The sequence below is a fragment of the Rhinolophus hipposideros genome (genome assembly GCF_964194185.1).
Source record: "Rhinolophus hipposideros genome assembly, chromosome: 8".
Lineage (NCBI taxonomy): Eukaryota > Metazoa > Chordata > Mammalia > Chiroptera > Rhinolophidae > Rhinolophus > Rhinolophus hipposideros.
Window position 1 is genome coordinate 66,831,447 of NC_138054.1, and position 71,529 is coordinate 66,902,975.

The window sequence follows — 71,529 nt, forward strand, 5'->3', positions numbered from 1 at the left end:
GCCCAACCGTAAAATCTAGTAAAAGTTTGAGAAAGACCCTTATATCCCCAGAGACTAGGGTTGCCAGGAAAGGGCCTGTAGATGGGAACTGAATTGGCAGAGCAGACAAAAGTGGAGGGGCTGGGGGTGGGTAGTCAATTGCTTTCTAACGAGAGCTGCAGTCCCTCTAGCCGCTCACTAGCTGGAATGGCGTTGGGTAAATTGATTTCACATTTCGAGCCTCAGTTTGCTCGGATTTAAAAAGGTGAATGTGTAAAATGAAATAATGTCTAAATGAGAGTGCCTCTCTCTCACAAGGTCTAGTGGAGAGGATAAGATGAGCTAATGCATGTAAAATAGCTGCTACGGAGCCTGGCACAGAGAGTGTGCTCAATAACGATATCATGATTTTCATTACTATTTCAGAGGTGGGCAGGTCCAAGGGAGTCCCCTTAGCTTCAGTCTCAGCTGCAAGACGCTTGAATCTGTAGTCAATGAGTCCACCCTGGGCAACAGCGATAGAAGCTCTACTTTTTGATCACCTCTCTGTGCCAGGCACTCTGCTAGGTACTTTACTTACATTATCTCATGTTCCCACACTGCTATGGTTTGAGATAGTGTATCAGTTAGCTTTGGCTGTGTAATAAATCACCCCAACATTTATGACTTAAAACAACAACCGCTCATTAAGCTCATGATTCGCTGGTTCGGAAATTCAGCTGGGCTGTTCTCCTGGTCTTGGCTGAGCTCCCTCGTGCATCTGAAGTCAGCTGCTAGTCAGTTAAGTGGCTCCACTTTGGGAGTTGCCTGGCTGTCATCTAGGTGATGGGGGTGACGAGCTCTGTGTCTTTCTCCATCCTGCAGGAGAGCCCAACCTTTTTCACCCAGCAGCTGGGCAGGGTTCCAAGAGAACAAATGAAAGCATACAAGGCCCCTTGAGGCTGAGGCTCAGAACTGGCACCGGCACTTTTACCACATTCTGTTGGCCAGCGTAAGTCACAAGGCCATCCCAGATTCAAGGGGATGGGAGAAGCTGCAAAATGATATTGCCATGGGAAATGCTCAGAGAGGAGTGGAGAATGTGGCCACTTTTGCAATCTACCACAGATAGGGACAAGTATCACTGCCACTTTGCAGATGAGAAAATTGAGACTCAAGAGATAAAAATGTTCTGCCCAAATTATGCAACTAGTCAGTGAAAGAGCCAGGATTTGAACTCAGGGGTCTCCATGCTCAGCTGTATTGTGACCTTCAAACTCCATGCGCTCAGGGCAACAGGCAGGGCCATTGTCTGCCACAATCCCAAACAGCCCAATACAACAGGCTTGGCTGACATGAAGGTGAGGCAGGAGCAGGTAAAAAGTTGAGTCTGAGGCAGGTCAGAACCAGGGGAGTCAGATGGAGCTTATGGCCATGACGAGGATGCCAATTTTGTGACATGACTTCAGCCAGCTTCCCAAAGCCACATAACTCGACTGGACAGGCCAGAGCTGACCCTCTTCCAGCAGAAACCTTGCCTGAGCCTCATGTTGGCAGGGGCCCACCGTGAGCCCCTGATGAGGGAGCTGCCTCTGATGTCTGCTACTGAGCTCCCAGACCATGGGTGGCAACAGTGCAGGCCAAGAGATCAAAGAGTTGTCACAAGGTCAAAGAAAAGATCTGTCCTCTCAAAAGCTCTGAGATGTCTCTGCTAGTGCTGAGGATGAGCAGAGGGGCACTGGGCTGGAGAAGAGCCGGCTCCACCTCCTCACCTCCACTGTGACCAGCCCCTCCCCCCCACAGAGACACCAGAGCCAGGAGCACAGCTGTGCCCAGCCAAGCTGCCGGGTGCCAAGACGGGCCTGGCGGGCTCCCTCTCATCTGTCTCTCTTTAGCAGGAACAAATGGGAATGAGGGAATCAATTAACAAGGCTCCTTAGCCAAATGACTGCTGCTCCCTCCTTCCCTAGCCTGTTAACCCTTTGCTTCCAGGGCTGGGAAGGGCTGCCCTAGCTTGCCAACCATGCTCACCCCTGGAGCCCGCAGCTGGATGTTAGCTCCTGCCTTGTCTGTGCCAAATGCCAGTGGCAGCTGCCAAGCTGAGGAACCAGAGCCAAAAACACTAGCACCTCTTTTCCACCTCTGTGGAATTTGGGGTTAGTCTCAAAGGATACTTAGGGGCTCTGGCAGGCCCGGCCCTTTCTCCTCTCTCCAAAGACCAGGGGCCCTCGCCTGGACCAAAAAGCCCTGAAGAAAAGCAACAGGCCTAACAGCAGCCTTCAGACTGGGAGGGTGGGTCATAGCCGAGTCCCACCTGCGGTCACCACTGGGTCTGGGAAAGGGGCCCAGAGAACAGAGCAGGATGAATCAGGCTGCCTTCATTCAGGAAGCCCTGACATCTCTAACTTCAGAAGCAAATGGTCAGTGCTAAGAATTCTCTCTGAAGGGTTCATAAAAGCAACTGTAGGGACCCCCGAGGTCTAGAGTTGTCAGGAGTCTTGGGTTCGAGCACCAGATAAACATGGGGCCTGATGACATTTTGAATGATTAATCAATAGGCCACTCTTTTTCTCACCCACTCTCACCAAATGTCTCTACCGGTTCCCCAAGAGTCTTTCCTCCAAGCCTTGGCAGCCGGGCCTCAGTCTTGAACCGCTGCTAACACAATTCAGGAGTGCCATCATAGCCTACTCTCCTGTATGCGGTGACACTGGAGTCACCCCTGCCTTGGACACAAGAAACAAAGGTGTTTACTCTTGGCCTTTCACATTCAAAAGATTCTCTTGTAAGTTAAGACCCAAAAAAGTTGGATGCAGCTTGCATTGACAGAGCCACTGACCCCCACCCCCTAGACTGGATAAAAGATTCCACAGGCTGGAAGGGGGTGGGGGTTAGAGGGACCAGAGAGGACTGGTCAGCAGGGAGGATCACCGGCAGAGCCCCACACCAGTGAGTGTGCTCTGTGCCCTCCAGGGCCCGAGACATGTCAGCTCATCCATCCATTCATTCATTTCACAAATGGACAGTGAGTGCCTTCCGTGTATCAGACACTGTTGTGGGCACAGTGAACAAGCAGACATAGGCCCTGGCCTTGGGCAGGTGAGGACGAGGACTGCTCAGTGACAGCACTCAGCTATTTACCCATGGATTGTCTAGCAGGAGTGAGGTTGTCTGTGCCCTGAGTCCTGCCTCGGCAACCCCTGGGTTCTCCAGTGGGCACAGCCCGCTTCTGTCTGCCTTCAATCCCCCTGACACTGGTTGTGAGCCTCTGGGTGATGGTGGGCCCTAGACAAGCAGAGGGGTGAGGGAGGGATGGAGATGAGATTTGGGAAAGGTGGAGCTCAGTTGAACCAGCTGGAGACTGCCCAGTAAGCCAAGGGCATGCTGAAAGCCCAGATCTGCCCTTTTACATGTAGATTATAGCTGGACACCCTTCCCTCCCCTCAGTGCATTGGCCAGTTTTCCTTCTCCCACTGCAGAAGGGGATCTGGCTACTGAAAACTCCAGAGCCTCACTTTGGCCCCAAGTTCAAAACTCTCAAGTCAGTGCTCTGATTGGCCCATTCAAGTCATGTGTCCATCACTGAGCCAGTCAATATTCCCTAGGTGGGATCTGTAAAAGATGGCATCTCCCATTCCAAAAGTGGGGTTAGCATGGGGGGGAAATGGTTCCCTGAAAATATGGCCACAGACGCACCATCCTGACCGTGGGCCTATGGAGATGATTGGCTCTCAATGAGCTAAGAGTGCCAACCCCATGGGGCCGTCTTACCGGTTAAAGTAGGCCACTCAGCTAGGAGTGCTCAGCACATAACAAGTACTGAAGAAATGGGAGTCAAGGTTGACCTGGGACCTCTCTGGCTCCAGTCACCCCTTGTCTGAAATGGGGTGTCCTTGTTGATCTCCCCAGCCCTGATGCCCCAGGATCCCATGGCCCAGAGCCTCCATGACAGGCGTGAGTGAGCAAAGACCCTCTCCTCAGAGGTCAAGAACCCCCTCCTGTTCCTCAGGACTGAAGAACTCCTCCTGCTGCTTTCCCCTCCCGCACTTCCATCTCCCCAGCCTTTGTGACTGCCCCCAACGCTCTGAGTCTCTGCCTGGGGAAGAGCACATGCAGGGCTGTCTAGAACTATACAACCAGAGTTCAGATCCCAGTTTTGTCTGTCACTTCTAGGCCAGGCTCCTTAACCCCTGTGTGCCTCAGTTTCTTCATCTATAACAATGGGGCTGATAATAATAGAACTCCTGCAGAGGGTTGTTGTGCATTTGTACGTATTAGCTATTTGCAGCATTAGCACAGCTGGCCCCTGCTCCACCCTGTTGTGGAAATAGCATGGACGGGTGAGAGTGAGCTGAGCACTGCAGACGGAGCAGTTCACCAGACTGACGGACGCCACCGTGTCCGACGCCAGCTCCCTGCCTGGAGGACGCAGACTCATCCACAGGCAATTTCAGTGCCGTGTGACTGCGTCCACTCTCTAGGGAAGCCCAGGGGTCTGTGTGGCCACAGAAGGGACCCAACCCTTCCCAGGGAGGCCAGAACAGGCTGCCTGGGCAGGTGATGGCTGGGAGACAGTCCAAGTGTCCTGGGTGAAGGAGGTTCAGGGTAGGAGGATCCAAGCAGAGGGGTCAACAGTACAAGAGACTCACCTTGAGGGCTAACCTGGGAACAAGGGCTGGTCTTGATCAATTCCAGTGGAGGGATCCTGGGACAGGATGGGCGGGAGGAATGTGGGTGTCGGGGGAGGCGGGTGGGGGGCGTCGTCTCTCTGGCGAGACACTGAAAGGCCTCCGTGGCTGCCTCTCACTGGACTGTGTGCCTGTGTGTGACTGTGTGGTTGACTGGCGCTGTGGGTACGTGTGTGACTGTGTAGGGGAACAGTGTTTCTGTGGGTTTTTCCTGTGTGGGACTGTGAGGAGGACGGGAAATACTGTGAGTGTGGAGCTTGGTATGCCTGTTTGAGATAGTTTAGGGCGTGGCCACTGTGGGTAGAGTTGTGTATGTGTGATTGTGTGTCCATGGGGGTCCCTAAGCTGTAGAAATGTGCTGGCTGGCTGTGACCAGGAGTGTCTGTCTGTCTGTCTGTCTGGTGTGCACATGTATATACATTTATAGGCCTGTGTGCATCAGAGTATATGGTATTATGTGAGTGTGTGTGTTTGTGTAGGTATGTGTTTTGTGTGTGTGGGACACACGTGCACTGCTGTCCGTGGAGTCCAGGGCAAAGAGATCTGCTCCCCACTCTTCAGACCCTGCTGCAGACAACACACACACACACACACACACACACACACACACAAACTCACACACTAGGCTGGGAGGGGTGGCTGCCCGTTGCTGCCACAGCCAGTCAGAACTTGCTAATTTGCATGTTAATGAAGCTTGGGGAAGCTCTCCAGCTCCAGACTGACAGCAGCCCCCGGCACCCCCCCCCCAACATCCTCCCCTGACAAGCCTGGGAGGAGGGAGTGGGGAGGGCTGAGAACCGGCAGAGGGAAGAGGAGGCGGAGGAAGCTTCCCGTTCTCTCTCTTTCTCTCTCCCACCCCAGTGCAGGCCCCAGGCCCCACCTCTTGGCCACCTGCTACCTCAGTGCCCCTGCACTCACCCTCCAGGCCTGGGCTAAGGGAGAGGGGGCTAGGGCAGAGCCCTGGGGTGAAGGCAGAGGAGGCCACTCCTCAGGGTTCCCCATGAGATGAGGCTGGGCTGCCCACTCCCTGCCCATACATGAAGCATCCAGAAAGCCACACCGGGGCACCCACGCTGGGGCAGATGCCCTTAGATGGGCATCTGAAAGCAGGTTGGTGCCATCACAGCCAATAGGCCCTCCCTCCTGCCCCCTGCATTGGACTTCAGCACAGTGGCAAAGGGACCATATGAAATCTTCAGCCTTCGTCCCAGACAGAGGGCTCAACCCATGTGGAATCCAGGGTCCTGCCCAGGAAGGGAGAGAGGGGGACAGAGTAGGGGACAAGGAAGGGAATGGGGACTCTGGAGACAAGATGTGTGGGGAGACGGGTAGAAATGGAGATTGCCTGCCCCCAGAGGGCTGTGCTTCCAGGGAGGGAAGGGCAGTGGCTGTGGGAGCTTGGAACAAGTCATCCCTGGTTGTGTGGGGGTCTCATGCTCAGTCCCGGGTCCCCATCCACATTCTCATCTGGTCCCAAATACTTCACCCTTCCCATCCCCCCACACCCCTCCTGCCTCATCCCTCCTTCCCTCTTTCCTCTCTTAATCAGCCGCATCCCACTGGAGGCTGGGCTCTCTGGGGAGCCCTCAGCAGCCAGCTCCTAAAAACACTGTCTGGTTTTGTCTCAGAGGTATGTCCCCAGCCTTGGCAGAGAGACATCTGGGCTGGGGGTCCTGGCTCCTGCTACCTCAGCCTAAACCCCACTGGGCATTTTCTTCCTTCCTTTGCCTTCCCTTCTCCCTCTTCTCTGCCCTGGGTCTGGCCACCTGCCCTTCTGTCTCTCCTTGGGCCTGGGCCTCCATCTCTCCCTCCTTCTTTTCCCCAAATGCTAAAATATTCTCATTCATATTCATCTCTCTCTCTCTTTCTCTCTCTCTCTCTCTCTCTCTCTCTCTCTCTCTCTCTCTCTCTCTCTCTCTCTCTCTCTCCTTGCCCAGTAGGTCCCTGGGCACCTGGCCCTGCCCTAGCCCTGCCTTGTGGCCAGGCCTCGTCCCCAGACATATCCTCGCCAGAGCTGGGAGGCAGAGAGGTGAGGGCCCCCCAGGCCCTGGGTCTCGGCAGGTGAGAGGAGAGGCAGGCAGTTGCTGGTGTTAATTGCAGGGAGGATGTCTGGCAGAAATAAGGTGGTTTTTCTGCTTCAGTGACGACTGTTACAATCAAATTGTCCACAGACAATTAGCGGAATGGGAGAAATAAGAATTAGATTTCTAATTATTTTCCCAGTAAAAGCCGCCCTGGACCCCATGGGTGAGGGGGAAGGGCTTCTCCGTAGAGCCAACAGGCTCTTTCATGGGTCTAGCTTCCCTGGGCAGGGGGACTCCCAAGCATAAGTTCCCAAGGTGGAGAGGACGGGGCAAACCTGGCTGAGCCTCAGGTTGGTAAGACCTGGGAATCTGGACACTTGGGTCCCAGAACTAGCACTTGATGCTAATTTGTCACTTCCCACTTTTAACCTCAGTTTGCTCATTCCAAAATGGGGGAATCATCGTTTCCAGGCCGTAGAGCCCTAAGGAGTTGAGGTGAAGTGGCAAAAGCTCCTGACAGACCCTGGCACAGGGTAGGGCATCCTGATACGGCCCACGCTCAAGCACGCCTGTGTGGATACACACAGACACTCACACACTCGCATGTGGCAAGCCTCTCCTTCCACACCCCTGAGCCTTCCTGGACATGCAGGTCTGTGGCAGTGACAGAGGGAGGGGACGCTCGGGAAAAGGGGGCTGAACCTCCATGGACTCGAACTTAACAAACTCCCCACCCTGGCCTGTGTGAGCCTCTGTTTTCACATCTGTCAAATGAGGCTAAGGATGGTGCCTCCTGCTTGGGGTTGAAATGAGAGTGCAACGACACACATGTAAAGGGTGTGCCTCAGGCCTGGCACACAGCGTGCGCCCATTAAACATTGTTAATGGTGGAAGTACCCTCCAAGGTCCAGCCAAGTCTGCAAGGCTGAAGAGGGAGAATGGGGTGGTTCCGGAGGGAACCCGGTGAGGAGGCTGAAGGAAGGATGAAGACGTACTAATACTGACCAGCTTGACTAAGCTCAGGGCTCTGCTGAGTGTTGTGGGCCCCCCAGACCCACCTACGTCAGGGGCCACAGACACCCAGAGAGACGCGCAGAAGACCTAGCACCCAAGGACCGACTGGGCTGAGTAGAACAGTCCTGGGTTTGTGTCTGGGTGGTGCCCTTTCTAGCCAGTCCACTTCCCCTCTCTGAACCTCAGTTTTCTTCTCTGTCAAGTGGCTTCCTCCGGAGTTTGGAGGCCGTGGCAAGGCCTCTAGTGACAGCAGGAGGGGCTGCCCGCAACATCACTCTGACTTGAAAACCCGCACCCCACATGTCTTGCACACAGAGGCGGAGCCTGTGGTGGGAGCCCTGGGCCACCCCCGTCCTTCAGGCCCAACTCCATATCGAGAACAGGAAAAAATGAGCTCCCTCTTGTCCTCTAAAGGCTCACACCTGGCGGCAGCCAACACACTTGCACACACAAGATTCCACGCAGGAGCACCACAGGCTCGCGCACTGTCACATTTACACACACACACACACCCTTGCTGGGGTAGCCAGAATGTCCCCGCGTGAACTGAAGGGAAGCTCAGAGCCACACCCACCAGGGCTGGGCTGAAGGAGGCAGCTGCAGCCCAGATGTGGGGTCTGGACGTGAGGGGAGCGGCTTGGAGACTCAGCTGGGAGTCAGGCAGAAGCAGTACCCAGCTGCATCTTGGGCTCCAGGACCCCTTCTTAGCTGTGCCATCTGGCTGGACTTGGCAGGGATGAAGTCACCTACCAGGAGGCGCCTAGAGCCTCTCCCTGTATTGATCTCCACCACTCCTCACTGTCCTACGTTCAGCAACAGTGACCGGGACCCTGTGGGTGGTGCCCCTGCCCACCTTCCTCCACCCTTGATGCTGTCTCTTTTTTTCTCCCCCCACCTTATCTCTCTGTCTTTGTCTCTCTGACTCCCTCTGTCTCTCCTTGAGTCCCTGGATCTCGGTCTCTCTAGGCCTGGGTCTCCCCGCCCTGGTGCTGGGCTATGTAAATGTGATATTTCCTGTCTCATCAGCAGGCTGCCTGCTTGGCTCACATTTAATTTGATCTGTGGCAGTGCCTCTATGGAGCCACTCATCAAAGCAGGAAGACAATTAGGTGAATGTCAGGGTGGCCTAGGCCCCAAGGGGCAACCAGGGCCTGGGGCTGGGGCCCTGCGGGATGGGGGCAGGGACCTAGCTGCAACCGTCATCTCCCTCAGGGCCTTGCCCATGCTTGTTGGGTAGCCAGAGGTCTGGACAGCCCCAGTGAAGATCAGGCTCCCCTCTGCCTAGGACCAGCAGCTTTGAAAGGCATGGCTGGGACTCCTGTAACAGAGGAGGAGCTTGCCAGACCCCCCTCCAGGCTCTGAGGCCACAAAAAGCAAGTAGTCCAGGCAACTGCATGGCTACAGTCAGGTGGACTCCTGGGCTGGACTGGGTTTGGGAGAGTGTCTGAACTCTGGGCTGGCTCAGGGTCCCCCGAGAAAAGCACACATTCTTTCCGCAGGTGGTCCCCAGCCCCACCCATGCCCACCTGGGAGGGGTCCCCTCCTGAGGGTCCTCTCCTGAATCTAAGCCCAGCCTTTCATCCTCCCTCTCTCGGTCTCTTTTACCCTTTTTCTGTGTCTTATTTCTGATTATCGTGTGTGTTCTAACCTATTTCTGACTTTTTTAACCTTATGGCTTTACTCCGCAACCTCTCCCTTTTTCTGTGTCTTACGCTCCCTTCCCCTCCCCCACCCCTCCTCGGTCTCTGACATCCTCCAGCCTCAGCTACTTGTCTGTAATTCACCATCTCCCTCGCCAGGGCTTCCTCACAGCTCTGCCCAGTACCCACCCATAGCTGACCTTCTAGGCAAATCCCAACTCCCCACCCCCAGCCCTGGATTCCTCCCACTGCCCCCCACTCCGCAGGGATTCCCTGCCTCTCCAAAATCTCCCTCCCTACTGGGTCCTTCCTCTCAGCTATCAACATATTCGAGTCTGTTCCTTCTTTAAAAACAACAATAATAAAATAAATTTTAAAGAAACACTCTCCCTTGACAGCCCAACCTCTTCCAGCTGGGCCCTCTCTCCTTGCCCTCTAGGGAAGCCTCTGGGCCAGTTGTCTGCACTTGCTCCTTGACCTACTCCAAGCTGGCTTCTGTACCAGTCATGCCCTGGAAATAATCCTCACCAGTCACCAGCAGCCTTCTTGTCACTAAACCCCATAGTCATACCTCATCTGGGTGCCAGGACACCGTCAGTCACAACTGACCTGTCCTCTCTTCGTGGCTCTCCTGGGCTCCCAGGACACCTCCTGGATTTGTGCCATTCCTTGGCTGGTACCTTCTTGGATTCTGCCTCTGCCCTTGCCTCACAAGCCTGCCCTCCAGAGCTCTGTGTGGATCCTCTTCTCCATTTACCTTTCACATGACCCCTGGGTAATGTAATCTGTGCCTGGGGCTTTGGTCACCATCTGTGTGCCTGTACTTCTGACCTGCTGCAGCCCGGCTCCTTCCCCTGAGCGTGGGCCCGGACTATCCACTGCCTCCTGGCTCCTCCCTGCATGTCCCATGGCTATCTCAAAGCCAAAGTGGCCCAAACCAGGGTTTTCCTCGGACCCTACCCTTTGCCCCTCCTTTGGGGTCCCTCAAACTTGATGACGAGTACTTCATCTCCCAGTTTCCCAAGCCAGAAACATGGAAGCCAAACCAGAGCCGTCTTCTCCCACCACAGCCACACGGGGGGTGCTGATGGACCACAGATTCATCAATTCTGCCCCCAAATAGTTCTTTCTCTAAAGCCTTGAAAGCCCACCATCACCTTCCCCATCCTCCCCGGACAGATCAGCTCCAGCCAGGATGTGCTCGTGCCTTGGAGGCAGTTTATGCTTTTCTGCCTCCAGGAGTTTACTCCCTCTGTCTCCACATGGAACACCCTCTTTCTCTCCTTTGCCTTCCAAATCCATCTTGCCCCTTCTTCATGTGACAGGGGTTAGATCCAGCCCCTTCCAAAAAGACCTCTTTGCTCCTCCCCAGCTGGCAGGACCTCCTCTCACCCTAAGCTCTGGGGCCCTTCTTGTCTGGTCCATGACTGGACAAACAGCATCACCTCTACCCTTCCTCCTGCATACATGGACTCCTACATTTCCCAGGGTCCTTGCTGGTAAATGGGCCATGTGACTGCTCCTGGCCAATGAGCTGTGGGCAGAGATGAAATGGTCACTTCCCGGCCAAAGCATACAAGAGCTGGTGCATAACCGACCAGCTGCTGCAGCAACCAAGAAGAAGCCTCTTTTGAGATAGTGGGGCTTCAATATCAAATCAGCATGGAAAGCTGAGTCACCCCATGAAGGACAGCTGCCCTGAGAGATGCCTGGACCTGCAGCAGAATTTACATAAGCAAACAATGAACTTTTGTTGTGTTCATCCGAGATTTAGGGGTTGTTCGTTAGCACAGCATAGCCTCTCCTATCCTGACTAACACAGCCCTCTCTGAGTGTTATTTCCCTTCCTCTAGTCTGAGAATAGCCATCTGCTCCTCCAGGATAGTTGTGAGGATTCATTATTGAGAATCACCTAACTCTGAGATGTCCTTTCTGGGCAGATGTTATGAACTGAATGTTTGTGTCAGGCCAAAATTCCTATGTTAGAACCCTAATCACCAATGTGATGGTGTTTGGAGGTGGGGGCCTTTGGGAGATGATTAGGTTTAGATGAGATCATAAGGGTGGGGCCCCCATGATGGTATTAGAGCCCTATGAGAAGAGGAACGGACCAGAGCACTTTGTCTGTCTGCCATGGGAAGAAACACTGAGAAGGCAGCTGTTCGCAAGTGTTCTCACTAGGAACCACACCTTTGGGCACCTTAATATTGGACTTCCCAGCATCCACATCTGTGGGAAACAAGCGTTTATTGTTTAAGCTACCCAGTCTATGGTATTTTGTTATAGCAGCCCAAGCAGACTAAGATAGCAGAGCTCCATATATTAGAGAGAAAAGGAGGTAGCTATGTTCAGATGCTCAGGTTGGGCACTGAATAATTCTGGGGGGAGGGACACTGACAAAGATTATAATGTGAAAGTCACCCCCTGGAATTGTGAACTGTAGTAACTCTATTGTACTCCAAATTCTGTTTTGAACCCACTGATAAATACGGAGACTGGTTTTGTTGCTATAAGAAGAATTATAGGGGAGTCCGAAAAGGGCCCAGGAGAAACAGGAACAATGGTTATAATATCATAATAATAACATCAGGAAACATTCCCATCATGCTATGTGTCAGGTACTACTCCAAGCACTTTACGTACATTCATTCATTTATTTCTCACAACAACAGCCTTATGAGGTACATATGTATATTGTCATTCCCATTTTACAGATGAGAAAATTGAGGCAGAGAAAAGGTAAGCTACCCAATATTATGTGGCTTATAAATAGCAAAGTCAGGATTTGAATCTGGGAAGGTTGGCTTCAGAATTGTTCTTCACTCCTCCACTATATGGGTTCCTGGGAGAGGGCAGTGAGGGCACCCTCCCCAGTCTAGTACCTGATTGGAACTGAGCTTCCAGAGTTAGCGTGAAGGCAAAAGCTGAAGAAACTGATTTCATGAGGGTGTTTGAGAGATGATATGCACAAGCACAGCTGTTTGGGGCCTAGATGACAAGGCAAGGAGCTGAGATGACAGATCACAGCTTCCTCCAGGCTTTAGCCCTTCCATCCCCCATTCTCATCCTGCCATCTTGACCTTGATGCAGAGCCCAGAACCTCTCTGGCATCCAAAGGGCAGGGGATCTGGGGAGCATTCCGAGGCTACCGCTATGTCCTGGCATTGGTATTTCATGAGGGGAGGGACAGTGAGGAGGATTCTCCAAACATGTTCAAGGGGGCAGATGTGCATCAACAGGAGTTGGGCAGGACCAGGATGGAAGAGCTGGTGGGATCCTGTAACGAAAGACAGATTTGTGGGCCCCTGTGAAACCCTACCCCTGAAGCCTGCCAGAAATAACAGACTTTGTGGGGAGGGGTCTGAGACCCTGCAGTGAACACGTGGGGATTCAGAGCCTGAGTCATTTAAATGCAAATATAATCTCACTTGTGCTCAGAGGTCCTTCAGCTCTGTGACACATCATGCCACAGGCAGGAACTCACCTAATTCTTATGAACCCATTTTACAGATGAAGAAAGCAAGGGTCAGAGAAGCTGATTGCCCATTGTCATTCAACCATTAGGCAGCAGTCTGGCAGATCCCAGAGCTCCTGGACTGTCCACATCTCCAGCTGACCCCAGAAGTACCAGTCCTCCTGAAAGAACTCCGCTTGTCCCCAAGGATACCTCCTACTGGGACCAGGTTCTCCAGGTCTCCTACAGCCTGGCAGAGGTCTGTCTATCAGGGCAAGCCTCTGCCTCACCCGCCCACCCGTGTGCTAGGGACAGAAGGGGGACTTTATGTGCAATCTGCCCGGCTCTCCAGAAAGCACTTAGGTTTACGATGTGCATGAAATTGATCGCCAGTTGGCGCAGCCCCCGCTTGCTCAGTGCCAGCCCAGCACTGGCAGGAGGCTGCCCCCCCCTTTCAAGGAGCATCAAAGCCGCCTGCCGAGGCCCCTTGTGAGGGTCCTTCGGCACTAACAAGTGCAGAATGGAGGGGGCAGCTCTGCCCAAAGGCCTTTCCACAGAGCACATACCCCCGCCCCACGATAGTTAAATAGCTCCATGTTTTATGCCAATTCCAGCCTCTTCTGCTTCCCATCTAACGAGCTGATGCTTTCAAAGGCTCCACTAATTGGTGTTTGCGCCTCATACACCATGACACTTTGATAGTCACTTAGGACGTGGGTCCACCTGTCACACCCACGGTACAAAAGGTTGCTCATCTCGTTGCACCAGGGTGCCCTGACCTGTGTGAACATGTGAAAGTATCCATGTGCTTTGTTTCATATGTGGAGGACATGTGTCTGTATGGGCACATCTATGTGCACATGTGTGTATAAATGCTCCTTTGAGGTTATTTCTTGGATACCTATGTGTTTATCAGTGCACGGGTGAATGCTACCATCTGTCATTTGTGCATATGGGGTGTGCATTTGTGTGTGCCCATGTTCCTGGGTGGGTGTGTTTGTGTGCATGTGACAGAGCCTGTGTATGTTTATGCATGCACTCAGGTGCTTTGCATGTTTGTGCGTGGACATCTGCTTGTAGGCACATACATGGGAATTTTTGCAAGTCTACTAATAAGGTGTATATTCGTGTGCAAGTGCGTGTGTGGTGTGTGGGTGTGTATGCCTAAGCACAGGGCAGGGCAGGCATGTGCACCTGTGTGCATGCAGGTGGGATGTGGAGATCAGAGAATCTCTAGTTGGGGAATATATGTGTATGAGGCATGCATGTACTTGGGCATTTGTATATAATATGTGACAAAAAGGTACAACATAGCAGTCAAGGGCCTGGGGGCTTTGGGTTTGAGGCCTGGCTCTGCCATTTTCTAGCTGTATGACTTTGGGATAATCATTTAGTCTCTCTAATCTTCAGTTTCCTCATCTGTAAAATGGAAATGATAAAAGCATCTACTTCATATTTTTGTTGCACGGATCCAATATGGAGCTAGTGCCTTGAAGAGACCCTGTGGGCCCTTGGGGAGAGTTCTGGGTTACATAGTAACAGCTACAACCTCTGAGATCTTTGTCGCATCCAACGTGAGTTCACATGTGTATTACCTACCTTTGACAGGTGGGAAACTGAGGCAAAGAAGTAGATGTGAGTTGCATGAGAGGCAAAGCTGGAACTTGCTGTCACAGAACGCAGCCCACAAGGAGGCTTATTCCTGAAGCAGAGGGGGCAGCTTCAAGAGGATGGAGTAATGCATACCTTCATGCACCCATGCACAGGTACACAGACCTGGAGCAAAGTGGATTGACTCCTCACTTGCCCCCAAGCCTGGGGTGCCTGCCTCAGGGGAGGGTCCCTGATAGGGACTCAGGCTGAGGACAGGCAACCCCTGAGGAGCCCAGAGCTGTCCTGTAAACACAGTTCTAGTCTAACCTTACCATTTACTCATCAAGAAACTGAGGTCCAGGGAGGGAAAGGAGCTTGCTCAAATCACAGAACAGAAAAATCTAGAACAGAGGCCCCTGGTACCCAGACCATGGCTCTCACTCCCTTGCTCTCCTCCTTCACCACACTGACACTCAGAAGACACTGACAGGCTAGGGAATGACGGGGCAGGAGGCAGGGTCCTCCCCATGGGTAGGTCACAGGGCCTTCAAACCACCTGGTCGTCAGCCTGGAGGGTCCACTGTGTCCCCATTTGGGGAACGTGACCTCTAGATCTGAGCTCCTGCGCTGCTCCCACCTAAGACTGCAACAAGTATGTTACTTTTTTAAAAAACCCTTAACTTAAAAAAAATCACTACCAGAAGCAGCAGCACTGCAACCTCAGCAGCTGCCACTGCCACTGGCACTGGCATTCTCCTGGCCAACCCCAGTCACCAGCATCACCAGTATCAGGGTATGACCTACCCCACCACCAGTTCTCACCCCTCACGAGGTCCCTACCCTAGCCCTTAATCCATGTCTCTGACATGGCCCCAGAGTCAGCAAATATGGCCTTCCTCTACCATTTGCATCTCGTTTCTCCTCCCAACCCCATACTCATTCCAGGATCATGTGACCCGAAGTCCTCCCCAAATCTGCATCCTGTCCTGTTCCTGGCTCCCAAGAGGAGAGCAGGGCCTGTCCTGTCCTGCAGAAACCTCAAGCTGGGCTTTGGCCCTGAAGCCTGGCTGGGGACTGGCAGTCAGCAAGAGAGCCAGGAGAGGCAGGAGGGCGAGCGGCCCCTCCTCAGGCCTAGCGCCCCACCCACCCAGCCGGCGGCCTGTCTGCCTTCCTGAGCTCATTAACTGCAGGTCACTGTTCAGCAGGAAAGACAAGGCGTGGGTTCTGCAGGCGTTCATTAACAGTGAGAGGAACAGTGTGTGTGAAATTAGCAGTCACCTGAGGACCTCGATAATTTCATAATTAGGAGGCCTAATGGCTCCAGCTCTGGATGCCAAATGACTTAACCCCTTGTCTGCTGGGCGCCTAACCCCCAGCTCAAGGCTGAGGGGAGGCTCTGCATTACCCCGTCTGCTCCGGTGCCCCACTCCCCATGGTGCAATCATGTTCATTTTTGCCACCGCAGCGCCCAGCACCAGGGCTGGCACAGAAGGGCTGCAGAAGCAAAGTTAATGGAGTGAAGGAATGAAGGAACGAATGAACAAACAGGTGTCTGAATGGCGAAAGAGTTTCAGCCCCCACTGCAGCTGCTCAGGAGAGGAAGGACTGCCCATCTGCGTGAGTAGGTGTGTGGCTGTGTGCATGCCAGTGTGCGTGCACATGTGCGTACACGTGCGAACGTGAGGGCACACACATGTGGCTCTGTGATGTCTGATTCTAAGAACCTTGTGTGTGTCCTTGCCCACGTGCACATGCGTGATAGTCAGTCTGCTGCCTCCTGTCTGAAAACAGAGGGTGCCCTGTGACAGGGCTCCAAGTGCCCCCCTGGAAGCCAGCCTCTCCTGGCACCACCTGAGTAATGGTGGCTCCCGAATTTCTATATGGGGACACTCAGGGGGCACACTTGAGGAAAAGAGGGAGCCTAGGGACTTTGCCTTGAACTTGCATTTGCACAGCAAGTACCCTGTTTTTATTTAGATGGAATGTTTCTTTGGGAGGCTAGTGCTAATAATGGGGTACTGAAGTCACACCCTTTAACATGGGGGAGCTGGTTGTGACAGCCCCAGAATCCTCCCCTTTCTTAGCCTGCTCCCCCTCCTCCAAGCCTTCCCCTGGTCCTGAAGAGGGGAAGCCTGACATGGAAGGTGGGGTAAACTGGGCTCTAGGCTGGTGTAGGCCTTTCTTCAACCTGGGACAACTGATTCTGAGCCTCCAGTTCTGACCCTGCCTCACACCCCTAACTGCAGAGTGGGAGTGGGGAGGAGGTGAGTGGGGTGAGAAGGGAGAATGAAGAAATGGGAGGAGAGGAGGTATGAGAAGAACAATAAAGAAATAGAGAGGGAGACCAGGAAGGTAAAGGGGAAGAAGGGGGAGGAGGAGAAAGGATGGGAAGTCCCAAGGAGGTGAGAGAGAAGAGGGGAGAGAAAATGGGAGGGGAGGAGAGAGGAGGGGAGGCAAGGAGGCTGAGAGCATTATCAGCACTTAAAAAGCGAGCAGCTCAGTTCTTCTTTGGCACAAATAATGGCTTTTTATGAATAAATCATGTGTCAGATGCCTCCCAGGGAGTAGGCATGGAAGGAGCGCGTCTGCTGGGCTCCATGGCTGGAAGGGAAGGGCCAGTTGCAGACCCCCAACAGCAAGGGTGTTGCCCCCTTTCTCCTGATGGGGCCCAGCAGGACAGAAGCTGTCTCTGGAATTACCACTGGTCTGAGCCAGGCAGAGCTGTCATTACTCTGAGGTGGTCTCTCTGCTTCCTGCTCAAGAGACTGGCCCATCCCCGGGTGGGGGGGGAGTGTCCCTCTACTCCCCTCCCCTCCCACAGCAGGACAGCCCAGAAGACACTCCTGGAAGGGAGACACCAGCTCAGGCGTCCCCAGAGAGAGGTCTGTGCCAAGACAGGCAGACATACCCGGAGAAGAAGGCATGCCGTGCACACAGCTAACACAGGCATGGACTCCACAGCCCCGGGCGCACATGTAGGCACACTCGGAGATGGAGACACTGTCATTTCACACACACACACACACACACACACACACACACACACACACACACACGGGCCCACACAGATGCATATGGGGCTTATGGACACACACAGACCTGCACATGCACACCAGCAGCCCACCCCCTTGTCAGCCTGGGTGGAGGCAGCTCTGCAGTCCATATGGAGCCCACACCCAGCTGGGCTGGCCCAGAGTCTGGCTGTGGGGTGGTGCTGGGGCATCTGTACCAGGGGAGGGTCTGTCAGTCTCTATGTACCCCCACCCAGTGAGGACACCTACCACACCCCACAGTGAGGTCTCCACTTCCAGCTGAGCCCAGAACCTGTACAAGGGCTGCTGGCTCCAAGCTCCGTTGCTCCTCTGCTCACATTCACCCCCCAGAGGCCATGGGGGCCATAAGAGAGCCAGGGCACTGCAGGTACACAGTCCAGGCAGGAACCCTGGCTCTGCCCCTTGCCAGCAGTGTAAACTCAGAGAATAATTCCAATCTTATTTGCTCCTCGAAACAAAGCTGAGACAGATGCTATTGCCCCATCTTTCAGACCAAGAAAGTGAGGCGGCGAGAGGTAAGCCCATTAGGCATTTCTTTCCAGGACCATGCTTTTTTCACAAACTCTGTGCCCAGTGTCCTGGTTTTCTTCCTCCTCTCCCTGCAGCTGCTCCTTCTCAGCCAGTGGTTCCTCTTCCTGTGCCAAAGTGTTCTAAGGTGTTCATCTGAGCAGACCTGAGTCACCTGCTCTTCCCACTCTGCACCACTCCCAACACCTCCATGATAGCCTCTGTGTTCTTGATTCTCTGACCTTCCTCTCCATCCCAGACACCTTCCTGGGCTTCGGAACCCACTATCCAGCTGGCCATCTCCAGGCCATCATGTTGCCTAATGCCAGGGAATGCCATTCACAAAGTATACATGCTCCTGAACCCTCCCCCCGCCAAATCTCAGTGGTCCTCACAGGATATAACTCAAACTGAGCCTGGCTGAGGCTGAGTGTACCATCTTCCTCAGAGCTTCTCCTGCCTGGAAAGAGCCCCATCTGCCCAAGTACCCAACCAGAAATTGGGTACCACTTGACTCCTGCTTCTTCCTCATCCCCCATGTCAAATCCACAATCAAGTCCCAATGACTCTATTCCAAAAATGACTCTATATCCAAAATACATGTGAACTGATCCTTTCCTCTCCAGCCCAACTGCCCTTCCCTCTCCCTCCAGGTTTGAGTCACCACCAGCACCTCTGGCCTGGTCACTGATCCTCTCACATTGTTGTCCTCTCTGGCCCTTTTGCCTCCCCATCGTCAGTATTCTTTCCATCTCAGAGCTTTGGCCATGCAGTTTGGTTCTGGAATCCATATGATCTTTTGACTCTGGGTCTCTGACCAAGCTGTTTCCTGTCTGAAGCTCTTCCCTTCCCAATACCAACTCATCCTTCAAGCCTCAGCTGAGACAATACGCCCCTCCAGGTACCTTCCGACACTTCAAGCAGAGGATAAATGCATCTGTGTCAATCATTCCCACAAGAGCCCCATTCCTTATAGCTCTGATCTATAATCACCTATTTACTCATCTGTGTCCCATGAGCCTCTAGGTTCCTGGAGGGCAGAGGCTGTGCCTATGTTGCTCTCTATGGCAGCCCCAATGCTTGGTACAAGACCTGGCACATAACAGGTGTTCAATACATCTTCCCCGCACAAATGAATGAGTGGGTGGGTGCAGGACCTGTGCTGAGCATTTTACATACCTTTTGTCGCTTACTCTTGAGAAACCCACGCGATGGATTCTACTCTACTATCCTGTCATCTAGACCAGGAAAGCAAGGCTACAGAAGTTGAAAACTTGCCCTAAAAAAAAAAAAAAAAGAAAAAAAGAAAAAGAAAAAGAAAACTTGCCCAAGGTCACGCCGCTGGTAAAAATGGCAGGGAATGGATGGATTCTAATAGAAGTTTGTGTGCCTTCAAAGGCCTCCTTTCCACCGCCCCTCCTGGCTTTCCCAAGCCATTTCCCGTTTTCTCATCTGTTCAATGGGAACAAAAGTCATATCCAATACAGAACCTGACACTAACAGGTTCTCAATAAATACCTCTGCCTTCTCTCCCAACTGAGGCTTATTCAGGACAGAATTTCCCCAGGCTAGAAACTTCCTGCATGCACATGTTCACAGAAACAGGTGCAGACCTCCATAGCTACACCCCCAGCCTCCAGAACCCAATAGGCGCTTCACCAACGTGTGCTGAGCCTATAGGCATCAGGGAATGCTGACACATACGTACTCTGACACAAAGCCACGAAAGGGGCTCAGACACTGGGAACCCGCCCCCAGGATCCCTGCCAGTTACTCTCCACCGCCGCCACTCCCCTTGCTAGCCCAAGGCGCGGGAAATATTTAAAACAATTTTATTCATGAAAATATGCTGTACAATGCACTCTACACGGCCTCGACACAGCACACACGCACACGCACACGCTGACGGCACGGCCACGGTACACAGCCTACGATATGCGCCGGGGACGCCGCGCCCACAGCCCGCCCCGCCCCGACACATAAATATGGGAGGAGCCAGGTCCGGCACGGAATAAGGGGTGTCAGGTTAGGGGGTGGGTCCGGAACTGAGGCCCGCTGGAGAGGCTGAGACCAGTAAGGGGGGGGGGGGGTGTTGGAAAAGGCGACTGACTCCGACTGGGGAGGGGAGAAGCCAGGGTTGGCAAGGATGGGAGGGAGGGGCTTAGCCATGGAGGGGAAGGGCCGGAGAGGGTTAGGGCTGAAGGGCGGACAGTTCAGGGTGCACAGCTAATAGATAGGTGTATTTTCCGGAGGGGGGCTGCTGGCTTTCGAAGGGTGAGGCAAAGACCAGTGTAAAGTGTCAATTGAGAATCAGATCGGACGGAGTTTGGGGTGGGCAATTCATCACCCCAAGCGCCCCCCGCCCCCGCCCCGTCAAGGAAACAAAGATTTGGAGAGGCTCTGCCCCATCTCCGGGTTGGCTTTTCGGACCAGCGCAGCCTATCTCGCTCCTCCCCACTCCCACCCAGCCCGGATTCAGCCTCCAGCCCCAGGCTTCCTTCCCCGGGAGTAGGGGGAGCGGCTCTCGGGAGTCTGGGCAGGAATGGAGTGCCCCAGCCCCTCCCTACCACTTCCCTCAGCGGCCAACTTCCGAGGGATGTCTCTAGCAGGGCTGGGGCTGCCTCCAAGATCTTCCCGCGGAGCTGGAATCGAGGGTGGGGTCCCGGGGGTCAGGATGGGAAGACAGAAGCCCCTTGGGGACGGGGCGGGCACCCGGGGCGTGGGAGGCGGCCTTCAGCCCGGAACCCAGCTCTGGTTGGGGGGCGGGGCTCCCGCCAGGCCGGGCGGCGGCGGAGGCAGGGCCGAGTCGAAATTGAAGTCCATTTCGTCGCTGTCCATGAAGTCGTTAAGGATGATGGACTCGACGTCGCACTCGAGGCTGCCGCTGAACATGTCGAGGTCCAGGTCGGCCGGGAAGCGGTCGGGCGCGGCACCCAGCGGCCCGGCGGCGGCGGCCGCGTAAGGCCCGGGCAGCGCGTCCAGCAGGAGGCCGCCCGGCGGGCCCCCGAAGGCGGCAGCGTGGCCCGGCGGCGCCAGGCCCGCGGTGCCTGCCTCGCCGGGCAGCGTCATAAGGCTGATGGGGTGGGCTAAGGCACTGCGCGAGGGCACCGGTGGCGCGTATGGGGCCGCCCCCTTGCCAGGGTAGGTGGCAGCCGCGCCCGCCAGCGCCAGCTCCCCAGGCGCGCCCAGCACCGGGCCGGGGCGGGGCGCGGGCGGCGGCGGCGGCGGCAGTAGCGCGGGCAGCGCCCCGGGGCGGAAGGGCGCGGCGGCGGGCGCGAAGCTGGCCTGCTTGTTCTCCTGGATGGTCTGCATGGGCAGGCGGCGCAGCGCGCCCAGCGCCGGCGGACCGAAACCCCCACCCGCGCCGTAGGTGCCGCCCTTGCAGCCGCTGAAGTAGGCGGGCGTCCCGGCGCGGGCCCGCGGCCCGTACGCGTCCTGCGCGCCGTCCAGCAGGGCCTCGGGCAGTCCTGCGCCGCCGCCGCCTCCGTGCAGGCCCAGCGGACCTCCCAGCTCCGCCAGGCGGGGCAGTTCCCCGGGGCAGCGCGCACCTAGCGCGGGCGAAAGCGCGCTCGCCGGACTCGGGTACATGAGCGGCGACGAAGGAGCCAAGGCCTCCAGGGCCTCGTCGTCCTCCAGTTCGGCCGCCTCCCCAAGCAGGGGTCTCCTGCCACCGCGGAAGTCGGCCCACGCCTCGTAGTCGTCGCTGGCGTGTGAGGCCGGGCTGGTGGCCCACTTGGCTGCGGCAGGCACTGGCCCCGGGGCTGGGGCGCCCGGGGGGCTGTCGTCGGGGCTTCGCTCAGGTGCTTGCAGCTGCTTCTTCTTGCTTGCCTTGCCCTTGATGCGCAGGAACTTGGCCCCATTGTCCATGGACACTGCCCTGCGCCGCGGCGTCTTGCCGGTCTTCCCGCCCTCAGGGTTCAGCATCCACCAGGAGCTCTTGCCTGTGCCCTCGTTCTGCACCCGGATAAAACGGGTGTGCAGCGACAGGTTGTGGCGGATGGAGTTCTGTGGCCAGAGACAAGGGCATGGGTGGGGAAGTGGGAAGTGAGACCATGGGGAAAGATGGGGAAATGATAGAAAGAGGAGGGGGAGAAAAAATAGAGAAAAAGAGAGGATAAGAGAATGGAGAAGAGCCAGAACGAGGAAGGGGGAGGGGATAGGTAAGATGGAAAGGGTGAACGGGTGAGGGAAGCAGGTGTAAGTACCAGGTCAGACATACTCAAGACTATCCAAGACCCCAGGACTGCATACCCTTCCCCCTCCCCCGACCCCACAGGCACTGCCCAGAGGGTGGGGCTAGGGCTTTGTCCCTAGCCTTTCCTTGGAGGCAAGGCCAAACCCTGAGGGCTACTCTTAAGGGGCCCGCAGCAGGGCAGCAGGACCCCCTCTCCCCGACTCAGCCAAGCCCTGTTGGGGGCTAGCCAAGCTGCCAAGGCCCCCCAGCAGATTATGTAGGGGCTCATGCAGCAGCGGCTCATTTGTCTGCCCCCTCCCTCCCCAGCCTGGCGTGGCGCCAGGAGCCCGAAAACCCAGGGCTCCAGAAATCAATCTCGCGGTGACTGATTAAGCCCTGTTTAGAACTAATTGCTCTTTCGTGTGTGGGGAGAATAAATTACCTGCTTTAATTTCATGTCTTTAAAATGCAACTGCAGGTAGAGAAGACTGTTAACCCTTTGCTAGGAGGGCCTGGCCAGGGAAAGTAGAACAGGCTGGGTGTCCCCAAGGTGGGTAGAGGCCCAGAGACTTTTCAGAGATCTCCCCTGAACTCTGCGTTTCCATGACCACTACAGACGCCTCGGATCCTAATGAGGCCCTCAAAGCACATCCAAGAGACATGGACACCTCTGACCCCACCTCTGCTCAGTGCCAGCCTTCAGGCCTGTCCAGCTCTCCGGCCTGCCCTTTGCTTTGCAGCCCACCTTCTCCTCCTGATCAACCTGATGCAGAGTAACTCTGTTCTCAGAGCCCCTTCCTGGTGGAACCTTCATAAATCCCCACAAAGCAGGTGGCATAATGCCCATTTACAGATAAGAAGACCAAGGCTCAAAGAGGTGAAGTAGCTTTCCCAAGGCTACATAGCCTTTCTGCTGTCCTGGGTGCTTCCCTGGGCTTCACTTTTGTCACCCCTGTACATGCACATCCTCTTCTAAATGCCTTTTGTGCCCATCTTTGGTGCTTCCCACATCACTGCCTGGTTTTGCCAAGCCTGTCCTGGGGACAGAGGAAAACAGGGGAGAACAAAGCTTGACCTCACAGGAACCTGTTGGGCCTGCCATGCCCCACCTCTGGGACCTCCCACCTGGTGGCCTTGACCTCCAGCTCAGGCACTGCTGTGCAAACAGCATAGGTTTGAGTATCAGAATGGCTGGGCAGGACGCCTGACTTTTCAGCCACCTAGCTATGTGGTCATAAGCTGTTGACTCAATCTCTGTAAGCCTCAGTGCCTCAGTGAACTACCCTGAAAAAATGGGCGACATTCAGTAACCACCTCAGAAGGCTGTTAGAGCATTACCTGAAATTGTGTGGGTAGTGTTTGGTGAAGACACCAGGTGCTCATAAACGATGTTTAAATCCTTCAGCCTGTCCAGAAGACCTCACCTCTTAGATCACCAGATAGACCTGCTCTCTCTCTCCCTCCTCTATATCATGCCGAGTGTAACTGTGCCTGGGCACCAACACTGGAAAGCTGGCATTACACCCATCTCATTTACCAGGGAATGGAAGCCCAGAGGCATGATGTAACTTGCCCACAGTCCCACAGGCAGCAGTGCCAGGTACCACTCCAGATCTGCCCAGCTCATGGAATTGTTCTTAACTTCATCCACCCAGCCCTGTAACCACTGAATCATGAGGGCTCTCCCTTCTGCCTCCCTCCCACCAGTCTCTAGAAGGAAGGTCCCTTTCTGTTGCCCAGGGTACCCTCCCTCAGCCCCAGCTCCAGGTGCTGACCTGACTCTTTAGGGCTCTAGGCGCCCTATCTCTGGCACTTTCTAGTCTTGGGAGGTGACAGCTGGGGCCCCAAGGCTCCTCCCAGCATTGCCCTGTCTGGCTTCTCCTGGGGCCCTGACAGGAGGGGAGCTGGGCCCCCAGGGAGCTGTGTTCCCTTGAGTAGATACCCCCTCTCCCACTCCTGCCCTGCACCTGGCTCCCCAGTACCTCCCCCACACCTGTGTTCAGAGGCCTCCGTTCTCCCATGTGGGACTATCTGGCTTAGCAGAGGCTCCACCTCCCAGCTTCTCCAGCTGGAGGTCAGTCAGGCAGCATCTCTTTATCAATGTCACCATGTGCCAGCCTGGTTCTGATTGCTGGGGAGGGAGGGAGGGAGGGAGGAGGAAGGACATTGCCCAGTACCAGCACCTACTCAGTACCTGCCTATTCAGCCTTGGGCGTTATAACTACTTTATCTCATGTGATCATTCTATCAAACTCCACACAAGTCAGGGATTGTGATCCCTATCTCAAGATAAGGAGAGTGAGGCTCAGAGAGGTTAAGGTCACACAGTTTAAGTGGCAGAGCCAGGTATTGACTTCAGGTTAGTCTCACTCTGAGTCTAAAGGATATCTCATTCCACCATGGGGGAGAGAAACGAGTCAGACAATTTCCAAAGCATCTTAGGAAACCAGTACTCCAGTGCTTCTCAAACGTTCCATGTAAACCATCCCTAGAAGCTGGCAGCATGGGAAGACTGGGGGCAATGTAAAAGGTCAAAATTCCTCGCAAGTTTTGTGCTTCCTTTTTAGAATACAAGGCAATTTTGCATTGTACTCCACGATGCATCCAAATTTCTTGAATATCAATAAAAATGTTTTAGATTACCACCAAGAACACATGTTCCAGGCCTATGAAGCTTTCTATCCTTTCCCTCTTTGTTCCCTACCCAGCCTAGTACCCCTGGGACCCGGAGCCCCAGCCTGAAACCACAGCTGAGTGGACCCAGAGAGAAGAAAGGACTTGCCCAAAGTTGTCCAGGACCGGGTGGCACAGCTGGGATTCGAGCCCAAGCCTCCTGACCCCCAGCTTGGGGCTCTTGCCCCCCCCCCACCAAGCCTGACCTGAAGCAAGTCCACCTTCCTATCTCGTCCTCAGTTTCCCTACCTGTAAACTGCTAAGATGGGCCACCTGTACTGAGGACATTTTCAGCTTAACAATGAAAGAATCATCCAGTCCAGAGGATTTTTTTTAAAGTTGTGGAACTTTCTGTAAGTGGAATCTAATGCAAAACTTGAGTGTTACACACTCAAGCCAGGAGGGGTAGGGGCAGTGGTGGCTAGAGCCCGCTAGGCACCCTCCCCTGAACTCTGCCATTGGGAGAAATTCTTCAGGCCGCATGGAGGGAGCAGTTGAGGCCTTGTCCAGGGTCACCCAGATAGGTGGCCCAGAGCTGGGCGAGGGCCTTGGCCTCCGACTACTGAGCGAGCTCGGCACCAGGTGTGCCCTTAGAGCCGTGCCCCAAGAGTCTAGGCCCCGCAGCCCAGTCCGGCTCCTCAGGGCCCAGCCACTTGGTACCAATGAGAGCTCTGGGCCAAGATCCAGGGGCAAGCGCTGATCACATCTCACCCACAAGGCCTTCTGGGAGGTTAGAGGCCACGGAGGAGGTGAGGGAGGCAGAGGAGGGAGACACCTCTGCCAGGCAGCAGTAACCAGGGCTCCCTCTCCGTGTCACCTAGCAACCCGCCACCACAGCCACGCCCTGGCATGCCCAGGCTCCCTTGGTGCTCAGAGCCGGGCCAGCTTCTGGGGCTGAGGCCGACCTGAGGCAGGTTCCCAGGGGAGATAGGACACCGCCTGACTCAGGATCTCAGGCAGACCATCGGGGGCACAGTGAAGGCATCCCACTCTCCCTCAGAACTAGGGCCAGGGAGGCCAGCCTCCAGAGAGAGAAGGCTGGCACAGGGCAAAGCGCATGGGCTCCGGTGTTGGTCTGCATCCCAGTGTGGCTCCAACCCTTACAAACAACGTGACCCTAGAGCAAGATGCATTGAACCTCAATTTCCTCAAACGGCCACTTGCTTCCACCCTCTCTTCCCCACAGGTGTCCATCAGACAGCAGCCAGAGTGATCCTTTCAATGACACCAGAATCCTCCACTGCGCCCCTTCTTACTCAGCAAAGAACAGAGAAACAAGCCGCTTTGTGACCTCGGACTCCTCCCCTGACGCTGTCCTACTTGATTCCTCCTATCTTCCAGGCAGTTCCACCTCGGGGCCTCTGTCCCAGCGGAACACTGTTCACCCAGATACATCAATCCCTCATTTCCTTCAGTCTTTGTTCAGATGTCACCTTTCGCAACGAGGTCCGTCCTGACCACTCCTAACAACTGCTCTTCCTCTCTGCCATTTCTTAGCCCCTTATCCTACTTTACATTGGTCTAAAGCCATTATCACTTTCTAAATTCATATATAATTTATATATATATATGTATTTATAAGTTAATATATGTTGTATATCGAAATATATAATTTATATTCTGTGTTTATTATCTGGTTTCCCTTATACTAGAAGATAGGTTTTATGAGGGATTCTCCAAACTGGGCAACGTGGTCAGAAGGAGAGACAAGTACGGGGTGGAGCAAGTCAGGGAGAATATGGTCCACAGAGGGAACCGCAGGGAGAAAGGGCTTCCATGAGGTGACGATGGTTTCACAGAGTGAACAATGCAGCTGCCCATCCCAGCACTCCCTGCTCCCTCCTACCTCCCAGATAACTGGGGTAACCCAGGGCTTGCTGCGGCCAACGTCCCTCCCAGCCTGTAACACCTGAGCCAGAAGACACTCCAGGAGCCCCAGTGGGAACAGAATACCCTCCTCCTTGTGGACAGTGCCTCCCAAATGGACAGGGTCTGATCCATTTGGTGGTGGCAGCTCATCTATCCAGCAGGACACCCTTTGCCCACGAGCAGTAATGCATTCATCTGACAGCACAACCCCATTTATCCAGCACACCAGTCCCATTTATCCAGCAAGTACAACCTCATTTGCTAACAGCACTCCATTCACCTGACGGGCCCCCTCATTTATCCAGCAGGACACCCTCATTTATCCTCCAAGTCGGAGTCTCTCCTTCCTCCCGTGGCGTGGCTGTGTTCTCCGCCGGTGCAACCCGACTGATGCGGCAGGACATCATCTCTCCTACAAGTACACTTCATTCCCTGACAGTACAACCTCATTTATCTCATAATGCAGCCTCACCTTGCCTCCAACTACCACCTCATTCCCTGGCAGTACAACCTCCTTTATCTTCCAGTACGACTTGGTTTCTCCCTCCCGCACAGCTTCATTCTCTGATAGCTCAACCTCAGCCAATCTTACTCCCCCAGCCAGAGTCCACTGGATCTCTCGAGAGAGGAGGGTGGAAGTAGGAGGGGAGAGTGGGGAGACAAGAGGGGTCCCACTATTCCCTGCGCCCTGTCTACAGAGGGCTCCCTAGCACGAGGCCTATGTCCAATCTCCCTGGCCTCAAAAGGGCCCATAGACTTTGAGTTCTAGGCCGCTTGGCCCAGCCGGCACTCCACCATTGCCCCACCTCTTGTTTTGACCCCTCTGGGGCGAAAGAGTGCCCACGCATGGATTTCCTCCCGTTCTCCAGGAAGGAAAACATCCCACCTGATTTGATTTGTAGCATTTGCTGATTTCTGTGGTATGGATACTTCCACTGTAGCCAATTTTAAGCTGCCAGCATGACGTGGTCACTGAGTGCAGACTTGGGAAGAAGTGTGCACAGTTGTCTCTCACGTGCCAGTGCAAACCAGCTCTGCCACACCGTTGGTATGTGCTTCAAATAACTGAGGCAGGAGAAGGGCAGCACCTACTACGTGCCAGACCCAGGAGAGGTTCTTCACAGATATTTCTTTTAATCCTGATAACCATCCTGGGAAGAGGTACCGTTTTACAAAGGGGGAGGGGAGACTTAGCTTCAGGTGGGTTAAATGACTCCCCAGGCCATGAAGCTGGGAAGTGATGGAGCCAGGTGTGGGTCTCAGGGCTGTTGGATTCCAAAACCAGGGCTCTTCCCACCCATAGTCCCAAGTGTGGTGGGGGACACTTTCCTGCTGCCCATGTTAGTGGCCATCCCTGCCTTGGTTCTCAAGCCCAAGTTTCCTGGCTTTTCTCAGAGGCAGAAGACCTAAGGCTTGTGCCCCTATCCACCTCAAGCCCTCTACTACCTCCTGGCTTCCCTGGTACCTGGGGAATTCTAGGATCCTTCCAGTTCAGTTTTGCATCTTGTGTCTATCCATCACAGCCCAGCGCCAGAAGTGGATGCCTCTCCAGGTTCCATCATTGCCCAAGGTCCATCTCAGCCCCTCCCTCAGAAAACTGAGCCAGTCTACACAGTGGGATGGTTATCTAGCTCCTTCCTCTGTGTCTCTCTGAGCAGAGACCACCTGTGGGGCTATCTGAGCACTCTGATCCTTTCCATGACTCCCGTTTCCTCTCCCTCTTTCTTTCCCTCCCTTTCTTCAAAGGTCAATGGCAGGAGTTGTAATCCCAACTTCATCCAGTGGCCTCGGGCCTCCCTTGTTAAAGAGGGTAACAATCCTGACTCCCATGGGGTAGGGCTGGGACCTGGATGAGATTCCACATATCAAGAATCTCATCCCGTCCTTGTCTCAGAGTCCCTGCCCTACCTTTTACCACCCCCGCACCTCACTCTGGCCCCAGTCTGGTGGCCCCAGAATACACACCTGTCTCACACAGAGCCACAGACTCTCCAGGGGTCGCTTGCAGTGCTGCCTGGGGGGAAGCTGGGTGCTTAGTCCTAGCAGGCTTCCTGGCAGAAAGGGTGACCTGGATGACCACAGAGGCCTAAAGCCATGTACAAACCCTTGGTACTAGGGTCTGTAGTAGAAGAGCCGTAGGAGGCTTCAGGGCCACAGGTGTTGACAGGTGAGTGGGCTTAGGGGTCAGCAGTGGAAGAGCAGTGGGCAGCCAGAGGCCAGGAGGAACCAAATGTCCAAAGCATGGCATGAGGTCAAGGGACAGGTCCTGGCATCCCCCACCCCCAGCCCCACCCCAGAGACCGCAGAGCCCACACCTCCAACCTGGGCAGCAAACCAGCAGCAGAAGTCCAAGCTCACTCCTACGTGGCTCCTTATCCCCTGTGGACTTGGGTCCAACTCCAGACTGCTATTCAAGAGCCCTCAGATGCTCTCCAGCCTTATCACCTCCATTCCCTTAAGCCCATCTCGGACTCTAGCCACCCTGGATATCTCATAGCTCCATGACATTGCACGCTCTGTTCCGTTTGCCTTTCCCTCTTTCTCTCTGCTTGACCAATTCCTGCTGCTCCATCAAGGTGAGCTCTGTGGCTCCTTCCTAGTCTCACCTCAGTGCTACTGCAGAAATCTAACTGCAAACTGGAATATAACTGGGTGTGTCTGCCTCCCCACTTGAACTTGGTGGGCAGTCCTTGGCTCACAGTAAGTCACACATAGGATGGAGCCTTCAGCAGCCATGAACCACTCAGACCTGGCCATTCCATGCAGTTTCTGTTCAGCAAACCTCAGGCCAGAGCTCTAGGCCTCACCTCCCCCCTCCTGGTTTCCCCTCCTGTTCCTGCTGCCTCTGCTACCTCCCTATTCTTCAGCACTTCCTGATGCCTGGGAAAAAATCAGCAAAGTGAGAAAGTAAAGAAATGACCATTTACTGAACATTCACTACACGCCAGGCACTGTGCTCGCATTCAACGATTAAATCCTGCTGTCTTCGTGACAACCCTCTGAATGGGTTTATTTTCCCCATTTTACAGATAAGAAACTGAGGCTCCAAGAGACAAACTGACCTGCCCAAGGTCACAGGGTGCAGAATTCACACCAAAGCCCTTGCTCTTCCTCCCACTCTAAGACACCTCTAGGGAGGAGCCTGGGCCAGGCTGAAGCTCCAGGGTAGGCGTGGGGTGGGGACAGGGGGGCTGTCCACATTGACTCAGCAACGCTTCCAGATTTTCCTCCCTCATCCAGTATTAAAGGGGATCCCTAGGTGCAAAGCCACGCAGGCCTCTGTGTCTCTCCTGTGTGAGCCCCCTCCCTGCCTCTGCACCGGCACCTCCCACACCCCTGCACAGACTCTGGGAGCAGCTGCAGTGACCTCACCCATCCCTGCCCTGAGCCTGGCTCTGGGGAGGGCCTAGCAGCTGTGCCCCAGCCCTGCAGGCTGGCTCCAAGAGGGAAAAGAGGAAGAGTAGGCATGGCGCCAAGAGAACCATCTGCTCTCCCAGGGGCATGGCCACCCGCACAGACACTGGCTCGCCCCCAGGGGCCACCCTTGGCCCTCGTGCCCAAGCCAAGGGGCTTCAGGAGCCCAGGGCAGCCCACCCAGACTGGAGCACTGGCCCTCATCTGCCATCTGTCTTCTTCTGGAAGATGACTGAGAGGTCCTTACAGGACATGTTGGAGCATGAATGTCCGCTGAAAAATGAACAAGTGCTCAGGGTAAGCTCTGCGTGCAGAGGCCAGAGGGCAGGGCTGGGTGTGCTATGCACTGCCTGCCCGTGTCCCAGCTCCAGCCCCAGCCTTGCTGGGCTAAGAGCCTGCAATCTCCTGGGGAGGGGCCCCCATCCCTTCACATCTGCTCTGCTAGCAGGTGCCTCAGGCAGAGGGTAAGCCCCCTCCCCCACAGCCCCAGCTCAGGTTACAGAGGAGGCAAGGCCAGCTGAGGACAGGGGGAGGGGAGAAGAGGGATGGAGGAGGCATCATGGCTTCTCAGTGTTGGGGGAGGGGAATTCGGATCTCTAGATAGGACTCAAAGCCAGAGAGGGAAGGGCCATGCCCAAGGTCACACAGTCTCCCAGTGGGCAAAGAGGAGCCAGTGTCCAGGTGCAGGCAGCGCTAGGTTCAAGGGTGACCTGGAGCAAATCATCTGTAAAAATACAGAGCGTAAACCCTGCCTGCATGCCTCCCAAGGCCATGGGGAAGGCTCCTTAGGCTAGAAAGCAGGGGGTCACCCTAGGGGCGGGACAGAGCTTGGACATCCTGAATATCTGATTCCTCAGGGACAGAAAGGGAGGCTTTAGAGGGAAGGATTCTCCACTTGCCCAAACACACACACACACACGCACACACACGCATACACACATGTCAGTGACTCTCAGACACCAGGGCTCAGGGACTCCCACTCCACACAGTAGTAGGGAGATGGTTCTTTTCCTTTCCCAGAGCAATGAATAACAGTAATGATATTTGCTAAGATTTCTTGGGCACTTTACATGTGTCTCTCCTGTAATTCTCACAACAAAGCTTGGGCATAAGACCTGTTATTCCATTTTGTAGAGGAGGAAACTGAGGCTCAGTTGCCCAAGGCCACGCAGGGTAAGCGGCTGAGCTAGGATCTGCTCCTCCCTGCTTGCCTCCAAGCCTCCTAACAGTAGCACTCTCACCTCCCAGATCCTCAAGGCACCAGTGGGTGCTGCATGGCCTGTGAGGCCTGACACCTTGGACTCTGTGGGTCTCCATTCTCTCTCAGGCTCAGCTCCCCAGAACCCCGGACCAGGCCCACACTGGACTCCTGAGCCAGACCCTCTACCATCCACAGCGCACTCTTGAGTGATCTTTCTGCCTGGGCCATTCCCCTTAGCTTGGAGTGCCAGCTCCCCAGCCTGGCATTCAAAGCCACTCGCAGTCAGGCCCCTGCTTGCTTCTCCACCTTCAAGTCCTGGGGGGCTCTGGCCAACAGACGTGTGAAGCTTCTAAAGAGTTCTGAGGGTTTGACCTCCTTTGTCTGGTTCCCCTCCCCCACGTCCAAACACCCATAGCTCATTATCGGGCCTTCCATCATGACCCCGAGCAGTCTTTATCCTGAATCAAAATCGGGAGTCCTCATCTTATCACCCCAGCTTGACCTGGGGCGCACCTCAAGGTCAGGGAACTATCCAGTTCCTCTGAGCAGCACCGCACAGTGGGCCTAGATTAAAGTGAATGGAGGAAGCTGCCATCAATTTGGGGGCCTACAGATGGAGGGGGGAAGACATCATGGGGTTGGAGACATCACCAGGCTGGTCTGGCCCTGCCCTTAGGGATCGCTCTGTCAGAGAAAACTAGGGACTATGGAGCCATCCCCCAGGCGGGAAGCCTCAGGGCCAAACTCTCAGGGAAGCAGAGACAATGACGGGGGTGGGGACAGGGGAGGTCAGCTTGGAACGGCCTGGCCAGAGCACTGACCCAGGGCAGAGTTTCATTTCTGCCATTTACAGTGGGATACTGGGAAAGCCACTTTATTTCTCTCGGCTTTCATCTCCTCATCTGCCACACAGGAGCAGGAACAGTCGCAGCTTCATAGCATCACTATGAGAATTAAACGAAAGCGTGTAATGGCACAGGGGTGCTGCAGCCTGGGCTGGAATAGTTCAGCGTGGCTCCAGCAAGGGTCAGAAGACAGGAGCAGCGAGTGATGTGGCCAGAGAGGTGGCCAAGGCCTTGAGAGTCCCGCTAAGGACCCCGGATTGGATCCTGTAGGAGCAACACTGTGTTGTACACATGCTCTTGTCTCCTCCACTAGATGCGAAGCTGTCACAGAGCAGGGGCTATGGCTTTCAGGTTCCTCACCGTTCTGAGTATTACACTGACATTTCCCCTCCATCCTGAAGCCAAAGGCTCTCAGTGGCAGAGTGTACCATGCTCTCTCTCCATGTTCAATACAGCGTGATTCCTAAGATGCGGGAGCTGTGCGAATGTGTTGGAGATGGGGGTGGGGGGTGGGAGGGTGGAGTGGGGCTGTTAGTCCCTTAGAGCTGACTGCAAACGGCTCAGAAAAGAGTGAGGAAGAGGAGTGGGCTCAATCCAGGCAGCCTGCTTGGAGAAGCTGGTCCACTTCTGGAGCAGAAGGAGGGGCAAACAGAAGCTCAGGAAGTTACTTAGCCATCAGTTCAGAATCTGACCCATCACCAGACAAACCTGTTAAAACATAGATTCCAGAGTCCACCAGTTGAGAGTCTGATATAGAGGGGAACTTGACACCATATTCACTAAAAGCTTGTAGGTGACTCTGATCATCAGCCAGGTTTGCCAACAACTAAGGATTTAAGGCAGGAATTCTCAGGTAGATGCAGTGGGTTCAGAATCCCCTGGGAGGTAGGTCTTTGTTCAAATCACCCAAGCACCCCGCCTAATTTCTGAGGGGTGTCCCAAGGGATCAGTCCATGGGAGTCAATAGCTGCCTTGGTGAGCATGTGACAATTGCAGTGGGTGTGGGTTGAGAACTCCAGTGTCAGGTGTAATGGTGGCAGTGGGAAGGCAGCCTGAGATCAGAGGCAGCAGGGAAGTGGGAGGAAGGGCAGGGCCTGGACAAGGCCAGCCAGGGGGCTCCGGAGTCCAAACAGGGCAGTTTGTATTTGGGAACTGGAGTCCCAGAGGGTTCTGGAGCATGGGCAAGCCTTGGGGCAGGAGCACTAGCTGAGTGTACCTGCACTGGAAGATGCTGGAACGTGGTAGAAACAGACCGGTCTCCATCGAAATTCAGGCTCAGCCTCATCCCAGCTATGCTGCCTTGGCCAAGTGACTTCACCTTTCTGGGCCTCCATTTCCTCGACTGCATAATGGGAGTACAAACACATACCTGGCTGGACCCAGGTAGGATGAAATGGGAGAATTTATGTTAAGTGCCCAACTGACTGCCTAGCACCCAGACGTTAATTCTCTTAATTCTTGTTTCTCTTGCCACAAAAGGCATCCCCCTTAGAGACCAGAAAGGTTTCTCTGCAAAGATGGAGGCCCTGGGGGGAGGGTGTGGGAGGCCCCTCCCCCACATGCCACCTGGCCCCCCTCCCACCTCCACATATGGGTTGGGGGGTGGGGAGAGGCAGCAAACAGCCAAACCCTCCCAAACAGGAGTTGGTTTCCATGGTAACCAGGGTGCCAGGAAGAAAGGGGGTGCTCCAGATCCAGCTGTCCCCCTGAGCGCCCTACCCATGTCCCAGAGCCCCAGTTAATGCCCATCCAACGCCCTGCACTGCTCATCTGCCTGCTCTGGGAGCCAGCTGGGACTGCCTTCATTGTGCCCAGAGTATGTCTGCCACCTGGGTACTGACAGGGGCAGGGTAGGCACCTCCAAACAGGAGTCCCAAGTTCAAGTCCATCCATACCTATACTCATATGCTGCCACCTTGAGAAGTCCTATCAGTACTTTCTGTAGTGCCCTCCGTCCCACCTAAGCCCTCCATGGCTCCTAGAACCAGAGGTTAGTCAGACACAGCGTTGAAAGGACCAGAGACCAAGTTAAGGCCCTTTGGACACCAACGAGAACACTGAGGACCAGAATGTGAAAGAGCTTTGCTCCAGTTCACACACGCTGGCTGAGTCAGGCTCCCTACAGGTGCTTTATCCACCCCTCACCCACTCCCAACGCCATAGCTCCAACTCACGCCAAAGGGCTGAACTAGGACACCCTAAGTGATGGCCAGGGAAATGGGCCACAGCTGGGAGAAGGAAAGTCCTAACGTTAAGACCTGTCTAGCACTAGAATAGCAGTCCAGAGGTCATGAGCTCTCAATCACTGGAAGCGTGTGAGAAGGGACTGAGTTGGGGAAGGAGACATGAAAGGGGGTGTTTAACTCTGTGACCCCCTCCTTCCCCTAGAGATCAAAAGTCTGATTTGGCTGTGGAAGGGGTGGACACCAATGTATACCTGTTTCCCAGGTACCCACCCCCACAGGCTGCAATAGGGAGGGGTACTGGTGAGCCAGCCACAAGGGAAGGAGACAGTGAGGTAAGGAGGGGGTCCCCATTACAGCTGCTGCACCCATATCCCAGAGGCTCATATCCACACAGTCCATAACCACCCCTCACCCCTCCTAAGAGACTGACAGAGGGTTTCCCCAGCCCCAAGGATGGAATGTGGTGGCCACTACCAACTGCTGCTCAAAGACAGGAGAAGGTAGGCTGCCAGGAACAAGCCTGCACCCTTTAAAAATCCAAACACAGGCAGTTCCTTCCAGACCTAAGAGCAAAATCTTGAGTTTTGGGATCAGAAGGGGGTTCAATTTCCAGGCCTGCCACTTCCTAGGGATGTGACCTCAGGACAAGTCACTTTTCCATCTGGGAAACAGGGATCCTAATACCCACCTGGAAGAAGGGTGCCCAAAATTTGATGGGATGTGCGCTTGGCTAGGAGGTGCCTCCTTCCTGGCGCTCTCAGCCCTCCCCACTCTCTGGCAGAGACCCCCACTTCAGTCAGTCCTGAAGCTGGAGTCCAGAGAGCATGAGAGAGGGGGCCTCACACTGCGGAAAGTGGGGGCTGGGGGGCACTGAACTTTCGAACCCGCAAACCCCCGCGCCGTTCATCACCTTAGTACAAGTTAAAAATAACTGTCTCATCTCTTTAAATTAGTCTGTCTGCAATTACCGCCTGGCACGGCACTGCCCGCCATCGTCCCGCTGGAGCAGAGCCAGGTGGCAGGCGGGGCCCTCACCCTGTCTGTCGTTCTGTCTGCTTCCCGGTCCTCCCCTCCCCAACTCGCAGCAGTGCAGCTACCCCAGGGGCCTCCGGTGCCCCACCTCCTGAGCTCCCCAAGTTTCTCTGGGGCGAGGCCAGGGCTGTGGGCTGCTGTGGGCTGACAGGAGCAAGGGGGGCAGTGGGGAGCAGAGGACTGGGGTGGGGGCTTCTGAGTGCGGGGGAGGGGCCCCGGGAGGCCTGGGAAGCCGGAAGGGCCCGCAGCGCCAGCGCTTGTGGGTGGGTGTGAGCAGGTGGCCGTGGGAGTCTGCCGGGCGTGCCAGCAACTGTGCCAGGAGCGGCTGGCACAGGCTCGTGCCCAGGAGGCGGCCAGCTGCCAGCCCCCCACTCGCTCCTGCAATGCAGGGGGGGGTGAGGACACCCCCAACGCGGCTCACACAGCCTCCTCCCACAGCCCCACCAGCCCTTGGGGCTGGGGATCCCCAGAGGACAAAGAAGGAGGAGGGAGCCCTACTACAGCAAGGTTGGGGGAGGAAAGAAGGGGACGCCCCTGCACTCATAACCAATGCTCAACCCAGCTGTAGCAGAACCCCCTTCTAATTTCCACCCCATCTAGGACCTGCTGGCCAGCTTGGGCCAGATGCGGGTAGCACCACCCCTCCTGATCTCACCCCCCAACAACCAGGCTACTCCAGGCCCTGAGGGAGAAGGGAAGTCCCCATTCACTGTGCACCTCCCCCACCAGGCCTGGGGACAGGAATGGGAGGCACCCAGGCCTGGCCTAGGAGCTCCCAGGGGAACTGGCAGCCAGGAAACAGAAAAGCAGGCAGAACAACTCCAGGGGCGCTAAGTGGAAGGAGCGCCAGGACCCAGAGTAGCCTGGATAGCTTCCTGGAGGAGTCCATCGATAGGGAAGGTGGGTCTGGAGTGTCTGAGAGGAAATGGGAGACTCTACCTGCACGTCAGATATCCACACTTCTGGGACATTGCAGAGGGACAAGGACCTCCTCCTGCCCAAGCCCTTGTCCCAGGCTTGGAGACCCTCCACACCGAGGGGAACACTCTTTGGTGGAGTTCCCAGCACCAAGCCCAGCCTCTCTCCAAGGCTTCAGCCTGGTAGGTGTCCTGCACCTGCTGCTGATCTTGCCTCCTCTGATTTGCTGGACTACCTCCCCACATCACAGGTGGGACCACTCTAGGCAAAGGCCAAGCACGTAAGCCCTTTCTGATCAGTCCCACTCTCTTTCCCCTGCCACCTCCTTGCCGTCCCTAGGAGCCCTCCTGGGTTCCAGGCTGTCATGCCCAACCCTCGCCCAGACTCATGTTCAATCCCACCTCCTTTGCCTTTACGTATGCAGTCAACATCCCCTGGAAGACTTTCCTCCAAATTCTACACCCCAAGGAAGGTAGCCCAGATCAAGTGCCACCTTCTCTGTGAGGGCTTGCTTGGCTCCCCAGGGGATCTAACCTTCCCTCCCCCACCCCTGGCCCTTCCTGCCTATAAAACACTGGGCCTGGGAGTGGAACTGGTAGAACCCTGATTGTCCTGAAGGCAGGTCTAATGCCTTCCTCTTTGGTCCCCCCACTCCATCTAACACAGGGTTTGGTACACCCTAGGGATCCAAGTGCAGCACTTATGTGGGGGAGGGGAGGGAGGAAGGAACAATGGGCCCTGGTGCCAGCTTTGGCATCTGAGGTATACCATAGCCCCTGCTAACCAGAGGTTGGCTGGAAGTTGGAATGGCCCCTCCACCAGGCCCCTGGAGGGGTTGACTGGGAATGGGGGTTGGAGGGACAAATGAAAGGGGAAGGAGGTGGGGGGTAGAAGGAAGACAGCCACGGAGGATGAGATGGCAAAGGCCAGAGGTCCCTCTAAACAGCCCTTCTCCAGTGCCTAGGTGGTCTCTGCCAAAGCCCAGGTCAGAAGCCCAGGCCTGAGACTCCCTCTCCAATGCCCCAGTCCAGGATGGGCCTGCCAGGGCTCCTTCCTTGCTGACCCCAGGCACAAGGAGAAGCACTGTGTCCCCAAAAGCGTGGTGCAGTGGCAATCACAACCAATGGGGGGGGGGGCGGGAGACCTGGGCCATTATCCAGGGCCTGCAGCTCACCGATAGCCTGAGAAGAGTCCCATCCCCTTCTTGGGCCTCAGTCTCACAGTCTGAGAAATGAACTTCTGGGACTAAGTTATCTCCAAGCACATTCCCAATCACATTCTTGGATTTAGACTTGCCACTGTTCAAAAGTCATCAGTGCCCCCCTTCCGCACCCTGTGCTAGCAGGACACTATTTTACAGGCTCTGTGGGGCCTTGAAGGGAGAAACACCTGCACTGGAATCCAGCTTTTCCATCTACTAACTGTGTGACCTTGGGCAGTTCACTCCTCCACTCTGCTCCTCAGTGCCCAGCTCTGTAAACGGTGACAGTAACACCCACATCAGGGACTGCTGAGAGCATTTAAGGAGACACCTGGCACAGATGCCTGAAGGTGCTTGGCATAGGGCTTGGCCCTGAGACCCTCCATGAACTGCAGTTTTCTCCCAGCTTCTAGCCTCATGCCCCTTCTTGCCATCTTCTCCCATCATCCCTAATCCATTAAGCCCAGCTGGAGCTCCACCTCCTGCAGGAAGCCCTCCTGGTTTACTTGCCCACAACACCCTCCCTGGCCTTGGCATTTTCTGTACCATACACCCATTTCTTCACTCCTCCACCAGACATGCACTGGTGGCTCCTTGGTGCCAGGCTCTACCCCAGGTGCTGTGGGTACAGAGATTGCTTCGACACTGTCACTGTCTTCCAAAGGTGGGGTGGGGAAGGGAAATGAGACAGAACACAAAACACTAAGACCTATGACAAGCAGGGAGAGGCCAGAGTAGAGGGAGTCCTAAGCTGGCTGAAAATGGTTAGGGAAGGCTTCCAGGAAGAGGCATCTGAACTCTGTGCTCTTTAGGACAGGAAACACATCTACAGGGAGAAGTGAAAAGTGGGACAGTGCATGGGGAGCAGGAAGGGAGGTGGGAGAGCGAAGCCCAAGGGCAGGACCCACTTGGGAGGAATAAATGTACTAGTGGGGACTGAACTCAAGGGGACGAGAAAGGCTGGGGAAGGAGATTCATGTATGTTCCTCCAGTCTGTGTCCCCACGCCACAGTGGCCTGAGAGCCATGGGCTCCCAGGTCAGAGCACCTGTGACCCTTACAATGCAGCCACTGGGCATCTAGAGCTGTCCATGCCCACAAGCCTCCCCTCCTCCACTGGTACACCTCCTTCTCTGACCCTGTCTACAGACACCATCAGGCAGAGCCCCCTCCCTCCATTTAGGCATGCCTCCCTGGCAGAGCCCCCCTCTCCAATAGGGAGCCTGACAGCTTACAGGCCCTAGACACAGCCCCGCACCCCAACCTCTTCTCCTACAAAGGCATGGACTATTCCCATTCCCCAACAAGATGACCAGAGGAGGGTCTGGAGGCCACAATCTAATCAAGCCCTGTTCTCTCCCAAGATGGCTCCCCCCTTTCTACTGGCTGGCACTGAGACTTCCCTGGGGTGCCCCTGTCCCCTCCCCCACTCCCAAATGCATCTGGTCTCAGAAAACCAGGGAAGTAGAAGACAGACAGCCTGGGGCCGGCAGGGACAGATCCCTAGCCCTCACTACCCTGCCCTCACACCAGCAGGGGTCATCACCAGCCCATCTTGCTGATCCAGTCAAGGGGGACAGCAGCTGCCCGCCCCATGGACAACTCAGATCCTAGGTCACTTGACTAGTCACCCCACTTCAGACTGGCTGGTGCCCGAGGGTGAACTCCTGGCACCACAGAAAGAACTGTGGGCCCAGGGTCACACTCCTCACCCTAGGGCCAACTCTAGGCAGAGCAATGGGAAAGATTTGGGGGGAAATCAGTCACTGACCCAAGTCATTAGTCCAGCTCTTTAAGGAGGTGCCCTAGTGGAGAGGGTAAAACAAGAGTAACCCAAAACACACTCGTGGGGGTAAGAGAAGGCTCCCCAATGTCCGAGGTGTGGGAATGGGTTCCTTTGCGATGCCCCCCAAAACTGGCTGGGGGTGTCCCTCAGGGGTACCTCAAAGTGGCAGTTCCTTGTCACCCCACCAGATCTCCCACCCCACATTCAGAGCATGCACAAAGCTGCTCCCAGCACGCCCCCTCCTGTCTGCCGGCTGCCCCACGCCCTGGGCACACACTCTGTGACCCCTGGGGGTGCTGGGGGCCTCCCTCCCGCCGGCCCGCGGGGAGCCCAGACACATCGAGCAGCCCCTGGAAGCCCCAGCCCGAGAGCCCAGCCCCCCTCTCCAGCCGGACGCCCCCACCTTCCAGCCGGCAGAGCTGTTGCTGTCGCCTTTATCCTTGAAATAGGGCACGTAACGGACCATCCAGTCGTAGATCTGCGAGAGCGTGAGCCGCTTGTCCGGGGCGCTCTCGATGGCTTTGGTGATGAGGTCGGCGTAGGACAGGTTCCCCCACGCGTTTCGCCGGGAGCTTTTGGCTTTCCGCAGCGGTCCGACCTCCGCGCCCAGCGGCGGCGCTGGGGCCATCGCTGGGGCCGTCGCCCGGCGCTCCGGCCCGCAGTCCTCGGCGCCCTCAGCCACCCCTGAACCCAGCGCTCCGTCCTCGTCGCCAGCCAAGTCGGGCTGCGGCAGGGGCCAGGTACACGAGCGCGGCCGGCTCTGCGGCGCGAAGTCCGGGTCCACGTCCACCTGATGCGCTCGCAGCTTCGCAGCCATGGTCCCGCCCGACTCGGGCGAGGAGGTGTGGGAGGCTCCGCGGAGGGTGGGCGGGCGGCTCCGGGATCTGCACGCCCCGGGGAGGCCCGCGGGAGGGGTCCCTGGCGGCGCCGGCTCAACCGCGGGGCGCCATGGGCCGGGGCGCGGAGACAGGGGGCTGGACTCGCTGGAAAGCCCAAAGGGAGGGATAGATGGGGGCAATGAGGGGGCGGCAGCCCCGGAGCCCAGTGGGCACACACCTCGCTCAGCTCCGCTTCTAGCACCTGCCGCCTGCCTGCGCCTGCAGCCACCACCGCCACCGTCGCTGCCGCCGCTCCCCCGGCGCCAGCCCAGCGCGCGGGCCCCGCTCTCCCGGGACGAGGCCGGATTGCACCATGCCGGAGCCCGAGCCCGTGCCGGAGCCCGCGCCGCCGCCGCCGCCCCGTAAATGCCGCCGCCGCCGCTCCGGCTCCAACGCCAGCTCCCGCGCCTGCCGCGCTCAGCGCCGGCTGCACCTCGGGATGGGCGGGGGACGGGGAGGGGGCGGGCCCAAAGCGGGAGGGGCGGGGCGTGCCCGCTCGCGGCCGCGGAATCCTCGTTTTGCTGGGTGTCCCGCCCGCTGGCCGGGGGTGGGAGCGCGGAACGCGCGGCTCGGGGCGACCCAGTCGCAGCCCCTGCAAGCAACAGCGCCACCTACGGAGCAGGGAAGGAGAGGCAGGCGCGACCCCGCCCCCTGCTCGGCGATGGGGGAGGGAGCGCGGGGGCGGGGCCCGAGAGCTTTCATTGGTCTGATGCAGGGCCGTCCCGCCTACAGACTCGGCAGGATCCCTCCCAGAAGAGCGTCAGAGGGTTATTGTTACAACCCGGGGTTTCCCCGGGCAACGGGGATGGGGCGGGACTCAGAGCACTTGGCCCCGCCTTTTATTCCCGAGAGGAATGCCCCGCCCCCTGACTTTAGACCCTTGGCGCTTCCAAGTCTTAGAAACCTGGTGGGGCGGGTGATGTTGCTCGCCTTTGTGCCTTAGACTGACTGGTCTGGGGAAACGGAAAGGGTCAGGAACACCTGGGTTCTCGGCCAGGCTTTGCAAAAATTTTAACTTCTCCATCTTCATGGGCTCTTAGGGTGGACATAGTTTTAGAGCCTCAGTTCTCAAAGTTTAACGTGTAGCAGAATCAATCTGAAGAGCTTGTGAAATCGTATTATTGCTGGACCCCACGGGGTAAGCATGGGTTGGGGCCGGAGACTGCATGTCTAACCAGTTCCCAGGTGATGAGCCCAGGATCACACTTTGCAAACCACTGTTTTAGACTATGGGAGGCTCTTACACAGGGTTACTGGAACAAGCACTTGCCCCAAAGTTCATCCTGTATGGAGGGAAGCTTCTCTTTCAAAAGATATTTATTGAGCACCTTTGATGCACCAGGCACTGTTCCGGCCACTATGGTAAGAGCAGAAACAGAGACTAATGGGGTCCCTTACTGCTTAGGCTAGTGGAGGAGTCTGATCTTAATCAGATCATCATATGGCCTCAGAAGGGAGAGGCTGGCGGAGAAGTTGGGCAGCCCATGACCTCATTCCACAGGGCCCTAGGCTAGGTTTCCAGCCACCACAACACCTGCCAGCCTTTGCTCAGGCTAGAGCACCCTCTGCCTAGAACACCCTTTCCCCTCCTCCAGGCCCTCATTGGACATTCTTCCATCTCCAAAGTTCAGCTCAAATGTCAACTCATCCCTGACACCTCTAACCCCAACTCCCAACACTTGTCTCTGTTCCTTGCTTGCCCACACCACTGGCTGCTCTGCCAGCATTGCCTTATGTCCCTTTAGGAAAATATTTCTCTTTTGCCAATCAGGAAACTGCGGCCCAGAGTAAGGAGGTGACTGTCCCAGATGGAATAGCCGAGACTAGAATCCCAAACTCATCAGTCAGTGCCATATTCCTGAAGAGGCTGGAGACACCAACTTAGAGTTCTCTGAGCAGTGGGAGGGCTGACCCCAGGTCATAGGAGACAACCTCTCAAAAATTCCTTCCTTCCAGCTTAGGTCCCAATGAGTAGGGCCAAGGGTGAGGGTGGGGGCAAGGCTGGAGGGGTACCTCCTCAACCCCCAGGGTGGGAGCAGGCCCAGCTTGCAAATATCTGGCATGACATCTGCCTGAGTCACTTCCCATAGGAAACGGTGGGTGTGGGAACCATTGGCTGTCCCCCATACCCTTCTGCATACATGCATACGCTCTCCAGGTGGTTCTGTTTAGAGTCACAAGGGGTCTGAAATCATTGCTGGACCCCCTCCCTCAGTTCTCATATGCTCTCCCTTCCTGGGGAGCCCACACTGGTGGCTGCCTTCTCAGGTACCCTGAAGGCCAAGTAGGCCTCCTGCCAGTCTTCATGTGAGATGGAGGCCTGCTGGGGGCCATACCAGAGCTGGGAGGATCCTTAGCTGGGGGCCCTGGCACAGGCTGCCACTGTGGGGCTGGAAAGCCAGGTTGGCAGAGACGCCCTGACTCAGGCTGACTCAGACTCTGCTCAGGCCCCTGCCCCGCCCAGTGTCCACAGCTGCTGCCCAGACTCCCCTCTGGGACCCACATCTGGCACACTCAGCCTACCCCCCCACCCCAACTCACACCCACCACACCACACACTGACACTCATTCTTCTTTACTCATGACTTGGCCCCTGCTCACACGTTCATTATGAAGCAGTATAACATAGTGATTAAGAGTATGGGCAAGTTACTTAACGGCTCAAAACCACTATTTCCTAATCTGTAAATGAGTTTCATCACAGTACTGACTGCATAGGATGTTTGAAGAATTCAATAAGTTCGTGAAAGTCAGCACCAGGCTCAGAGTAAGTGCTTATAAAGGCTCGCTCTTTTTACTACTGTTGGTGTTGTTTCTGCGTATCGTCCTTCCTACTTGTCCCAACTCACACTGTCCCACCTACTCTCACCATGCGCATACTCGCACCCACTCACACACACTGTCTCACTTACATGCACACTTGCATACGTCCCTTTCACTTGGGTCCCAATTGCACAGACCTAAACCTTCCTATGATTCTTGGCGCCAGGTCTCTCACTCCCCTCCGCTCCCCATTGCTTTCTCTCAATCTCCCATGTACCCTCCCTACCACTCCCACATTCATTCCTGCTCACAAACAAGCCCCCGCTTGCTTACCCTTGCATTCCTCCCCTTCCACACACAGGCACATGTACTTCTGCTCACACTTTCTGGAACTTAAACACACTCACATTCCGATGCATGCACACTCGCTTGCTCACACACTTACGCGTGCTTTACCATTCAGCTCGTCCTTGGATCACAAAGCTTGTGCACACACACAACCAAACAACCCCAGTGCATGCCTCAATACCTCAATTAGTCCAGCCCCTCCCAGTGAAGAGTACACAGCACACAGTTCTCCCGACACACACTGCCGTTGGCAGACACCTCCTTCCCGGGAGTGACCCTCCCCTCGCCCTCACAGAACTGTCTCCTCCCTGCCTGCTTTCCCTCCTCCAGTCTCAGCTCCCCAGGCCCTCCCAGCTCTCAGAATAGCCCCTGCCATTGCGGCCACTGCCACCTCCGCTGCTGCCACTGCTGAGCTGTCAGGGCCCGCCAGAGCCCGCTTCCCCAGGGTTTGGTGCCAGCTGTCCCAGCTCACTCAGGGCAAGTGAGGACAGGAGGACAGGCTTTTCTGAAGTCTGATGGGCATATCAGCTCAGCACCCCAAGAACCCCCTTCCAGAGCGCACCTGGAAGAAAGTCAGCGGTTGCAGGAGGACACTGCCACTTGCCCAGCATTTTCCCGTCCCCAAAGGATTTTGCCTGTGTCCGCAGATCCTCATACCACCCAGTGAGGGCAGAGACAGCTGCTTCTTCTTGATGGCTCAGAGAACGCGAGGTCTGGGGAGGAAGAGCTTTGCTCAAGGAACACAGTGAGTTGGAAGCAGAGCCAGACCACGGCCAGCCTGTCCTAGGCCCTCATGGGGGACTCCAGAGGATCCCCTCCCAACCACACAGTTATCAAGGACCACCCCCCACCCCCACCTGCCGGTGCTGAGCAGAGCCTGGCTGACATTTGATAGCACAGTTGTCAGGAAAAAAGAATAGCACAGGGGTGATGTCTGGGGACGCCTCTGGAGGGGGAGGGGCTGGTGTCCAGACTAGGCCTCCAGGGGTGGAAAGGGGGAGTGCCTGCAGAAGCCAGAGGGGACATCAGGACAGCTGGGAGAGCCTCCAGGGCAGGCTCAGGCCTGGCCCAGGGACAGAGTCAGGGGGTGGGTGGGGCTGAGCTGAGGCCATGAGACAGGGGACAGTGAAGCAGGCGAGAGCCCTTATAAGACTCGCCTCCTTCAGCTGACTCCGCAGTCTATGCCTGGGACAGAGAGCTCTGCTGGCTTTGGGGAGGCAGCTTGGACTGGTGACTGCAGGGTGCCCAAGAACATGGGGCCCAGGCCAAAAGGACCTTGTGTCCTCCTGGGCCAGGGGAGTGAACCACCACTGACAGTGGTAGAGGGTTAGTGCCAAGTGAGCTGTTCTTAAAGGCCAAGCCAATTCTACACACCATCCAATTCAAGCCTATATTCTTATCCCCATAAGTTTTACTGAGCACTTACTATGTGTCAGCCCCTACTGAGCACTGAACAGCCATTATGCAGAGGAATCTGGCTCCTCGGGAACAAGAATTTTGCCCATCTTATTCACTGCTATGTCCCCAGGACCTAGAGCAGGGGCTGACACAGAGATCTTCAATAAATATTTGTTGAATGACAGAATGAATTCATTTCATTCTCACAACCACCAGAGAGGCAGATACTATTATTCCCATTTTCTGCGTGAGGAACGTGAGGCTCAGAGAAGGGAAGTGATAGCCAATCTCTGGGACCCAAACTGGAGTCTGGATTTGCTCCTCACATAGCACCTAGAGGCAGTGGGAAATGAGCTTAGGGACTCCCTTCTCTGAATCTCACTTTCCTCATCTGTGAAGCGGAAATGGCATCCCCTGGGGGGGGATGATAAAGATCACGTGTGTAAGTGCCCAGCACAGAGCAAATGTCACACGAGTACAAATGTATGTTGCCTTCATCTTTCTCCACTTTGGGTTTGCTCTGAAGTTCTAAATTTCCACATAAGCACACCTGGGCTCCATGATGCCTGCAAGTTACTCCTTTTTCAGTACTATAGGAAAGAGGTGTATTCATTCGCTAGGGCTGCTGTAACAAAGTACCAAAGTGGCTTAAAACAGTGAGAATTTATTTTCTCACAGCTCTGGAGTCTGGCAGTCCAAAATCAAGGTGTTAGCAGAGTCACACTCTTTCTGAAGGCTCTAGGGCAGGGGTATCCAAACTGCAGCCCACGGGCCAACTGCGGTCCACAATCCATTGTTAATTGGCCCACAGCAAATTCCAAAAATATATTTAGTTTACTTAAATAAACCAGGTGAGGCAATACGTACTTCACCTCGAGTGAGTGGCCCGGCTGTTTGTGTTTTTTCCCTCATATGGCCCTTGGTGAAAACTGTTGAAAAAAGTTTGGACACTCCTGCTCTAGGAAGAATCCTCTCTTGCCTCTTCCTAGCTTCTGGTGGTTGGTTGCAAGCAGTCCTTGGTGTTCTTGTCTTGTAGACACTTCATTCCCGTCTCTGCCTCCATCTTCACGAGTGTTCTCCCCTGTCTCTTCATGTACTCAATGGCATTCTCCTCTTTGTCTCTCCTCTTCTTATAATGACACCAGCCATAATGGATCAGAGGCCCACCCTACTCCAGTATAACTTCATTTTAACTAATTACATCTGCAGTCCTTATTTCTAAGTAAGGTTACCTTCTGAGGTTCCAGGAAGAACACGACTTTAGGGGACACGATTCCACTCAGTACCAGAGGTGTAAGTAATGGAAAAGGTATAGGATTCAGAGGCAGGCAGGACCAGGTTTAAATTGTGCCTCCTTCACTAAGAAGTTGTTTGACTTCAGACTTTTCCGAGTCTTGTTTTTTACTATGTAAAGTGAAGACAGCAACCCTGACCACCTGGGATGTTGAAGGGAAAAGACAGAGTGACGACTTGATAGCAGTGCCTGGCAGAAGAAGACCTAGCATCTCACGGCGGCCTCACTGCCCTGCCCTGCTTTGCCCTGCCCTAGCCTGCCCATGGGACTTCTCTGGATTGTCCTGACTACAGCCTGTCTTCTTGATCCAACGGTGCTACCCGAACACGGGGCTGCCATGTTCTGCTACTGGCTCTGCTCCTGGCTAAGTCACGTCTCCGTAGCTCAGGGGCCTCTGTTTTCCGATTAACCAAATGGGTGGGAGGCCTGGAGCAGATGATTTTGCAGGTTCCATCAGAGGCTGATGTTTGCAGAGCCCTGAGACCTCCTTGCAAAACATTAAAGTAGTTTGGAATTCTAAAGAGCTATAAGGAGTCCGAGGAAAGAGAGTAAGGTTTCTAGAAGGTTTTCTCTTCCAGCTGCCCTCTCTCGCCAGGTCCCCCTCGGCCCACCAGACCATGGAGGCAGCAGAAACAGCAGACTCCCAAGCCAGTGAGCCTGAGTCTGTGAGGAGCCCCCAGATTCTTCTCCCGACACCGTGCCTGGGTTCGCTGTTCTCCCCTTTCCCCAGCATTGGACACCAGGTAGCTATGGATGGAGGCAGCGAGTGCCAACCTCATTAAAGACTTGTGTGACCCTGGACTGGTCATTTCCCTCCATTTCTGCATCTGCAAAATGGAGATCATAGCACCTACCCCAGAGTGGGCATAAGAATGAAAGGAGATAACATGGTAGAGAAGGACTTATATAACAGCTGAGGAACTGTAAATATTTCTCTCTCTGGCCCACAGCTTGGCCTTGTCCTGTGTCCCCTGGCTGCACGGCAAACATCACCACCTCCTCGGCGTGACTTGGTGTCAGGACCCTATAGCACGAGGAATCCTGGTCGGAGAGGCCACGGACTCCCAGTGAATTAGGATAATCAGAGCCACCAGCCTAACTGAGGCACTGCTAGAAGGAGGCTCACAGTTATGGAAGGTCTCCCGTGTACCAGGCACTGAGCTGGGTGTGTCCTTTCATTGTATCCGGAAAGCCCCACTCTGCCATCATCGGCACTATTCCTATTCGGCAGATGGAGACACTGAGGGCATCTGCTGAAGAAACTGAGGCAGTATCTGCTGAGGAAAACTCACAGGGTTGTTGTGAGAATAATAATAATAATAATAATAATAATAATAATAACAAATATAATAATATTTATCAAGCACTTACTAAGTGCAACGTCTATGCTAAGTGATTCCAGAGTTCTCCCTTGATCCTTAATTAACCCTGAGAGCATGGGATTGTTTTAGATAGGGCAGCAGAGAGAGGCTCAGAAAAGTAGAATGACTTTCCCCAGGTCACAGAGCCAAGAGCTAAGCCAGAGTTTTCCACCCCTAAAGCTGATGCTTCCACCGCTGCAACTGCCTTCTCTCACCTGTGGCTGCCTGCACAGGTGGGTGATGCCAAATATGGGTGGCACTGATTGCCCAGGCCAAGGACAGCTGACAGGAAAGCAGCGTGTTTTATGAAATACCGTCATCCCTTAACTTTTACTTTTTAACCCTAGCAATTTGATACTCTGGTTAGACTAAGTGAGGACAAGCCAAAAATTTAGTCCATGCAAATGATGCCATTCCACCCTTCTTGAGCTCTCATCAGCCAGGTGCCAAGAGATGATCCCTTAGGGGGCCCGGGACCTAGGTCCAGCCCCAGCATGCTTTGCAGTCTCTTCTCCACTACCCCTCTGGGTGCTATGCACGGCCTGAATATGACCCCACTACAATGACTGCAACTCTAGATGCAGGGCCCAGGACAGGCTCTCCCAGCAGCTGCCCCTCGGAGGCCCCCCTTGATAGAGGGACCTAATGCTTACACACTCTGCCCAGCACTGGCTGCTTCTGCACACTTGTCCCGAGCCTTCCTTTTATCGCCTGTCTTCCATCCCTCAACATGGAGACAGCACAGGAATTGAGCCCAGCAGGCCTGGGGTAGCTTCCTGGCTCTAACCCTATGCCATGGGCACTTCTCCCTGAGCTATCAGCCTGCACGGGCCATCCCTACATCACAGGACCATTGTGAGAATAATGATAACAACGACACAGATAATAACAAGATTATCTGTCAAGGGCCTATCAAGTGCAAGCTCTACGCTCAGTGATTCCTCGGCTCTCACTGATCCTTTAGTAACCCAGAGATGTTGCTATTATTTCATTGTCATTCCCATTTCAAAGATGAAAATGTGTTAACAGAAGTTCCTGGCACACACTAGGCACTTGACAAGTGCTGCTTCTTTCTTATGGCTTTTGTTTTTCCAACATTCTTAATTCATAAATAGGTTATGCTCAAGCCAGGCTGCCATGTACAACTGTTCTTCCCATGTGACCATCTGTAGGCGTCCAGCTTGTTTTGTGACTTGTGACTGCAGTGTGGCAACCTGGATGCCCAGGCTGCTTCCTGGTTCTGAGATATTTTATCCCAAGCACCCTCCTGGCTAAACTCGTGAAGAGGCTATTCTGGGCTCAGGAGATGTGGCCCTAACGCCAGCCCTGCTGATGTTTTACTTAACTTCTCTGAGCCTCAGTTTCTGCTTTGTTTACATCTCAGAGTCAGCGGTTGTAAAAAACAAACAAACAAAAAAAAGTGGCACAGAGTAGTTACTCCAAAACTGTTAGCTACACAGCCTCTCCACCCAATTTAGTCATGTGAATGAGTCAGAATTAAAGACCAATTAAAAACACTGACCAGCCCAATACACAAGGAAGCCATAAACACAGGGAACAAACCAAGGGTCAAGAGTAGAGTGGATGGGGCATGGTTCTACTGTTGGGGCTGGACGGGCCCTTTGCCCCCACAGTGCAGCAAGCGCAGCCCTTTTTGCCTGCCGGGAAGCAGAGAGGCACATCTTGTATTCAATTGCAGCAACTATCTTCAGTTTAGGTTTTATGGTTTACTCTCTTCTCCCATTTTATCACATAACTCTTACTCCTTTTCCTCACTTAATGGTGCTATTCTTATTGTATATGTCATTTTATAAAAATTAGAATCTACCGAAAGCCCCTTTTGTGGAAATAGACTTGGCATCAATGATGGATGAGGGCAAGAAGCACAGATATGGGAAGTAAATCACATACAGCGTGAAGACAGGACCAAGGCGTTACCCTCACATACCTGACAAACGCCTAGCCTCCTTCACACAGCTTAGCTGTCACCTCCTCTGAGAAGCCTCCCAGACTCCTGTGAATATACCAGTCCTTCCTCCTCTATTCCTAGTATGCTTTTCTTGTTCTCCTCATTCTCGACTGTAATGATCTGTTTCCACCTCTGTTTGCTCTACTAGTTTGTGGGGTCTTCTAGCTCTGGGTCTTTATCCCACTCATTTCTCAGGCCCAGCACCGAACCTGAATGGGGCGGAATGGGTGGGGAAAGGGAATATGAGAGGTTTTACAAAAATGAATCATTTGAGCTGGTCTTCCAATAATTTCCTGGACACCTACTATATGCCAAGAAAAATAAAAAACCTCTCCTGGTTGACTAAAGATCAAGTGAGAGTCGTGGAATCACTTAGCAACTTAGCATGGAGTGAGTACTCTATAAGCCCTTGATAAGCAGTAGCTCGTATTATACAGCACGGGGTGGAGCAGAGGGGATTCACTGACTAGGGGGTTCACTAGAAGAGGTGGGAACATCAGAGGAAGAGGATGAATTCGGTTTGGGGGTACTGAGTTGGATGCCTGTGGGATAGCCAGGGAAGGCATGTGTTCGCCAGGCATTGATATACAGCCCAGAGCTCTGGGAAGAGATGTGGACAGGAGATGTGAATTTGGGAGTCCTTGCCACAGATATGGTGAAACCGTAAGAATGCTTAAACCCTGGGGGTGATGTGGAGCAAGATGTGGAGACAGCAGAGAGCTAAAGGGGGATGATGAAGGGTGCCAGCAGATGAGGGGGAGCAGAGCAAGGGCCGACAGCAAAGGATTCTGGGAAGGAGTGACCAGAGAGCTAACAAAGGGTGGGCTCATGACAGCCAAGAGAAGAGAGTGTTTAAAGGAGAAGGAACTAGTAAATAGTGCAAATGTTACAGACAGGGCAAGAAAGCAAAGCTTAAACACAGGTGCTATAGTATATGCTTTCTCAGACCAGCGCAGGCCAAAACGTGAGGCAGCAGCTGCCTCCATATATACCACCAGCCCCAGCAAGGGCGAGGCCAAACTCTAAAGCTCACGTAAGAAATCCTAGTCAGTGAGGAGCCTGCCAAGTGGAGCCCGAAGGCCCTTGAGAGGCCATGTGGAGGTGGGGAGGGGCTGAATCCCTCCGCACAAGGCCCTGCCAAGTCTCTGAACAACTCAGAACCTAAGTTTCCTCATCTGTGGAAAGGGGATAATATCCAGACTTTAATAAGGTTGTGTAAGAACTGGATGACATTATTGTAAGATACTTGGAACATAGCATGCACCCGACAAAAGTTAGTGCTCTTGGTCTTTAATTTAGTATTAAAATGTTTATCCCTGATGATGACCCTGAATCAGGAAAAAGTTAAATTCAGGTCAATTATCCTTTTGGCAGGGAATACAGGGAAGGGTGCAATATACTTTAGAAAGATTCACAATAAAAGTCACGTGTGTCTTATTTTCGAAGATGGTTGGTCTTGGTGATGGGTTACCCCAGACATGATCGCCAAGCTCCCCTCCAGCCCCTTTCTCCTGTGTTATCCCCAGAGAGAAGTGGTCATCTGTGGACCATCTCTCCATTCAGAGGACAGTGGGGGATCTGCCTGGCCAGGCTAAGAAGGCCCGGATGGCTGGGGAAAGGGAAGAAAGTTCGGGCGAGGTCCAGGTTAGGAGAGTAAAGCTAAGTCCTTCTTAAAATGACTTGTAAAGATTCAGTCACAATCAACATTTACATAAAGTACCAAGCAAGGCACATTCACATATACTGTACCAATTGTTACACCCACCAACCCTGTGAAGAAGGGAGGATTCTGCCCCATCCCAGACCCAGAAACGGAGATTCTGTTAAATAAAGTGATTTGCTCAGAGTCACACAGGTGGCAGATGGTGGCTCTGGGATTCGAAGGCAAGTCTGTGGTCAGAAAGGAGAAGACAGCTGCATTCGAGAAGCTAGGAAGGACGCAGATGAAGGGAGAGAGGCTTGGGTGATATGATGTCTGGGTTTTACTCTAATACTTCCTGGTGGAGCAGTACAAGCATTGGGAGGGCCCAGGACCTGACCACACAACCACCCACCATGAAAGGACAGCTCTGGAGAGACAGACCAGACACCTGAGCAGATGGAGATGTTTCTGTCTGGCCGACTACCACTGCAAACCCACCTCGAAACATTGCCATCACCTGTCCTTTGTCTGTTACTTAGGGAAGGAGTCATGACAAAGAGAGGGGCAGGATTAGGGGCTGTCTGCCTGAAACTGAGACCCCCTGGTATCTGTGGTGGCCAGGAACAAGACAGCCCCACCTGTGAGGTGAATCCACAAGGCCCTGGAGGGGGGAAGAGGTCAGATCTTTCTGAGCTTCAATTTCCTCACCTGGGAAACAGAGATGAGAAAACTTCCATCGGGGGCTTTAGGAGAACACATAGAGAGCACCCCAGATAGTTTCTGGCATAGAGGAAGTGCTTTTCTTTCCTCTCACCTTGTATTTGTCAGATGAGAAAACTGAGGCCTGGAAAGGGGCAGGGATTTGTCCACGATCACAGATACAGTGAGCTAGTAATGGAACCGAGACTGGGGCTCAGATCTAAGAGTCAGGGGCCTTAATTACCTTCAGGCACTAGATTATTCTTTCCTCCTGAATCAGGCTGATGTCTTAGCCACGACACCCACGCCAGTTCAGACCACGTTAATATAGGTGGAGTCTAGAACTGCCTCACAGTGTTTAACTCCATTGTCACTAGTCACACGTGGTCACTGAGGGCTTGAAACATGGCTAGTCCCAAACAGGATGGGCTGTAAGGGTAAAAACACAACAGATTTGGAAGATTTTGTCTGAACAAATGTTTAAGCTACCTTGTGATTTTTATAGTGATTATATGTTGAAATGATTATATCTCACATATACCGGGTTAAATAAAGTATAGTTTTAAGTTAATATTACCCATTTCCTTTTGCTTTTATTAGGTGGTTACTAGACAATGTTAAATTACACAGGTGGCTCCCATTATACAGCTACTGAAACAGCACAGGTCTCAAAGGCAGGAGGAAATAGGGCTGCTCTGCTCTGTACAGAAGGAAACTGAGTCGAATTCTAGACCGCACATCTCAAGATGCAAGAGCATGGAGGCAGGGAGGAGCACATCCTGAGAGAGTAAGGCAGGTGAGGAAGGGACTCAGGAGGAGACCTCAGCGCTCTACAACTCAGGGGACTCTGTGGACATCACAGTCCAGTGGAGCAGTGTTCAGTGACCCCATGAACTATGTCACTGAAGGGACAGTTGAAGGACCTGGACTGATTCCACCTGGAGAGAATATTTGGAGAGGGGACGTGATCACCGTCTCCAAATAGCAAAGGACAGTCACGAGGCCAAAGAAGCAGACGTGTCCTGTGTGGGCTCAAAGAGGAGAGCTGGGCTCTGAGGGAGAGCTCCAGCAAAGCAGACTTCCACTCAAGGGCAGGCCAGAAGAGTCCAAACGTGGTTGTGCTGCCTCTTCCAGGGTCACAGAGGGTAAACAGAACCGGGTGGAATTGCCTTAGAGGGGTTAGCATGGAAGGAAAAATTGTTGCTACACTACCTACAGTGGAATATGCCTTCATACTTGGAGCCTCTGGAACACATCTGGGCTGGGTGGCTGCCCCAGGTAGGTCAGAACACAGGAGCTGGGCTCCCTGAGGTTCCAGCCTAATAATAATTACACTATAATAACCACTGACAGTAAGTCCCCCTTACCCATGGAGGATACATTCCAAGACGCCCAAGGATGCCTGAAACTGTGGATAGTGCCAAACCAGATACCTCTATACTGTTTTTCTATAGATATATACCTATGATAGTGTTAATTTATAAGTTAGGCACAGTGGGAAATTAGCAACAATAATAATGAAAGAGAACAATTATAACAATATACTGTAATAAAAGTTATGTGAAGGGCTTTGGGGCCATTGTTAAGTAAAATAAGGGTTACTTGAACACAAGCACTGCGATCCCAGGACAACTGATCGGATAACTGATATGGCTACCAAGTGACTAATGGGTGCGTAACATATATAGTGTGGATACACTGGATATAGAATGATTCATGTTTGGGGCTGGACAGAGCAGGACAGCTCGAGATTTCATTGTGGTACTCAGAACAGCATGCCATTTAAAACTTATGAATTGTTTGTGTTATTTCTGGACTTTTCCATTGAATATTTTTGGGCCATGGTTGACTGTGGGTAACTGCAACCATGGAAAGCGAAATGGAAGCCAAGGGAGGACGACTGTATTGAGCATCTACTATGTGCCAGGGAACTTTACACATATCATGACCAATCCTCTCATCCACCCTGATGAGGTGGCTACCCCTTTACCCATTAGGTGGGTAGGGAAACTGAGGCTCAGAAAAGAGGACTGATCAAATAGCTTTGTCCAAGGTTACCCAGCCAGGACAAAGTGGGATTTGAAATTGGTCTGGTTGATACCAGTACCCACAGGCGTGGGGCAGCTTTCTCAGGGAGGCAAAGGGGTAAGGGCCAGCTGGAGCCCTGGGGGACTGGCTTGTTCTTCACGGGAAGCCAGGGCCCCACTGGGCTCTCCAATTAGCAAGAGCAGAGAAATCAGAGGCAGCAACAAGCTCTGCTAATGAGCTGCCACATTAAACAATGAGTCACACTTCCATACGGTGCCGGTGCCGCTCCAGCCCTAACCCGGAACAAACAAGCTGTGAGAAACAGTTTACAAAACAGCGAGGTGTGACTGTCTCCCTGCTGCCACCACCACCACCGGCAGTGCAGCCACCACTGTGCCCACCGCCCACGGGCAGACACAGGCACAGAGGCAGGCCTGGAAGGGGGTACTCCACAGCCAGCCCTGGCTTCTGAGCTCAGGGAAGTCCACATCTCCAGGATGACCCGAGGACACACCCCAAGTTGCAGCTTCCACTGCCATTCTAGCCATCTGGGACTTACGGGCTCTGTCATTTGGCCATTTTGTGACCTGGGGCGAGTGACACTCTCTGGGTCTCAGTTCCTCTTTTTGTATTATGCAAATAATAATAATATCTAGCTCATTTTTCAATTGTGATGTCTCAGGGTGATCATCACATAAACCACCTACCACAGTGCCTGGCACACAGTAGGTATGCAGCAAACCATGGATCCCTCAGAGCCAGTCTCATAGAACACTCCCAATAATAGTGACTGCTTTCCTGTCCCATATTTTGTGGATTTGTGCCCCAGCTTACCCCTCTACTGAACTAGGAGAACCTGCGGGAAGGGGCTATCTTACTCATTCCCACATTCCCAGGACCAACACAGGGAGGCAGCTTGATGAATTGGGAAGAACAATAGACTTTGGGGCAGATCACGCCTTTGGCAGTTACTAGCTGTGGGATCCTGGGCAGCTATGGTAAGAACCACTTCTTTAACCCTATTCTGTGCCAGGCAACTACTTCATGTACATTATCTCATTTCATCCAAGGAATGGTATTAATACCCCATCTAACAGATGAAGAATTACATTCTCAGAACAGTTAAATAGCATGGAGTGGTGGCTTGCAATGTGTCACCTTGGCTCAGCTGAACTACATTTCCCAGAATTCCCTTTCCTCCATGGTTCTGGTTAGAATCTTCTAGTGGTTCTGTTTCTTTAATTGAACCCTGATTGACACACATGGCACAGGCTCCTCAGTATAAAGTTAGTGACGAAGCTGGAATTCAAAATGTGTTTGCCTGTCACTTAGCTCTAGATTTTTCAACTATTCTACCCTCATAATAATAGGTAATACTTACATAGTTATATATTAACTCATTTAATTATCATCACAATGCTATAAGGTAGTTTTATTATCATTCCACTTTTACAGGTGAGGAGACTAAGGCACAGAGAGGTTAAATAATTTGTTCAAGGTCACACAACTAATAAATATTTGGCTATACAATCCATCTTTTTATCTATTACATTATTCTGCCTCTCTACTATACTACAACTCAGTCTCCAAACCTCATTTTTCCTCATCATTACCTAATATGTAAGATTATAGTGATAATTAAATAAGAAAATGTAATTACAGGGCTTCTGGGAAGATGAAATAATGGAGTGGATTTAAATATCCTTTGTCCTGAGCAACTGAAAACCTAGATAAAATATATAAAACAACAGTTTTCAAACATTGAACATCAGGCAGCACAAAATAGCAATCCCTGAGAGAGGAGACACTAATGAGGTGAGCTCTACGATTGCCAGCTTCTGCCTGGAGAGAGTTTCCAGGCTACAGCACAGGGAGCAGGGTCCCAGCTGTCTCCCTGTGCTGAGAAGACAGAGCAGGGAGTCTGGGGAGGCCAAAGCAGCTAACGTTCTTCAGGCAAAGAACTTCAGAGAAGAGAACTTTGCAGAGGGAGAGCTTCAAAGGACTGCAGAGAGTTTCTCCTCAAACCTTCAATAGAATATTGAACAGCATTTGTATGGGAGGAAACTACCCAAATTTGATGAAAGAATATCCCAACGGAGCAGAGAAAACAATTTACAAAGCATACACAAGACTTGCAATGGTTTGTATCCCTACCAACCAGAGTGAAAAACCTCATAAATCACAGGCATCAAGTTGATGCCTTAGAAGGGTATTGCTTCAGTAGTGGGGAAAAAAAGGTAATGGTCCTGCCTGATAGAGTTGAAAAGCAAGTCTCAACAGAATCAAACTATTTTCAAGCAACTTGACAGCATCCTAACACAAAGCTCAAGATTATTTATAGGAATATTAAAATGGCTAACACACAAGGTAAAATTCACAATGTCTGGCATGCAACCAAAACCTACCGTATGTGCAAAAAAATTAGGAAAATACAACCCATAATGAAGATAAAAGTTAATCAATAAAAAAGATCCCCAAGTAATCCGAAAGATAGAATTAATATTAATACAAGGACGTTAAAACACTATAACTATTTTCTATGTTCAAGAAGCTATGGTCAAGATGGATCATGTTAAGTAGAGATGGAAAAAAAGGCCCAAATCGAGCTTCTAGAACATGAAAAGACACAATGTCTAAGACAAAAAATACACTGGTTTGGATTAATAGCAGATGTGATAACACAGAAAAAAGGATTAGTAAATTTGAAGGCATAGCAATAGAAAGTATCCAAAAGGAAATATATAGAGAAAAAAATTATTTTAATGGACAGATCATCAGTGAGCTGTGGCACAACTCCAAGAGGCCTGCTATACAGAGGTTGCCAAAAAAAAGTATACACGTTTCAAGAAAAGAAAAAACTGCATTAATTGTAATACTCAATATATACCAATAACACAAAATGAATACAAGTCACATTTGACTACTGCAATTACAAGAGTCGCTAAACGTGGTTACCACCAGTGTCCAGACACTTCTGATTATGTGATCTACTGCTTGAGCATAGATAACATCTCTTAAAATGTGTGTACGTGTTTTTTTTTTTGGCACCTCTGGTATGTGTAATTGTACTCCCCAAAAGAGGAGGGGAGCAGAAAAATATTTGGAGAAATAAGTCAAAACATTTCCAACTTTGATAAAAACTATAAACCATGGATTCAAAAATCTCAATAAACATTAAGCATAAGAAACATGAATAAAACTTCAGCAAAGAAATTTTATAATCACAACTTAATAATAATAAGATTGCTTAAAACAAGTGATAAAAATATCTGAAAAGCAAAAGAGAAAAAGAGATGTATCACATGCAAAGATTAAAGCTAATAATGACAGCAGACTTATCATTGGAAACAATTTAAGTCAGAAGACAGTGGTACAACATCTTTAAAGTACAGAATGTAAAAAAAATAAAATAAAAACCCCTCATCAATCTAGATTTCAAAACAAAGGTGAAATAAAGACTTTTTCCAAAATGAAAAAGCTGACATAATTAATCACTAGCAGACCTGCACTACAAGAAGTGTTATAGGAAGTCCTTGAGACAGAAAGAAAAATGATACCAGATGGAAATCTGGATCTACGCAAAAGAATGAAGACCTCTGGAAATGGTAACTGTATGGGAAAATATTAAATATTTCTTTTCTTATTTATAAAATATCTTTAAAGGATAATTTATTGGTTAAAGCAAAAAAACAAAACAAAACAAAACAAGTATTCTGGCTTTATAACATATATAGAAGTGAAATGGGTGACAACAATAGCATAAAGTCTGTCTAAGATGGTGGCATAGGAAGACCCTGAATTCACCTCCTTCCAGGAACACACTGAATTTACACCTACAAATAGAGCAGTTCCCCCCAAAGAAGAGCTGAGAGGTGACTGAACAGCTTCGGCACAACAAATGAGAAGACACCACACAGAAACGGGTAGGAGAGCTGGAGAGCCAGCACAGTGGATACCCCGCCTCACCACACTGCCCTGCAGTGGGAAGGGATCCCAGAAGGGCCTGCGCAGACTCACCCACTCTGGGGCACAGCAGAAAAAAACAGTGTTTAAAGAACATCTAGACAGCACAGGGAGGAAATCCATTTACTAACCCTAGAACATCTGCTAAGTGGGAGGGGAGCTGGGAGAACTCTGTTCATGGTAGTGTTGGAAGCATTGACGAGCACCATTTGTGGCCCTCCCCCGCCCCCCTTAGTCACAAGGGCAGGACCTTGATCCAGGTACTCTAGCTGCTGGCCAAGGCCATCCCAGGTTTCAGCAGGGCCCAGGCCTACAGAAGATCTACCACTTGTTCCTGGGACTCCCTGAGGCCCTCATCTACTCCATCCAAAGCACTGGGCTGGTGTGGCTTGTCCCTATGCCTCCCTGAGGCCTGCTCCAACTCTATCTTCCAGCCAAGTGACTTGCCTTTCGGGATGCCCCACAGCTCACATGGCCCTACCTACAACTCCTGCCCAGATGTGGCTTGTCCCTGGAATTTCTTGCAGACCATGCCCACTTCAGTTACAGCCCCAGCGGTTTATCTCCAGGAATCCCCACAGCTCACACCCGTGCTAGCTCCAGGTCCCGGTGCAGCTTGCCCCTGGGGCCTTCCCTTGGCCCGTGCACACTCCAGCTACAGAACAGCTCCAGGTCCTGGTGAGGCTTGTCTCCCAGTACTCTCTGCGGCCCACACATGCTCCAGCTCCAACTCGCCTACAAAGACACCCAGGACACACAGTCTAAAAAGAGGTAGCTCCTATACAAAGTCACTCCTTCAAGACTGGGAGAGGTTGCTCTTTCACCTAATTCATAGAAACAAACATAGAGAGACAGCTAAAATGATGAGACAGAGAAATATGGTCCAAACAAAAGATCAGGACAAAACCCCAGAAAAAGAACTAAGTGAAACAGAGGAAACCATCCATCAGATAGAGTTTAAAACACTAATTATAAGGATGCACAGTGAAGTCAGGAGAAGCATAGATAAACTCTGAGAACTTCAACAAAGAGATAAGAAACGAAACAAAAGAGTTAGAAAACATAAAAAAGCGCCAGTCAGAAATGAAGAATACAGTAACCGAAATGAAGACTACATTAGAGGGAATCAATAGCAGATTAGATGAAGCAGAAGATCCAATCAGTGATTTGGAAGACAAGGTATAGTAGAAAACACCCAATGGGAACAGCAAAAAGAAAAAAGAATTTGAAAAAATGAGGCTAGTTTAAGGGACTTCTGGAACAACATCAAGCATAACAACATTCAAATCATAGAGGTCCCAGAAGGAGAAGAGAGAGATTAAGGGACAGAAAACCTATTTTAAAGAAATAATGGCTGAAATCTTCTCCAATCCGGTGAAGGAAACAGATGTCCAGGTTCAGGAAGTGCAGAGAGTCCCAAACCAGATGAACACGGAGAAGCCCACACCTGCACACATCATAGTTAAAATGCCAAAAGTTAAATGAACAAGGACTTTTTTTAACTTCAAAGTTGGAAACAAACAGAAACAAATAAACTTAACTGTATACCAAATGGGTGACAACCATATTAAAGAAAAATAACAAAGAAAGAATCCAAGTAACTTTTAGCTATAGTACTTTCACTCCCCTCAATCTGAAGATTAAAGGGCCAAAAGAACTGCAAAGAAAACTTAAATTTGACTTAATAGGTTAGTAGGTTTATTGTTAATAGTGGTGTGGATGTAGTAATTCTGAAATAAGTTTATGTGTATTGAGGAATGCAGCAAAGGAGTAAATACATTGATTTTGCTGGGAGTCAGGCTTCCCAACAAAGAGAGAAAGGAGGTAAAAATATAAAATGGTGAAAGGCAAGAATGATATGAAATGGCTATTTTCCCCAATCTGCCCACTGAAAGGACATAAGCAATGAGGACACCTAGCTTCCAGATCTCGGATTCTAAAATCATTCTCCACTAAAACAAACAAATAAACAAAACAAGGATCCTTAGCAAAATGGCTGAGTGCAGGGCTGGGCATGGGAGAGTAACCCTGGACCATCTTGTGCCAGAAGTAAGAATGGGCTCAAAGACTGACAGGCACAGAAGCCAGCTTGAAAGAGCTCCCACTGGCCATATCTGGGGTGATTTGAGCATAAAAATAACTAATGATAGCAATGGATTATAACCCATTGAATAAAATCAGAATCTGTGGCTCCATATTGACAGAAGTGCATATATAAGGGAGAAGGAAAGACCCTTATGGTAAAATGCTAACTAATAAATGCAGAAGGAACGATAGAGTTTAAAAATCACTATTTGGCAATCATTATAACAATTTGATTCAGACAAAGCTATCAATGTACTAAAGGAACATAGCTTCAAATAATCTCCCCACAGGTTATTAACTAACTACAAGGGGAAAATAGTAATTTTACAGTAGAGGAACTTGGAGGACATGTCCAGAACTTGGTGATTGAAGTTAACATCACCAATATGGGAACAAATCACAGTCACCTGTCACCTGATAGGATCAATGAGAAGAACACAATGTCCCCTCTGGGGTCTTCCTGCACCTATGCATAACCTGAATCTAATGAATTATCAGACAAGCCCAAATCGAGAGACATTCTACGAAATAACTGGCTCTATCTTTTCAAAATGTTAAAGTTGAGGACAAAGAAGACTGACTCAGACTGACCCAGATGAAGGAAGGCTAAGGAGACATACCTTCCTTACATTCAGTAAGGAGACAACTGGAATGCAACAGTTGATTTTGGATTGGATCCTGGACCTGAAAAATTCTTACTACAGAGGGCAAGTAGGACAAGGGGTGAAATCTGAATAAAGTCTGTGGGTTGAAAAAAAAAATAGCATAAAGGCTGGGAGGGGGGAAATGAAAGCAAACTGTTGTAAAGTTTTTATTCCATACACAAAGTGGTATAACATCACTCGAAGGTAGACTGGGATAAGTTAAACATGGTTACTACAAACCCAAAAGTAACCATCAAAAGAAAAGTTATAGCTAATTAAGCCAAAAAAGGAGATACAGTGAAATAAAAAAAATACCCAATCCAAAAAAAAATAAAAAAGATAAAAGGGGAAAAAAGAACATATGGGACAAATAGAAAACAAATAGAAGGTAGATTTAAAGCGAATTATATCAATACTCACATTAAATGTAAATGGTCTAAAAACCACAAGTAAAAGGCCAAGGTTGTCAGATTATTTATCCAAAGCAAGATCCAAGTATATGTTGCCTGTAAGAGACCCACTGTAAATATAAAGATTTAAAAATAAATTTAAGGTCTATCAAAAACTGTTAGAATTGCAAAGATAAATTGGAAAATCCACAATTATAGTCAAAGATATTTCAATATCCACTTCTCAAAAATAGATACAACAAGCAGGCAGAAAATCAGCAAAGAGATAGTAGATTTGAACGGCACGATCAACCAACTTGAACTAATTGATATTTATAAAACACTTCACCCAGTAACAATAGAGTACACATTCTTAACATGCACATTAAAATTTTACCAAAATAGACCATATTCTGGCCATAAACATTTTCAATAAATTTAAAATTAGTCAAAGTATGTTCTCTGACCACGATGGAATGAAATTAGAAATCAATAACAAAAAGATACCTGGAAAATCCCCTTAAATATTTGGAAACACAATAAGATGTTTCTAAATGACTCATGGGCCCAAGGAAAAATCAGAGGGGACACTAGAAAGTATTTTAAACTGAATGAAAATACCATATATCGGCATTTGTGGAATGACACTAAAACAGTACTAAGGGAAAACTTTTTATAGGTTTAACACCTATATTTAAAAAAAATAAAGGTCTCAAATCAATGTTATCAGCTTCTACTTTAAGAACTAGGAAAAGACAAGTAAATTAAACCTAAATCAGCAGAAGAAAAGAAATAACAAAGATCAGAGCATAAATCAATGAAATAGAAAACAGAAAAATGATAGAGAAAATAAATGCAACCAAAAGCTTCTGTGTGGTTTTTTTTTTTAAATTTTTTAAATCAAATGACTGTTAGAAAATACCAAATGAATAGGATGCAGCACAGCACAATTTTTGGAACCTGATAGTCCTACTTGATTTCATTTATAGCTTGGATATTATTAACTATGTGATCTTAAATTGTCTGTGCCTCAGTTTCCTCATGTGTAAAATGGGGATAATAGTACCTGCCATGTACTTTCATATATTGCTAATGGGAATGAAAAAATGTAATAATCCCATAGAGCCAAATTTGTCAACACTTATCACCATTTTAATTGCGTACAGCCTTGCGCCCAACAGTCCCAACAGAACTGGAACTCTATTTTTTTCTTTAACAGGAAGTTTGAGATATAATTCCCATACCACACAATTTGCCAATTTAAGGTGTAAAATTTAATGACTTTAGTTTATTCACAGACTTGTGCAACCATTACCACACTCTACTTTAAAAGATTTTCATCTCCTTAAAAAGGAACTCCACACTTCCGTTTCCTACCCATTCCCTCAGCTATAGATAAACACTAATCTTACTTCTCTCCATATAGAGTTGCCTGTTCTGGGCATTTCATACGAATAAAATCATACAAAATGTGATCCTTTGTGACTGACTTCTTTCGCTTAGCATAATGATTTCAAAGTTTATCCACGTTGTAGCATGTATCAGTACTTCATTGCTTTTTACTGCTGAACTAGATTCCATCGTAGGGACACACCACTTGTTTACCCATTCATTAGTTGATGGACATTTGGATTGTTTCGATATTTTTGGCTATTATGAATAATGCTGTTATGAACATTTGTGTATAAGTTTTTGTGTGGACATACATTTTCATTTCTCTTGGGTATATACCTAGGAATAGAATTTCAGAATCAAATGATAATTCCACGTTTCACACTTGAAAGAACTTTCAAATGGTTTTCCAAAATGGCCACATCATTGTACATTCCCACCAGCAGTGTGTATGAGAGTTCTAATTTCTCTACATTCTCACCAATTGCTATGCACTGAAAGTTTGGTCCCCCAAAAATGTGTATGTTGAAACCCTAACCCCCAACGTGACTGTATTTGGAGATAGGTTCTGTGAGGAGATAGAGTGTTAAATGAGGTCATAAGGTTGGGACCCTAACCTGATAGGCCTTATAAGAAGAGACACCAGAGCTCCCTCTCTCTCCGCACACCCACAAAGAGGCCATAGGAGCACGCAGCAACATAGCAGCCATCTGAAAGCTAGGAAGAAAGGTCTCACTAGAATCCAAATTGATTAACACCTTGATCTTCAACTTTCCAGTCTCCAGAACTGTGAAACATAAGTTTTTATTGTTTAAACCAACCAGTCTGTGGTATTTTGTTATAATAGCTTTAGCAGACTAAAACACTAACTCTTGTTATTGTCTGTCTTTTTGATTATAGCCATCCTAGTGGATGTGAAGTGGTATCTTATTGTGGTTTTGATTTGCATCTCCCTATGACTGATGAAATAGTGCTTTTCATGTGCTTATCAACCATATGTATATCTTCTTTAGAGAATTATCTATTCAAATACTTTGCCCATTTTTTAAAACGGGGTTGTTATTTTATTACTAAGCCTACAGATACGCATATAAAATGATGCATACAAAGCCTGTTTGTTGCAACAGATTGGAAATAACCCTGGTGTTCATCATTAGGAATCGTGTAGTTCATTTACGCAATGAAATATTATGCAGCTATAAAAGAGAAAGAGAAAGATCACAGAGTACTTTACGGAAAGACCACAGGATATATTGTTAAATGAAAATAAACAAGGTATGGAAATATATGTATATATTTCTTCATTTTTTAAGAAAGGAGAAATAGAACATTATATATATATATATATTCTTATATATTATATGTTACATATATGTTATATATATGTTATATATATAATATATGAGAATATTATATATATATAATTTGCTTATTGTCATAAAGAACTATTGGAAGGATCCACAAGGAATTTTTAAAAGTGATTACGCATGTGGTGGGAGGTGGGTAATGGGGTTGACAGGAACACGAATAAAACTGAGGTTTGTTATTTATAGCTTTATACGTAATTTTGATTTCTGAGCCACTTAAATGCATTACAAAACACAAATAATTGAAATATGAAAAGTTTTGAATTTCAGTGAAGTATCTGGCCCATAGGAGGTGTTTCCTCTGGGTGGAGGCCTCGTTCTGTGCCCTGCAGATGATGTCCCTCATAATGGAAGGAGAGGGGGCATGGACCAAGTTCCAGGCTTACATCAATCTGGATCCCAGAAGGAAAAGAAGCATTTTCTCACCCAGCATTCATAGATAAAAAAAATCTCAAGAAAGGGCTCTGATTGGCTCTGCTTGAGGTCTTCAGGGGACGGGAGAAGGGAACATGGACAGTATTCCAGGCAGAGAGAAAGGCAACATCAGCAGAGATGCAGAGAAGGAGATAGTATTATGAGCTGAATGATGTCCTACCCCAAAAGTTTGTGTGTTGAAACCCTAACCCCCAGGATCTCAGAATGTGACTACATTTGGTGATAGGGCCTTTAAAGAGGTGATTAAGTTAAAATGAGGACATGAGGGTGGGTCCTAATTCAATTTGATTTGTGTCTTTACCAGAAGAGGAAATATGGACATACAAGGAGACACAAGAGATGGGTACACACACAGGAAAGGCCATGGAAGACACAGCAAGAAGATGTAGTCTCTCTCTCTTTCTCTCTCCAAGCCAGAGAGAAGCCGCAGCAGAAGCCGAACCTGCCAACACCCATTGCTGATCTTGGACTTTTGGCCTCCAGAACTGTGGGAAAATAAATTTCCGTTCTTTAAGTCCCTCAGCCTGTGGTCTTTGTTAGGGCAGCCCAAGCTGACCAATGTACACCACACAGATACACTTAGGAATTTCTGACTGATCTGCAAGGTGTGAGGCCAGAGTGACAGGTTCTTGTGAAGGACAGTTATAAGTATAGCTCTGATCTGGGAAAGCATGCAGTTCAGTAGAAATAAAAACAGCTCGTGTTTCCTGAGTGACGATTCTGCCAGACATTGTGCATTCACTGGTTGAATTCTTACCACAATCCTCTAAGTGCTGTCTTCATCTCCCCAGTATAGCAGAGAAAACTGAGGCACAGAGAAGTTAAGTGACTTGCCCAAGATCACAGAGCCAACAAGTTATGGAGGTGGGATTGGAACCCAGGTGGAAGGATACTCAGAATCTGGTGACTGCCTGGAAGTGGTGGTCGTAGTGGTTACAGGACATGGACAATGACTGAGCCTGAATGTGTGCCATATATGGTGGTGCCACAGGGCTCCAAGGCCTGGGGTGGGCTTGAGACTGGGAGGCAACGTACCATAAATGTGTCAGTACCTAGGTTTAAAACCTAGGTTGAAATCCCAGCACTGCTTCTACATGTGGCCTTAGGCAACTGCCTTTGCCTTTCTGAATCTCAATTTCCTCATGTGGGAATGTCTTTCCCTCAAAATAGTAAATGACAGATACTATTGGTATTTTTGGAAAATTCTCAATAATGATAGCTTCTGTTGCCATTACAATCGTGAGGAGGGGGCAGGAGGGGATGTGCTGGACATGCATTTGACCTCTAAACATCCATCCCACTTCCTGGAGCTCTTCCCCCAAGTTCTCCTCACTGTGGCGATTCTTCTCTGCTTCAGGGCCCAGGCCCACTTCTTCCTGGGAGCCCTCCCCACTGTTGCTGCTCAGGGTCCTCAAGTAACTCAGTACAGTAGTTCCCCCTTATCTGCAGGACATACATTCCAAGACCCCCAGTGGATGCCTGAAACCGCAGATAGTACCAAACCTTATATGTACTATGTTTTTTCCTGTACATACATACTTATGATGCAGTTTAATTTATAAATTAGGCACAGTAAGAGATTAACAACAATAATACAAGAGAACAATTATAAAAATATACTGCAATAAACGTTATGTAAATGTGGCAATGTAGCCCCTCCTCTCTCTTTCTCTCTCTCAAAATATCTTATTGTAACTGTACTCACTTTTTTACTTAAAGGAAGCACTTTATGGCTTCTCTGTGGCATATGTGAATTGCCAGCATTACGACTCTTGAGCTTTGGAGCCATTATTAAGTAAAACAATCACTGTGATACCTCGACACTCAATCTGATAACCGAGAAGGCTACTAAGGGACTAACAGGTGGGTAGTATATACAGCGTGGGTACGATGGAGAAAGGGATAATTCTTGTCCTAGGTGGGACAGAGTGGGACGGCGCGAAATTTCATCATGCTTCTCAGAACAGTGCGTAATTTAAAACTCATGAATTGTTTATTTCTGGAATTTCCCATTTAATATTTCTGGACAGTGGCTGACCACAGGTAACCAGGGAAAGCAAAACTGTGGATAAGGGGGGATACAGTTCTGCCCCCAGGGGGTAGTTGCTGCAGGGGATAGGAGGGGCTCTATGCATGTCCGTGGTGCCCCCCTCCCTCCCTCCTTCCCTCCCTCCCTCCCCACTCTTCCTCTATAAATCCCTGGCATCCTTGCCATCAACCCCTGCAACATGGTCACCTGGGCGACAAGAGACCCCAGTCCTCACTTCTCAGTACCTTCGCTTACCTAAAAGCCAGCTACAGCTGGAGTGAGGTAAAGCAGTGGGTGTCAGAGGTGGGCCTCTGAGACCTTGCATGGGGCACAGGATCCCCACTCCATCAAGTCTGATGACCCAGTCAGCCCTTTAGCCGTGGCTTCCTTCATTTTGGGGGCCTGGCCTATGACCCATGGTGGGGGTCTCCTTTCCTCCCTGTGATATGTGCAGATAAGGACTGGGCTGATACAATATAGAGCTATCTCCCAGTGTCTGCCTTGCCCTCTGCTAAGGAATAGGGACTGATTAAACACACACTGAGAGCTGCACCCTGTACTAAGCATAGCCAAGAGAATAGAAAACAATCCAGCTGCCCTTGGCTCCAGGACGGAAACAGCCCATCCCGGGGAGCTGAGAGCAGGGCAGGGAGATAGCCTAGGAACCCAGGGAACAGGCTGCTCCCTCCTCTTGCAGGTCCTCATGTGATAAGGGGCTAAGAGGTTGCTCCCCAACCAGAGGCCTGGTTCAGACCTGACTGGGGGTGGCACTGTTTGGGTTGGGGTGACAGAATACTCTGCCAGTGGCCTCCAGGCAGCAGCCAGCTGACCATCCGCCCTTCCAGCCTTCTCTCTCACCCTCTCACGTGCTGTCACACTTATTAAATGAGATAATCAGAGTAAAGCACTTAGCACCCTGCCTCGCTAATAGTGAGCGCTTGATAAATGTGAGCTTGTAGTCACAGCCCCCTCCCCCATGCACTTTCACACACAGTCTGCCTGCATGCACCTCGTACTCAGCACTTTCCCTGGCTCTCTGACACGGGCATACCACTTGCTCATGGATACGCCTCTCATCCTCCACCTTATACACAACTCACAGGGGCACCCTCATCACACTTATATACATCCTCCCAACTTACCCCATTTTTTTTCTTTGCTGAACTTCCCCCCCCCCCCCCCCCCCCCCCGCAAGCTCATAGGCAGGGGTCAAGAGGCCCAGTGTCAAGGGCAGGGCAGAGAGGAGAAGCTTGCTCCCCATGACCTAGCCTCTTCACAAAGGTCTGAATCTGGAGAAGCCTGGAGGAAGGGACCTGAGACTGGCAGGAGGGGTGGGAGAAGAGTTGGGCTTGAGGGGTGTGAACCAGGGAGGATGAGAAGTCTAGAGCCCGAGACCAACCTCTGAAAAAGAGACGCTGGGCTTGGGAGGGGTTTTGCATAGAGGCATACTGAGCCTCTACAGGACCAAATCAAGCTGGGAACAAGGGGCTGGTAGGGCCATCCCTGACCCACAAGGCCTCTTTCACCTCAGGTCAGAACCAAGACCATGAGCCCAAAGCCCTCAAGGTTGACAAGGGCCTAGGAGGATGAGAAGGGAAGGAATCAAAGACTTTACCCTCCCCCCATCTCCACACCTAAATGTCGAGTACCAGAGCCGTGATCCTTGGGCAGAGACAGATAGGGACGCCACAGTCAGACAACATATGAAAATACACAGGAGTTGCAACTTGGACATCAGAAGAGCAGGGGAGGTGAGGGGCTGGGCTCTGGGCTCCAACATACACTCAATACTATCAACACACACTCAACATAAACTCCCTACACAGGACACAGCACAGATATAACCCAGGCTTAACTGTAAACCCAAGGGCACGTAGACACACACTCAGCCATGTAATATAGCTACATCTCACCTAGCTCACATACCCACATACACACAATACACTCTCACACAGTAGTGCAATAGCAGTATACAGAGCACCCAAGATACTCTGAAGAGCCCCCAAACCCAAAGCCCAACACAGCCAGCAGAGATATCTCCCCAGACACTGCCTGTACTGATGACCAAGAAACAGGCACACACTATGTAGGATGTAAGTGTATATTTCTCAGGGACACACACACCTTGCACAGTCATGAAATCTGGGGAGCAGTCTCAGGCCAGTGGGTGTTCCTCTATCACCTTGGGCCCCTGGAAGGCTGAGGTTAGGGATCTCAGCAGGATGACCACCCCCAGCTCGGGCCCCAGGATCTGGTCTCCTGGTTCCTTGTTCAGACCCACTGGAAACCCCACCCCTCATCTGCTTGTTATTCTTGCTACTTAGTTGCAGTTCCAGAACACACTGTGCTTTTCCCTGCACCATTGTCTTTTCACATGCAGTTCCTTCTGCCTAGAATGCCCTCCCTACTCTAGCTGTCAGTGGGTCTCATATTTTTGAATTTCATGGACCAGTTAAAAACTTCAAAAGAAAGTTTAGGAAATGATAGAAGGTTGCCCAGTTTTCATTTTGTTGGTAGGGATATTTAAAATATAACTACCACCTTCTATCCACCATCATTTCATTGAAAAGAACGGTTTAATACCAACAAAGTAGGAAGGACATAATTTCAGGATAAAGAGTAATCCTTTACATTGAACACATTTAGCTTTACGTAAAACCCATTGCGTTGTCCTTCTTTTTCTCATTTCACCCACGAGGAACTGGACCTTCATCACATCAGTGCAGGGAACACTAAGTCGTCAGATCACACTGTACCTTCTCCAGGAAGCCTGTCCCAACCCCTTACACCCTCACCTGCCCCATTCCTACTGGACTCTGTTGTACTCTGCACACATAAGCCACAATCAGCATTGTTTATTGAGGGCCTACTCAGTTGAGCACTGCCGGGTGCTTAACACAGATTGTCTCATTGTGCTCGTAACCCTGAAAGGTGGAACATTTTACAGAGGAGAAACCGGTTAGTGTCTTCCCCCAATCCTACACCCCCTGCTGGAGGCACTGACAGGAAGCAGCAGCCTGAGGTGGTGGAAAGAACTGCAGACAGGTCTCGCTGCATATTCAGGCTCTCGGCTTCCTGGGGATATGATTGGGGAAAGTCACTGCATCCATCTGGGTCTCAGTTCTATCATCCATTAAATAGGAACAATACCAGCTACTTCACAGTGTTGTCCTGAGAGCGTGCATGGAAAGCCCTAGGGCAGTGCCTGGCAGTGCCTGGCATGTGGAAGACGCTGGGCATGTCAGTTACTCCCTCCCTGATCCCTGTGACTTTCCCTAAACCTCATTCTCCTGATTGCCCTCCCACCTTTCTTTCCAGGCTCTTGTGTGAGACCTTACTGCTTTTCTTCCCTCTAAAAGTGGGAGTGCTCCAGAGACCAATTCTTGGCCCTCTTGTCTCTTTTACATACGCTCCCTTCTGGGTGACCTCATCCAGTCCCATGGCTTTTATATCGTCCGTATGCTGGCTCCAAAATTTAGATCTCCGGTCCTGATCTCTCCCCAGCACATCAAACTTATATATTCAACAGCCTGCTTCACTCCTCCCCGTATATGCCTCATGGATTTCTCAGACTTCATACGTATAAAACAGCGACTTGATTCTTCTCATCCTAATCCATTTCTTCATGAATTTTTCCATTTCTGTAAGTCACACTGTCATTAACCAGTTGCTCACTATTTCCAAAATACAGCCCAAACCCTTTATTTCTCTCCATCTTGTGGATTCCCCTTGCACTAAGAATCAAATCCAAAACCTATAAAGCCCTTTATGATCTGACTTCTGCCTGCCTTTCAGATCTCACCTGGAACTGCATTCCTGATATTTACAGGGATGATTTCTTAATGTCCTTTAGATTTTTACCCAAGGTGTCACCTTCAGAGGTAGGTATTTTTGACCAAGAAGTCAAAATAATCTCCTCAATCGCTCTATATCATGTTATCCATTTTAAAATGTTACAGCTGTTATCACTAGCTGATATTAGCTTTATCCTTAGTTTAGTCACTTAATATTTCTACATGGTTGCCATACCTTTCTAGATTTTCAGGCTAGGTGGCAGTGACCTTGTTGGTCTTATTCATAGCTGTGTCACTAGAGCCTAAAACACCTTGTCATAGAAGGTGGTAAATACATATTTACTAAATTATTGACGTGTTGCCCTGAAATCTCCAGCCCTGACCTGGGTGTATGTGTTGAGAACATGATGGAAAAGGGGGGGGGGCAAGAAAAGTGTTAGCTGCTACTCTGATTAGTCCCAGAAGTGGTTAGTATCAGTACAAAAACAGGCAGTTTCCAGTGGCCACATGTGCCCACAGGGTTTTTTCCTGTGGGACGTCTAACTCCAGCCTGGCTCCCTCTCCCATCACGAGCAGCTGGGAGGTAGCTTAGAGGCCATTTAGGAGAAGTGATCCAGGTGCAGCATCTGGGAGCAAAGGTGGGGCTGCTAGGTGTAGTTCAGAAGTCTCTTCGTACATGGCTTTGAAAATTCACTTCCTCCCTCTGGTTCTCGCCTATCACACTACAGATGCTCAATCGTTGTTGAATACGATCCACCCCATACCTATATCTCGGTGACTCTATCTTATCCCCAGGCCCTTGTTACAGATGAGAAAACTGGGAGAGGCGAAGTGACTCCACCAGTGTCACAGAGCGTTGCTGAAGGCGCTGGAGCCCAGAGATTTTCCCCCTCAATTTATGACCCCACCAACAAGGGCATCAATTTCAGAGATTAACAGCTGCAAATCATGGCATCAAGTCGGCTGTCCCGGCAGCTCTCTGAAGTGCATCTCCAATTCAGGTTTATCTTCATTAAGCAAGTAATTCATTACCGGGCCGTAAGCATTCACATCAGAGCAAGAATATTAAAAAAGTAATTATATTTTTCACAGTGCAGCTTTCTGGGTAAATTGTATGCAAATTGCTGTCTAAATCAGGCTGGCAGATCCCATGCAGGTCTTGGCACTATTTGGGGGATATTTTGGAAGGTGGACTAGTTACCCTCTGCTCACCTCAATGAGTGTTCTTCTTTGCATTCAGTCAAAGAAGACTCAAAAATAGTAGCCATAATTATTATTCCTTAACTCCACTGAGTCTCGGTTTCCTCATCTGTGAAATGGGAGTGAAGACTAGGACTGAATAAGAGAATGGAGAGGATAGTCTTCAGCATGGTACCTGCCTGCATGGACACGGGAGGCATGTGACTTCAGAAAATGGCAAGACAGCTTCAGGGAGGACCGCAGGGCTCTATCAATGGGGCACTGACACATACTGACCCAGCGAGAGGGTGGGGGCAGCGGCTAGGGTGGAGTGAGGGGGCCCTGGGGAGAGGTCAAGAGTCCTGGCTTCTCAGGCCGGCTCTGCAACCAGTTCCCTGTGTGACCCCAAATTCACTGCTTCTCCCTTCTGGACTATGCTTAGCACCCAGCCATAATTAAGCCCTAGGTAATGATCACCCAGCAGGTACACCTCCCCCCCGCCACACAGATTGCACTGACTTTCAATCTCTGGGAGCGAGAAGGTCCCTGCTGAAACAGGAGGCTTGAAGAGCAAACACATCAATTCTATTAGTTTACAGATGAGAAAAAAGAAGCCCTGAGAAGGACGTGAATGACCCAAGGT

The 71,529-nt window shown here is 51.4% G+C and overlaps 1 protein-coding gene across 1 annotated transcript; it reads right to left on the reverse strand.

Moving 5' to 3' along the window:
- Positions 1-19,278: 19,278 nt before the first annotated feature.
- Positions 19,279-40,527, reverse strand: FOXO6 (forkhead box O6). Its single transcript, XM_081056076.1, has 2 exons — positions 39,633-40,527; positions 19,279-21,936 (listed from the first exon to the last, which is right to left on the reverse strand). Exons 1-2 carry the CDS (start codon positions 40,044-40,046, stop codon positions 20,665-20,667), a joined length of 1,686 nt encoding a protein of 561 aa, XP_080912202.1. The 5' UTR covers positions 40,047-40,527; the 3' UTR covers positions 19,279-20,664.
- Positions 40,528-71,529: the final 31,002 nt, after the last annotated feature.

Bases quoted from the DNA above. Each gene is read 5' to 3' on its own strand.
- FOXO6 (XM_081056076.1), bottom strand. From the start codon at position 40,046: ATGGCTGCGAAGCTGCGAGCGCATCAGGTGGACGTGGACCCGGACTTC. The intron at 21,937-39,632 runs GTGGGGGCGTCC...CTCTGGCCACAG, and splicing joins ACAGCTCTGCCGGCTGGAAG to AACTCCATCCGCCACAACCT.